Here is a 72,089-nt window from a genome sequence, read left to right as displayed (position 1 = left end):
TTCTTCTCTAAATTTCCAGGATCCCCTCACGTGCTTTGAGAGTGTCACCTGACAAGCCTTGGTGTGTCTTACCATCTCCTTTTTGCTCTTCCCCTTCCAGCAAGCTTCTACTTGTTTCAGTCCCCCAGGGCTTGCTCCTGTATCCTCATTTTCTCCTTACCTACTTTTATTATTGACTATTTCTATTGGTGACTTTATCCAGCTCTGTGGCTCCAACCTTGAATATCCAAATGTCTACTGAAATTTCCATTGGGCTATCTTAAGAAGTATGAAACTTCACATGGCCCAAATATAACTACTGAGTCTTGCTATAAAATCTACCCCTCTTAAAGTCTTCCTTATTATATGAAATGGCATCATTACCTACTCAGCTTGTCAGGAAAATTTTCATCATCCTTGAGATTTCTCTCTCATGGAGATTTCATGTTTAATCCATCAGTAAGTCTCATGGCACCAATTTAAAAACATGTCCTAACACTCATCATGTCATCTTTAAGCCACCACCATTCTCTACCCTCAGATAGTATTTAAATTTGTGTTATTTCTTTATGTATGTAATATTTATCTTCATCACTACAATATAAGTTCCTTGGAAGTCCAGAAGAATGCTTGGAACACAAAATATCCTTAATAAATACTGCTTGACGAGCTGGCTAAATTAGAAAAGGAATTCTGCTAAAAAATTTCCTGAGAAGATAAAAAATGAATGAAGGCCCAAAGATGCTATTAATTCTACAAGTGGCAAATAAGGAGTTTTTGAGGCCTTGGTTATGACATTCTACTTCTTGAATTAAGTGCGAATATTAGTTTATGAAATTATTATTTAAGTTTACAAACATATCTTATAGCCTTTTGTAGGTATAATGTTTCATCAAATGAAAAGATGTGTTACAGAAATTGGAAAACTAAGGCTATACACCAAATGTAATCTGCAGCCCGCTTTTGTACAGCCTTTCAGCCCAGAAGAGTTTTTACATTTTTAAAAGGTTATTAAAAAAGAAGAGGTGACAGAGATAGCATGTAGCCTACAAAGCCTAAAGTATTTGCTATCTGGTTCTTTATAGAACATGTCTGCTGCTTTCATGAAAATACAGAGGTTGGTAGTGTTTTATTGTAGTAGAAACTTTCAAAAATCCCCATATTTTAAGGTGAGGATTAAGGTGATGAATAAGCAAGAGGCCTGAAGTTCTACAGACCTGATAAAGGCGATTCATAAAAAAAACCTATAAGTAATACAAGTGCTTCTAATTGACACAACCAAGGTCAATTAAATTTAACGCCAAAGGATATTAAGGAGGGACTAGTTGCTGAATATTAAAGATTTGAAAGAAGAAACGTTTATGATTCAGTGTTCATTTGATATAAAATGTATGGCATACATTTTAGAACAATTTTTCATTTCCTAAGGGGTTTAGAGATTTTTAACTTTTTCTTCAGCTTGTAGATAAAATTTCATATCTTAAGCTTAAATTCCTATTCCATCTCTCCAAATTGATGACTAATTAAAATATTAAGCATTAAAAATATTAAACTGATTACATGAGAGAAAATCGTTAGATGAAGTACTTATGGAAAGTGGATTAAAATGTTTGGGTTTGTATTGAATATTTACTAGCTATCTGTTCAGTTCAGTTCAGTTGCTCAGTCATGTCTGATTCTTTGCGATCCCATGAACCGCAGCAGGCCAGGCCTCCCTGTCCATCACCAACTCCCGGAGTTCACTCAGACTCATGTCCATCGAGTCGGTGATGCCAACCAGCCATCTCATCCTCTGTCGTCCCTTTCTCCTCCTGCCCCCAAGTCCTCCCAGCATCAGGGTCTTTTCGAATGAGTCAACTCTTTGCATGCGGTGGCCAAAGTACTGGAGTTTCAGCTTCAACATCATTCCCTCCAAAGAAATCCCAGGGCTGATCTCCTTTAGGATGGACTGGTTGGATCTCCTTGCAGTCCAAGGGACTTTCAAGAGTCTTCTCCAACACCACAGTTCAAAAGCATCAATTCTTTGGCACTCAGCCTTCTTCACAGTCCAGCTCTCACATCCATACATGACCACAGGAAAAACCATAGCCTTGACTAGACGGACCTTTGTTGGCAAAGTAATGTCTCTGGTTTTCAATATGCTATCTAGGTTGGTCATAACTTTCCTTCCAAGGAGTAAGTGTCTTTTAATTTCATGGCTGCAGTCACCATCTGCAGTGATTTTGGAGCCCCCCAAAATAAAGTCAACCACTGTTTCCACTGTTTGCCCATCTATTTCCCATGAAGTGATGGGACCAGATGCCATGATCTTAGTTTTCTGAATGTTGAGCTTTAAGCCAACTTTTCCACTCTCCCCTTCACTTTCATCAAGAGGCTTTTTAGTTCCTCTTCACTTTCTGCCAAAAGGGTGGTGTCATCTGCATATCTGAGGTTATTGATATTTCTCCCGGCAATCTTGATTCCAGCTTGTGTTTCTTCCAGTCCAGCGTTTCTCATGATGTACTCTGCATATAAGTTAAATAAGCAGGGTGACAATATACAGCCTTGACGTACTCCTTTTCCTATTTGGAACCAGTCTGTTGTTCCATGTCCAGTTCTAACTGTTGCTTCCTGACCTGCATACAGATTTCTCAAGAGTCAGGTCAGGTAGTCTGGTATTTCCATCTCTTTCAGGATTGCCAAAGTTTTTATTACTGCTGCTATTAAAAGTGAACGTCAAAATAGCCACTGCATTGGATGCAAATAAATTAACCTTTCAAGCAAACTTTATTCCTTTTAATGAGTTTTATCTTGCCATCTTGGATATTTACATCAAATATTAACTTTTAGATAATTCAATGAACATAGCACGCTAACTTAAGAATTTGGGTAAACTGAGAGGGGGTAGAGCTATATTTTTAAGATGTTTTTAGCTGTTATTCTAAACCTATGGCATTTTTTTCTTTCAAGTTAAACGCACAAATGTAAACAAATATATTTATATGTTGTTTGTAGTAGGTAAGTTACATTTTTCTGCATCCATTCCTCTTACATGTGGAACACAAAGCAGGCTATTTCAGTCGGGGTGGAGGGAGGTTGCCCCCGACCACCACAAATTGTATGCAGCACAGGTGGAACTGTCAATCAAAGCTCCCTGCTCTCTCCTGACAACAGATAAGTTCCTGACCTGAGCCAGACTAGGGGGAGGGACCCCTATCTCTTGAGAAGAATGGCTCACAGATGGAGAAGCAGTTGGCACTCAGGAGAGAGTCAGCCTGCTGAACAGGATGTGTGAGCTCTTCTGTTTCTTGTTCCCTCTTCGCCTGTTTCATTCACATTAATTCAGCGCCCCACACCCTGCCAATCAATTTCATTTTTTGCCCCTCCCAGCACACACATCTGGTTTTGTCTCAAGTGAACCAGGGTCTTTCTTTTGTTTGCTATGCCCCATTAGAATACCCTCAGTTAGGTTCATGTGACACAGAACTTATAAAGCCTGAGAAGTATAAAGTTATGAACTACATTTAGAAGATAAAAGCTGCTAAATCTCAGCACAAACTATTTCACTGCATTTTGATATATATATATTTATATATATTTGCCAGGTTTGTTTAATCTAAGCTGCAAATGCTTGTGTACCACGAATAGTGTTTGCAACAAGAAATGTTATAGAAATGTTATCCAAATGGTTTCATGTGTATTAATGTTAACCCAGTATGATCTATGTGGTTGGGAAAAGAGCTTTTTCAAAAAGTGCTTTTGAGTCCTCTGATATTTATTTGAACTGTGTGAATTCCTGTAGATAATATTGATTCAGGTAAACAGTGAAACAAGAGTAGACACTAAGCAAACACATCTACTTTATCATGAGCTTGTTACTAGCACCTTCTTGTAATATCCAGTACAGGCAAATAAAAAGTTTTTCCCTAATTTTCCACTGAAATTTGTCTTTATAACTTATAAAGTTGAGTTGTACAGGGGGCTAAAAGGTTTGGAAAAAGGATCATCTCTAAGAAATAATCATAGATTCTATTTAGAATGCTTATTATTAACATCATCTAGTCAGCCCTCACAGCGACCCAAAGTGCAGGCATGATCTCTGTTACCTGGTGAAAAAAACTGAGGCTCAAAAAGGAAAAATTGACTTGCCTGAGGTCACCCCTTATTTATGAAGGAACAGAGCTGAAATCTGAACCAAGGAATATCTGTCAGCAAAGCCCAAGCTTTGACCCACTACACTATTTAATTTCTATAACAGATTCTATACTCTGTTCATCAGTCCATGAAAAAATATCTACAGGGTGCAGGAAAAAATTGGATACAATTTGTCACACACAATGGCTTTTTAAAACCAACTCAGATAAGAGACTTGGGTAGGTTGTAGTTGAAAATGGTGGGAGATATATATATATATATATATATATATATATAATACATATATATATATGTATATATAATTTCGATCTCTGCTTTCTTACCCTGATCAGAACCCTAGAAATCATAAGTTCAATGCATAATACTTTTGGTTACTAAAGAGATGAGTTCAGAGCTCCCTTTAACAGTAAAATTTACAAGAAAAAAAAACTTGAAGCATTCAAATGTGTGAGAATAGTGCCATAATTTTATCCAGTGCTCTCACAAACCCTGATGTGAAAAATGGGCATTAAAAATAGAAATTTCCAGATATCAACTTGTACAATTGGACTTGGTGGAGCATATGGACAGTGGGGATAGAGGACAGTGTTCTAAAGCAAGAACATAAATTTATGCTACATAAGAAAGGCATTTCCTCTAAAAATTAGGTTGAAAGAAAATCCAAACCCAGCATCTGTTAGGTTGCCTTCTACAGGTGTGATTTTCAGAGTGAACTCAGTGTCACCTGGGAACTTGTTAGAAATGAAAATTCTCTGGCAGCATTAGACTTTACTGGATTAGAAACTCTAGGAGAGAAGCCGAGCAACCTTCGTTATAATAAGCTCTCCAGGTGATTCTGATGCACGCTCAAGTTTGTAAACCACTGAGCTCCAGGTATTGATACAAACCAGCCCTACATCCTGGATTTCAAGCAGAAGCACGTAGGTCGTTACTGTCAGATGAGACTCAGTGGAGCTTTCCGTGAAGGGAGAAGGAACTTGAAATAGCGCAGCATTTACTCTACGTTTAATCTCCCCATGATGTCATCAAGGGATCTCAAAAACTGTCTGTCTGACACATATAGCAAATATTAATCTTATGCAATAATTGGGCACGTAAGAAACTTTATATATTTTCTGTTCATCCCACATCTCACCAAGTTGTCAGAGAATCCAACTGGAGGCAATCTTAGGACCTCCTTTCCCCATGGTTTTAGGAGCATCTTTGATTGAATCATGGGTGTTAATCGTAGAAAACTTGGAGATATCAGGAAGGCATCTTAGGTTTTCAGTCCACACTGGTTACCACTGAGAAATCCACTGTAGAAGCCAGGAGGCCCATTTAGTTCTGGCTGTTCTGCTATTTTGTGGCAGACTATCACTGGGAACCTTTGTTCAAGGGTCTACCTCTTCTGGGAATATCATGCAGACACAATGTTGGAGGTCTTGATAGCACCCCTGCTGCTGCAGCTGCTGAGTCACTTCAGTCGTGTCCGACTCTGTGTGACCCCATAGACGGCAGCCCACCAGGCTCCGCCGTCCCTGGGATTCTCCAGGCAAGAACACTGGAGTGAGTTGCCATTTCCTGCTCCAATACATGAAAGTGAAAAGTGAAAGTGAAGTCGCTCAGTTGTGTCCGACTTTGTAACCCCATGGACTGCAGCCTACCAGGCTCCTCCATCCATGGGATTTTCCAGGCAAGAGTACTGGAGTGGGTGCCGTTGCCTTCTCCGGACAGTACCCCTAGGAGATCTCCAGAGGATGAAAGCAAGTTCCCATAGTTTTGGCAAACACAGCTTCCATTCCATTTCCATTCTGAAAAAAAATTTTTCTGTGTAGCTACCCTCAAAAATACTTTCAGCTGAACTTCCCTGGGGGTATGGTGGGTAAAAATCCACCTGTCATTGCAGGGGTCGCAGGTTCAATCCCTGGTCTGGGAAGATCCCACAGGCCACGGAGCAACTAAGCCTGTGAGCCACAACTACTGAGCCGGTGCTCTGGAGCTTGTGCTCTGCCCGAAGAGAAACCACTGTGATGAGAAGCCCGTGCAAAGCAATTAGAGAGTAGCCCCTACTCACTGCAACTAGAGAAAGCCTGTGTGTAGAAAGAAGACCCAACACAACCAAAAGTAGATTAGGTAAATTCTTTAAAAAACAAAAAAACCCACTCTCCACCAAGGCACCTAGCATATTGTATCATATTTTCAAAGAAAATTGGAATAGGTGTTTTCTTTAGATACAGCCCCTGCTTCCCCATACCCAAAAGCCTCATCATTTACTGGTTCCATGAAAGAAATTTCTGTATGCTACTCAGTCATACCCTAGCCTGACTAGAGCTCATCCTCTGTAATCTCTCCCTGTGATGACTGCCCAGCAATAGGATTAAACTATTTATCCTATCTAGGGTATCTGCACATTGCTGATGGGTTAGTCTTAGTAATCAAAATCATCTTTATCCTGTAGTTGTATTTATTGAGCTCTTGCACTACAGCAGACGGTGCACGGGGAGCTCTCTATACTTTCCCTTGTTGTGTCCGTTGTTCGTGTGCTCAGTCATGTCTGGCTCTGTGTGACACTTTGGACTAGTAGCCCGCCAGGCTCCTCTGTCCATGGGACTCTCCAGGCAAGAATATTAGGGTGGGTTGCCATTTCCTTCTCCAGGGTATCTTCCCAACCCAGGGATCAAACCCATGTTTCTTGCATCTCCTGCATTAGCAGGCAGATTCTTTACCACTCAATTCAGTTCAGTTCAGTCGCTCAGTTGTGTCCGACTCTTTGCAGCCCCATGACTGCAGCACGCCAGGCCTCCCTGTCCATCACCAACTCCCGGAGTTTACCCAAACTTGTGTCCATGGAGTTGGTGATGCCATCCAGCCATCTCATCCTCTGTCATCCCCTTCTCCTCCTGCCCCCAATCCCTCCCAGCATCAGAGTCTTTTCAAATGAGTCAACTCTTTGCATGAGGTGGCCAAAGTATTGGAGTTTCAGCTTTAGCATCAGTCCTTCCAAAGAACACCTAGTGCCACCAAATAGCCCTATGAGGCATTTCTGGATGAAGTACTTCAACCAGCTTGTCCCAGATCACAGAACTCTCGGGTGAGCAAAAGCGATCAGGATTCAGATCCAGCTGTCTCCCCAGTACCTGACAGAGGCTTAGCTCTTTTTCTGCATCACACTGCCTCCTGCTCTGCCCTTCTGAGGACAACCAAACAAGGAACTCACATTTGGATCAACTGTCCAAAAGTGCATCAATGTAGCCAGAGCACCTGCTAGGTGCCCCTTCAGTTCAGTTCAGTCATTCAGTCGTGTCTGAGTCTTTGCGACCCCATGGAGTGCAGCAGGGCTTTCCTGGTGGCTCAGACAGTAAGGCGCCTGCCTGCAGGGCAGGAGACCTGGGTTCAATCCCTGGGTTGGCAAGATCCCCTGGAGAAGGGCATGGCAACAGCATGCCAGGCTTCCCAGTCCATCACCAACTCCCGGAGCGTACTCAAACTCATGTCCATTGACTTGGTGCTGCCATCCGACCATCTCATCCTCTGTCATTCCCTTCTCCTCCTGCCTTCAATCTGCCCCAGCATTAGGGTCTTTTCCAAGGAGTCAGTTCTTCGCATCAGGTGGTCAAAGTATTGGAGTTTCAGTTTCAGCATCAGTCCTTCCAATGAATGAAAGAAAGAAAGTGAGAAGTGAAGTCGCTCAGTCATGTCCAACTCTTAGTGACCCCATGGATTGTAGACTACCAGGCTCCTTTGTCCATGGGATTTTTCAGGCATGGGTTGCCATTTCCTTCTCCAGGGGATCTTCCCAACCCAGGGATTGAACCCAGGTCTCCTGCATTGCAGGCAGATGCTTTACCATCTGAGCCATGAGGAAAGCCCTATGAATATTCAGGACTGATTTCCTTTAGGATGGACTGGTTGAACCTCCTTGCAGTCCAAGGGACTCTCAAGAGTCTTCTCCAACACCACAGTTCAAAAGCATCAATTCTTTGGTGCTCAGCTTTCTTTCTTATAGCCCAGCTCTCACATCAATACATAACTACTGGAAAAGCCATAGCTTTAACTGGAAAAACCTTTGCTTTGTCAGCAAAGTAATGTCTCTGCTTTTTAATAAGCTGCTAGGTTGGTCATAGTTTTTTTTCCAAGGAGCAAGCATCTTTTAATTTCATGGCTTCAGTCACCATCTGCAGTGATTTTGGAGCCCCCCAAAATAAAGTCAACCACTGTTTCCACTGTTTCCCCATCTATTTGCCATGAAGTGGTGGGACCAGATGCCATGATCTTTGTTTTCTGAATATGGAGCTTTAAGCCAACTTTTTCATTCTCCTCTTTCACTTTCATCAAGAGGCTTTTGAGTTCCTCTTCACTTTCTGCCATAAGGGTGGTGTCATCTAGATATCTGAGGTTATTGATATTTCTCCCGGCAATCTTGATTCCAGCTTGTGCTTCTTCCAGCCCAGCGTTTCTCATGATATACTCTGCATATAAGTTAAATAAGCAGGGTGACAATATACAGCCTTGACATACTCCTTTTCCTATTTGGAACCAGTCTGTTGTTCCATGTCCAGTTCTAACTGTTGCTTCCTGACCTGCATATAGGTTTCTCAAGAGGCAGGTTAGGTGGTCTTGTATTCCCATCTGTTTCAGATTTTTCCACAGTTTATTGTGATCCACGCAGTCAAAGGCTTTGGCATAGTCAATAAAGCAGAAATAGTGTTTTTCTGGAACTCTCTTGCTTTTTCAGTGATACAGCAGATACCCCTTGGAAGTCATCAAAATGGCTGATTAGTAATACATTGTATTAAAGCTCTCCTTGGTGGTCCTGCCCAGTATCGTGAATCAGAATCACATACTGGAGAAATGAGTATTCTCTCCTGGAACAAATGCTTAGAAGCTCAATGTATTTTGCATTGGATCAATACATCCTAACTCACTGGCTGGTGCAAGGGTCCAGACCAAAGGGGCTGTGAATTTTGCAATAACTGTTGGAGAGGGCTTAAAAAGGAAAAGCAGGGCTAAGCTAATAAATTCACATTAATAACAATCTTTACTTGGCATTTATAAGTATCAAGCTCTATGCTAAGTATTCCAAATAGTATCTCAAAAACTCCATGAAGTTGTTTTCTGTTTCCCAGATACATCATCTGTAAAATAACATTATATTAGCATCTCCATTACAGCATCAGTGTGAGGAATAAATTAATGAATACATGTCAAATGCTCAGGAATGGACCCAGTACATAACAGACGGTCAATAAGTGTTAGTGATTATTTTCTCTCTTTTACATATGAGAAAACTATGGCTTAGCCATGCTGAACAGAGTTGCCCCTTGTTAAGTGCGCGAGTTGGTTTGAACCCCTCTGTTTGGAGAGCCACACTGTAAATTCCCCCACACTCCAGTTTCCCTGTGATTTCCTATGTACTTTTCAAATGTCAGGAAACAAGCCTTCTAGATCCTTCCCACTCACCCCTAAATAAGTGCACTTGGTCCTCCTAGACTTGATTAGCTCTGCCTACTCCAAACTATGGTGGTGGTGGTGGTGTTGATGGTTTGTGGCTAGGTCGCATCTGACTCTTGCAACCCCATGGACTGTAGCCTGCCAGGCTCCAAAATATAGAAAGACCATTTACTGAGAGAGAGAGTACGTGAAGTTTATTATCAAGAGCATTAACAGGAATCAAGATAAACTTTCAGTGAAAACCATTGACGCTTTCATTAAGCACTGACCTAACCACTGAAAAGCCCTTTGATGGATGTCTCTCCACTCTGGCTCCCGCAGAGGCCACCCAACTGCCTGCGACAGTAATGTAATCAGGTAACCTTTGTCTGCGACAAGCCCCGGGCTGGTGAATGTTCAAACACAACAAAAGGAGATGACTTTTTGATTGACACATCTGTTGTGTGGATTGGCCTCACTGATAAAATCAGTCAAAACAAATCTGTTTATGCGCCAACACATGCTTAGAAAGACTGTGTTTGGAAATTTTCTGCCAGATGTGATCTTTCCTGCTTTTTGCTTTGAAAGTCCTCAGTGTCATCTATCTTACGATAAAGGAGGATGTTCAGAAAGAGAGTTCACTATACTTCTCAATTTTTAATTACATAACATCACACTGAGTATCTGTTAAATACCAGCTTCTGGGGCCATAGGAGCAGACATTCTGATTCAGTAAGTTTAGAATCAAGTCAAAGATTATATATGAGCTAAGTCGCTTCAGTCGTGTCCAGCTCTTTGTGACCCCATGGACTATACAGTCCATGGAATTCTCCAGGCTAGAATACTGGAGTGGGTAGCTGTTCCCTTCTCCAGGGGATCTTCCCAACTCAGGGATTGAATCCAGGTCTTTCACATTGCAGGTGGATTCTTCACCAGCTGAGTAAACTCATTAATAAAAATGAATATAGAGAATATGAATTCCACATGATTTTTTAAAGTGAATGACTTGATATATACACTCTTAGGTAGAACGTATATTCCTAGGGGCAAGCACGGATCTTTTCACTTGCTATTTCCAGTGCCTGGTATGAGGTGAGTGTTAGGTATTGCTGGATGAAGGAAGAATAAATAAACAGTAATCTGAGGGTCTTGTCTCATTTTGGTATCCTTGGTTTTGCTTTGCATTCGGTGAATAATCCTTAATAGAGATTCCATATTTGCAAAAATGGTATAAAACAAAGGTATCATTGAATAAGTTACTCTTAAATAGCCCCCGAACTACAAACTCCCAGCTTGGGGACACATTTCCATATGAACCACCGGGGAGGAAGATGGTCCATTTCGACAGCTTAGAAATGGCTTCCCAATCAGCACTATTCAGGTTTACTGAAGCAAACCCCACTTCAGGATAACCTTCCTAATTAACATCGTTCTTGCTGCTGCCGCTGCTGCTGCTAAGTCACTTCAGTCGTGTCCGACTCTGTGTGACCCTATAGACGGCAGCCTACCAGGCCCCTCTGTCCCTGGGATTCTCCAGGCAAGAATCCTGGAGTGGGTTGCCATTTCCTTCTCCAATGCATGAAAGTGAAAAGTGAAAGTGAAGTCACTCAGTTGTGTCCGACTCTTTGTGACCCCTTGGACTGCAGCCCACCAGGCTCCTCCATCCATGGGGTTTTTCAGGCAAGAGTACTGGAGTGGGGTGCCGCTGCCTTCTCCAAACATCACTCTTAGCTTCACTGAATTGAGAGGACAGGGGCTTTGAGGACTCTTTCTGTGCTTGGTTCCCTAGACAGGAGCCATATGCAGGACACATGTCTTGTTCTTAGGGTCAGCCTCTTCCCAGCCTTTATGATGACATCATGAGGAAAGAAGCATTGTGGAGGACCTGACTTCTGAGAAGCAAATCTGAGTCCAAGTCTGTGATGAAACACTCTGGTCTCCTATGCTTCCTCCTCTCAACTTATACCTAAAAGACTTCACATAATTTAGGGGTAAGAACAGAGAGAGGAAAGAAAACTTGTATGTAGGCATGGTTTTCCTTTTGTGGTTATTTAGTCACTCAGCATGTCCAACTCTTTGCGAGCCCGTGGACTGTAGCCCACCAGGCTCCTCTGTCCATGGGGTTCTCCAGGCAAGAATACTGTGAGTAGTCCTCCTCCAGGGATCTTCCTGACCCAGGGATCGAATTCACATTTCCTACATTGGCAGGTGGATTCTTTACCACTGAGCTACAGGGGAAGCCAATGGCTTTCCCTATCCCTCTCTAATTGTGGCCACCCTGGAGGCAAATAATAGTGTCTTTTTAAATATGAGTAAATTACATCTCAGCGCCTTTAAACAACTTTCCCCAAATTACACCATCAATGAGAAGCTGAGGTGAGTTTGAACCCAAACCTGATAGGAGAGCGCGTGCTCTCCATTCCAAAACACTTCCTCCCCAGCAGCAGCAGAGAATAACCACAGATGCCTGGGGGATGTTAGGGATGTACACAAAGAGGTGTCCTTTCTTAAATTCCAGTTTTAAGTTCAAGTATATTTTCCATTTTCACAGTATAGATGTGTGACAGTGAAGGTAAAAGAAGTGATTATTTACTCAACATTTCAAGTAAGAGAACACTCCAGGAGGATGGACCACAGCTCTAATACCTCCAGCAGATTGGGGTGAATGTCACCTGAGGGTGAAGCCTGCCTTTAGTGCTGGTGATTTATCCCTATTATCCCAACCTACAAGTCATCTCCAGTGGGAACAGAAACTTTAGGCCAGTAAGTATCAGGAAAAGCAATTCCACCTCAGTACATCAACATAAAATCCTCACCTGGACATACTCAGCATCGAATTCAACAGGTTCATCAGTTCATCCAGTTATCTTTGGATGTGGCTTGTCTACTACTGCACTCAAGTGTTATACATTAAGTTACTCCATTCAAAGTTCAATGCAATAAATTATTCTTAGTAGAACTAAGAAAAAATATTTGGTTTTATTAGATATGAGCTGTATATACTACAATGCTTCCACCTATTCTTCGGCTCTGGACTTTCTGAAGTCAAAGGTAGAAAGAAGAGGAAAAGATCTAGTTTATAAAATGTTTGGTAAGACATTATTCCACAACTGGGGAAGCAAATGTTTCCTTTTGCTTGTGAATTGTCAGGTCTTAATTTCTAAGTTCAAAAGAACACTACTTTTAAATGAAGGGCATAGTTCTGCATACTGTTTTCAGCAGCAAACATAGGGATGTAGACTTTTTTTTTGAATCAGTGTTTTCATTTCCTTTGGATCAATACCCCAAAGAGGAGTTTCAGGATCATATACTAGTGGTATTTTTAGTTGTCTGGGGAAATTCCACATTGCTTTCCATAGTGGCTTTATCAATTTACAGTCCTACCAACAGTATTGATAGGGTTCTCTTTTCTGTATATTCTTACCAGCACTTGTTATTTCTTGTGTTTTTTTCATGATGGCTATTCTAACAGGTATGAAGAGATCTCTCCCTGAGGTTTTGATTTGCATTTTCCTGATAATTAGTGAGGTTGACTAGATGTCCATCGGCAGTGGAATGGATAAGAAAGCTGTGGTACATGTACACAAAGGAATATTACTCAGCCATTAAAAAGAATGCATTTTAATCAGTTCAAATGAGGTGGATGAAACTGGAGCCTATTACACAGAGTAAGTCAGAAAGAAAAACACCAATACAGTATATTAACGCATATACATGGAATTTAGAAAGATGGTAATGATGACCCTATATGCGAGACAGCAAAAGATACACAATGTAAAGAACAGACTTTTGGACTCTGTGGGAAAAGGAAAGGATGGGATGATTTGAGAGAATAGCACTGAAATATGTATATTATCATATGTGAAATAGATGGCCAGTCCAGGTTCGATGCATGAGACAGGGTGCTCAGGGCTGGTGCACTGGAATGACCCTGAGGGATGGGATGGGGAGGGAAGTGGGAGGGGGGTTCAGGATGGGGACACATGTACACCCATGGCTGATTTATGTGAATGTATGGTAAAAACCACCACAATATTGTAAAGTAATTAGTCTCCAATTAAAATAAATTTAAAAAAAGAAAAAATTAGTGAAGTTGAGAACCTTTTCATGTACCTGTTGGCCATATGTGTATCTTCTTTGAAACAAAATATTCAAATCCTCTGCTCACTTTTAATGAGATTGTTTTGGTTTTTGGTATTGAGTTATATGAGTTGAAGGGCATATATTTTTACAGAATATGCTTTTAATGTACTTGACCTTTCATCCAATACTCACTGTTTGGGCTCCCTTTCCCTATACCACAGCCTAGAAATTGCCTCTAGGGGAAGAGTCTTTATGTATGTGGGACTCACCTGGTGAGGTGAACCAAGGATTGGGACTCTGCTTTGGCTTCTTTCCTATCACTGCAAACAGTGATTTTACGATTTCTACAAGTTTTATAGTTTTATAGAATGCGAGCAAAAGTCAGATGCCAATTACTTATCATGGTTGAGATCATAAATTTGCTTGGATGGTCTTAGAGCAACACACACACAAAAACTTGAGCTATTTTAAAAACTACATTTATTGCTAGACTTTTGATAGAGGAAAACCTCAGGGGTAACTATAAGCATTTCAAAGATATTTTCTTTTCCTGAGGATTTATCAATTTAATTAAAATCTTATTTGAGAACAGTCAACTGACTTCAGTCATCACAGTGAATAATTATAAAATAAAGACTAACAGACCAAAACAAGCCTAGGTGATCATCATTCTCATAAGCTTCCATCTAATTGAGTTCTTAAAAATTCAGAGTCATTGTCCTATATAAACAATGTTGACCTTAGCAGTTATTTTACCAAAAATTAACTTAGATTTAATAGACCATTTTTAGGACATATAATTTCTTTGAGTCGGTAATGTCCCATGTGCCAACTGGCAGTTAAGAAATTCCATAAAACATTTCTGATCACTACCCCCCCCCCCACCCCAATTAGGGCTTCCCAGGTGGCTCTAGTGGTAAAGAACTCACCTGCCAAGAGAGGAGACTTAAGAGACTCCCATTCAATCCCTGGGTTAGGATGATTCCCTGGAAAAGGACATCGCAACCCACTCCAGTATTCTTGCCTGGAGAACCCCATGGACAGAGAAGCCCGGTGGGCTACAGTCCATAGGGTCACAAAGAGTCAGACACAACTAAAATGACTTAGCATGCACCCTCCAATAGGATTAAATTTCTGGAAGAGAATTCTACTGCCCAATTCATACGCCTTCATCTCCACCCATAAACAAAGGAATTAGCCCCTTCACCTTGTCCATGTATAAAGGAATCAGTCCTGTATGTGTGCGTGTGTGCGTGCACACGTGTGCATGTGTTAGTCACTCTGCCGTGTCTAACTGTCTGCAATCCCATGGACTGTAGCCCACCGGGGTTCTCTGCTCATGGAATTCTCCAGGCAAGAATACTGGAGTGGGTAGCCATTGCCTTCTCTAGTGGATCTTCCGAGCCCAGGGATCAAACCCAGGTCTCCCACGTTGCAGCAGATTCTTTACCATCTGAGCCACCAGGGAAGCCCCAATATCTTGCTTATGTCCCAAAACAATCTTAGGCATCTTGAAATACAGGCACAAATGCAAGAGAATCATTTACACACGAACTAGGGACCAACAACTTTTTAGTAACGTGGCCAGTAGAATATATTTGTAAAGAAATATTTGGTGAAATACTTATTTCACCAAATGACCCTGGCATGTTCTGTTGAAACAGTTGGTGAGAAAATTGCTCAGTAATATGATAACAGGTAGCACTTCCATCATGGTGATACTTACTTAGACTTAGGTATTTCAAGAGCCAAAAGCTTCAGCTCCTCTATATTCTTTAACCTTACATCCTCCCCAGTTGTATGTGCTTGTGATATGAAAGAATCTTTTACTTTCCTGTTCCTTTCAGGAAGTTTTTCTGGGTGTCTGTATCTATGTAGATGGAGACATCAAATCCGGATAGTCAGGAGGTCATTTGGAGTGAGGCGGAAGATCTTAGCTACTGGAAGCAAACACTCACGTTACACTAGCATAATCAGTGCATAACCAATGCCTGTGATCAGAGTTTTATGGTCTCAATGATAAGCAACACAGAAAACCAATTTTCCATTTAAAACTGAATCCCAAATGGTCATGTTGAGTGTCATATCAAAGTAGATTTTAGGCTGCTTTAAATTTATATTCAAAACAACAGTTCTTTATCTTTTTTTGCGGTATTTCTCATGGGATTTCCCCTGAAGTACATATCTATCTAAAAGGCAGCCCCATCCGGGGTTGAGAGTTAAGTCGCTAGGAGAGAGGACATTTTGGACACAATCCCCACTAACAGAAGTGATTCATATTTCTTTGTTGACCAGCAATAGTTCTGGTTCTTATGGTCTGCTGCATGGAGAACAGTCATCACAGGACACTTGGGTTGCATTTGTTGAAAGTAAAAACTAATGGAGTAGGTGAGCTACTACTCCATTATGTGCTGAGTAGTGAATGACCTTGAGCCACTAACTCAAATACAGGGGCTTGGTTTCTTCATGTGCCAATGAGGTCTCTTCTTGGAGGCCCCTTCCAGCTGTAACTTTCCACACTCAGAACTTGAATGTGTATATTCAATATATACATTCTGAGCAGAATTCAGTTTTTAGGCATTACATTAAGGACTAAGTATAATGACCAAGTTTTTTTAAGCAGAAATCTCTAAAATTATTTCATACTTGGTTAAATCAGTTCTATCTCCACACTCAACACACAAATGTGCACACAAACACAATAAACATCTATATCAGTAATAAGTATCACTAGATTGATATATTAATATTGAAGGACCCCCAGCATATAAGCAGTTTAATTAAAATATGTCTAAGGAAATCAATACACAATAGTACAACTAGCATTCTTCAACTTATATGCTTATCTTTTAAGGGAAAGCTAAAAATTATCAGGGTTTTGTATGATTTATAAAGAAATAACCAATTAAAAATTAAAACTGGATATACACATGTGTTCATTTTATTAAAATCCAATGAGATATAGAATTAGGACTTAGTACTTTTCAGTTTATTTCAATAAAAAACTTTAAACGTTTTTAAAATGCTGGAACTCAGCATCTCAATTACATCGATCAATAATAAGGTTTCTGTTCAGAGGCCATTGAAAAATTAACTGTGTCACAAAATCACATTATATAAAGAACTTGTGGTGCTCATATTTGGATAGATGTTAAAGGGTATGGATAATGCCATAGAGCAGTGAAATTACTTGCAACTGGTAATTATGTTTCATATGCAAAATTATGCTGAGAAATTTAGGATCTCTCTGTTGAAACATGAACATAAAAAAATTTTAGAGATTTCAATAAAAAATCGTCACCATACACCATATTGCAAAGTCACTACCATACTTCAGCTTAGCTGAAATGATGTTTCGGTGTTAAACAAGAGAAAAAGAAAAAAAAAAAAAAAAGGTTTAACACACTTTGGGCTGGGTCCTTGGCAAAGTAAAGAGCCTCTCTGTTGGATAGCTTCTCTTTTTTAAAGGAGGCTTAGAGAGGGAGAAGAGAGCCATAAGTCAGGTTTCAGGCATGTTTCTGGCCTCAGAAGGGCCTTTTACCAAAAGTAAAAAACTCTGTTATTATTAGCAGAGAGCAGAGATAGTGGAAAATTATGCCCACATACATTTGAGTCAATCTGGGAGGGCTGTCCAACTCGGACTTTACCATAAGTATGCACTATTTAAGACTGAAGATCTAGGGTGCTTTCAGTGTGGGCCAAACATTCCCATCTCTCAGGCTCCTTTGTGCAGTGGGGTCCAGACCAGTTTGGGGATTTGAGGTCATCTCTGCAGTCATCAAGAGGGGCGCTATTGCCCCAGTCTGGGCAGGAGTTTTGGGCTCTTTATCCTCTCTGGACGTAAGCGTAGACCAGTAGCTGCTTTGGAGTGTTGTGTGAATGGCAACAGACTGCCTGAGGTTAATTATGCAATACACCATGACCCAGCATGCATCAGCAGTGATTAATCCCATCTCAAACTTGTGCTGGGAAATAAGAGGTGAGACTGATGGACTCGATGTCCTGAAAGTGAGTTAATATCCTCCAAGAGCTGAGGTCTAAAATGCTACCTCATGGCTGGTGACACGTACAGGGAGAGGCCCCTTGGTGGCTATTTCACCTCATAAACACTTTTGCAGGAAGTACAGCCTGCATGCAAGGCCTTCTTGTAACTAGAATGAGTGTGCAAATGATGTCACACTGCAACAACTTTGGTGATGCTTTCCCTGAATAGTAAGGAAGAGCTGCTGCTGCTGCTGCTGCTAAGTCACTTCAGTCGTGTCCGACTCTGTGCGACCCCACAGACTCCGCCGTCCCTGAGATTCTCCAGGCAAGAACACTGGAGTGGGTTGCCATTTCCTTCTCCAATGCGTGAAAGTGAAAAGTGAAAGTGAAGTCAATCAGTCGTGTCCGACTCTTCACGACCCCATGGATTGCAGCCCACCAGGCTCCTCCATCCATGGGATTTTCCAGGCAAGAGTACTGGAGTGGGGTGCCATTGCCTTCTCCGTAAGGAAGAGCAGGCACCTATTATTAGACACAATATACGGATAAGGGTATGAGAAATTAAGTGCCTCAACCAAACATCGCAAGCCACTAAAAAGGAAACTAACTGAAGAGACGATGAATTCACAGAGAGCAGAGGTTCACATAGGCAGCAAGATGGTGCCTCCAGTTAGAATCTGTTAAAGGACAGTGCAAAGCCAAAGAATTGAAAGTTTATTTTTACAATAATGGAAACTTCTGAATGTAATTTGAGGAAATTGACCTAGTGTTTAAAGGGATTACTCATAGCAAAGAACAAGATGGGAGAGAGAAATCACTACCTATACAGGTAGTATAAAAACGGGCAGGTAAATACTCTTTGAGCAGTTACTATATTCCAAAACCTCCACTGTGGACTTTGCATGTATTGCCTTCATGTTAGCTAAAAGGGGCTTTCTTGGTGGCTCAGCCATAAAGAATCTGTCTGCCGATGTAGGAGATTCGGGTTCAATTCCTGGGTCAGGAATATCCCCTGGAAAAGGAAGGAAATCCCCCACTCTAGTGTTCTTGCCTTGATGGACAGAGGAGCCTGGCAGTTCATGGGGTTGCAAGAGCTGGACGTGACTTAGCAACTAAACTACCACTATCAACGTAAAAGGGAAGTGATACTGACTCCATCATATGAATAAAAAAAAAATTATTGGCGAAAGGCTGTGCAAGGTCACCTTTAACTAAGTAGCAAAGCCTAGGCTTCGAACCACATCCACAGCTGTCCAGTGGTCATGCTCTAGTCTCCATGGGGTATTCTCACAAAGAGGAAGTAAAGTTGCTGAACTTGAATATAGCAACCACTTTAAATCAAGACACCATCATCATCATTTGTCTGGACTACCAAAGGAACTTTCTACCCTTATTTCTGTTTTTACCTCCAACATTATCTATTGCTGTGCTGTGCTTAGTTGCTCATTCATGTATGACTCTTTGCGACCCCACAGACTGTAGCCTGCCAGGCTCCTCTGTCTATGGAACTCCCCAGGCAAGAATAATGAGTGGGTAGCCATTCCCTTCTCCAGAGAATCTTCCTGACCCAGGGGTTGAACCCAATTCTCCTGCATTGCAGGCAAATTCTTTACCATCTGAGTTACCAGGGAAGCTCAAGAATACTGGAGTGGATAGCTGTTCCCTTCTCCAGGGGAACTTCCCAACCCAGGAATTGAACCAGGGTCTCCTGCATTGCAGGCAGATTCTTTACCAGCTGAGCTACCTGGGAAGCCCCTATGTAACAAATTATCCCAATTTTTAGCTGCTCAGAATGACAAACACTATCTCACACAGTTTCTGAGAGTCAGGAATCTGGGCATCTCTAAGCTGGCTTGTTCTGGATTTGAGTCATCAGGACGTTGGCAGGGATCATCTAGAATCATCTGATGGCTTGAGTGTGGCTGGAGGATTTGGTCCCAGCCTTGGTTCCCTCACATGGCTGCAGGAGGAGTTCCCAGTTTCTTGCCTTAAGGTCTTAAGTTCGTTACAACACGGCAGCCGGCTTCCATCAGAGCAAATGATTAAAGGGTGTGGTGGATGGAGGCCGCATTTTTTTTCTTGACCTAGCCTTAGAAGTGAAGCACTGTCACCCCCATTATGTCCTACTCTTTAGGAGAGAGTCGCCAAGCCCATCCACACCCAAGGGAGGGAGAATTAAGCTCCATTTCCAGAAGCAATGGGTATCAAAGAATTTGCAGGCATACTTTAAAACCAGCTTATGCCCATTTTCAATAGATTTCTGTACGTTGCCATCATGATCTTTTCCTAACAAATTTCTTCCTTATTATTATTAACCTTTATTATTAACCTTTCAATGGTATCTCATTGATTTAAAGATAAAAACCCAACATCTTTGGTTCTATTTGGTGTGGCCAGTGCCCCGCCCTCCAAACTCCTCTAATGTCATCTCCTGTTTTTTCTTCGCTCTCCATTTTCTGGTCACACTCTCTCACTTTGAGTTCCTCCAATGTGCCAAATTCCTTCTGATTCAGGGCCTTTGCACGTGTTCTCCCTGTAACCCAGAACGATCACCATGTTGCACTCACTTCTTCCTCATTCACTTCTTAGTCCATAGGATCCTTCCTGAGGCGAGCTTCTTTGACTCTTTAGCCTTTATCGGCTACCCAGCTACAGCTCTTGTGATAGCCTGGACTTTTCATCCATGGGGCTGACCACAGTTCATGACTACTCATTCGTCTCACTATTTTGCTATGGCTGTAAGAGACTGTAGCTTTGTTCACTATGGAATCCTAGCACTTGGTTCAGGGTTTAGCCAGTGTTGTGTATGTGTGTGTGTGCTCAGTTGCTCAGAAGTGTCTGACTCTCTGCCACCCCATGGACTGTAGCCCACCAGGCCTCCCTGTCCTTCACTATTTGCTCAAACTCGTGTCCATTGAGGCAGGGATGCCATCTAATTGTTTTATCCTCTATCACTCCCTTCTACCCTCAATCTTTCCCGGCATCAGGGTCTTTGTGCCCAAAGTATTAATATGTCTTTATCTCTAAACTTAAATAAAGACCAAAAGAAAAGCACACCATAAATGTGCATTCAATGGGATATACCAACCATGGGAACTCCAGCAAGGGAAGTACAATTACAGGAAGATAAGGAAGGGATCTATGTAATCAGAATTCTGCTGGCTAAGAGATATAGCCCTATTCTTCATCACACTAAGATTAGGAACAGATTTGGTTCTGAAATTTTAGCATATATATGCACACTTCAAGGTGATTCTGCAGGTAAGAGATTCATTATCCTTAGAAGTTTTATTCTGATGTTTTCCCTCATCATCTGCTTGCAACTCCATCCCCCACAAACTGATCTTAAAAGATACACATATGGCAGTGGTCTCTGAGCTGTAAGCTGTGGACAAGAACAGAGCCTAAAAAGCATCACTTCCCCAGTCTCATCCTCTCTGTTAACCTGACAAGGGTGAGATTACTGGATTAGAACTATTCCAAGCTTGGGAGTGTCTTTTGCAAGAGACTTCGCTTCCTCTAGGTGAGAAAAGGCATCCGCTGCTACTCATTGTGTTGTCAAACCCTTTGCACTCCTGGGGACTAGGGTGCTTGCCTTTCAGAGACCCATTCACAGAGCCTTGCAAGTGAGAAGCAAAAACAGCTTGTGGGAAATGAGTTCAGTCCCAGCAGTGCAGCTCTGAGCCTACAGGGAGGACAAACAAAGCTGCTGTGAAGAATGCAAGCAAGTTCAGAGTCTCTCTCATTATGGTTTATCTTGCCCCAGCCTCTCAAAAGCTCTTCTATTGTGTCCAGGCCTAAAAACCTCCAGTGATCTGACTGAGCCTCTCTAATTGGGTGCTTGCAGTTCATCTTATTTTTTATTAAAAAAAAAAAATAAGCTCATCAGCACTGTAGCCTCAGGGGTCCACATGGAACATGTTTATAAAGAGGTTTGTGTGTTTATTAGCATTACACAAAGCCTATTACACAGAAGCCTCAGAAACACACCAGGCTCAGCAAGCTTCCAAACATGAACACTTGGTGTGACAAGCCCTAAGGCATTACTAGTGACAGGCACCCAGGGCCCTGAGAAGACTCACCTTTCCCTCAGCCCAGGTGACTTGGGTCAAGGGACTTGGAAGGGGACATCTCTCCAAAAAGTCACAGCCCTTCCTTTTGGGTAGAGGCTCTAGGAAACACATTTCCTTCAAAGCAAAACTTGCGAAGCACCCACTATGTATCTGGCATGCTGAGTGATGTGAACACGCTGGCATGTGGACGCTCCCTGAGCACCAAAATAATCTATGACGGAGTTTCTGGTCTCACTAAGTCATGCTCACGCTCAGTCACTCAGTTGAGTCTGATTCTTTGCAACCCCATGGACCTGTAGCCCACCAGGCTACAGGTCCATGGGATTTCCAGGCAGCAATACTGGAGTGCGTTGCCATTTCCTTCTCCAGGGGATCTTCCCAACCTAGGGATCAAACCCGCATCTCCTGAACTGGCAGGTGTATTTACCGCTGAGCCACCTAGGAAGCCCTTACAAGGTCACTAACATACAAAAGGATGAGTGACTTGTTCCAGGTCCTACAAATAAAAGGAGCCAACATTAAAAAATATGCAAACCCAGATCTATTAAATCACGGAGTCTCTCTTCCTCCTTCCAGAATGTATAGCCTCTTAAATATAAATCACTACTTGCGCAACAGCCCCTCTGAGGGTCTCATCCCAAACTAGGGTCAAGTAGTACAAGGAGACCAAGTGGCCTGCAGACCAGAGATTTGGGTCACGATCTGCTGGATCACCTGCCGGACCACCTTGCTGGATTGTTTCTTCATTGGGATCAGGTTGGCTGTCCTGCTGAAGGAAGACTTTCAGCACAAGTCATGCATCAAGTGGGCTTCCCGGGGGTTCAGATGGTAAAGGATCTGCCTGCAGTGCAGGAGACCTGGGTTCTCTTCCAGGGCCTGGAAGAATCCCTGGAGAAGAAAATGGCAACCCACTGCAGTATCCTTGCCTGGAGAAGTCCACAGACAGAGAAGCCTGGTCAGATATGACTGAGTCTCTCTCTCTCTCTCTCTCTCTCTCTCTCTCTCTCTCTCTCTCTCTCACACACACACACACACACACACATGCACACATCAAGTAACCAATATGTCAAGAACTAAGAAGATATAATGTTCCACAAGGATAAGCACAGTAGGAAGAAAGCCAAATTAATTTCAACTGTTGCCAGGGGTGTGCAGGGCAGGGGCAGGGGTGGGAGTGGGTGGAGACATCTCAGCAATTGATATCAAATGCCAACTATTATGAGACAGAGCACAAGAGCAAGTGACTTCTGGTTAAACCTGATCAGACTGATTCATAGAAACCATCAAGTAATTGTCTACTAATAGCAGCCACCTGAAAGGCAGTGGAATGCTTGTAAAGAAGTCTCAGTTGCATCCAGCCCAAGCACTTTCCAACACCAGAAAGGAAAGAACAGATTTTGTGACTATGCTAAATCCATGTAATTCCTATTTTTAATTATGGCACACAAGGGTGGTTGATTTACATGTGCTTCTTGGTCTTTTCCTCCTCTTCCTCCTCCCACTAAGGTACGTAATAAATGTTGAAGCAAGGCAAGGGTGAAATGCAAACAACCAAAGATTGTATGACAGTGTCAGGGTGTCCCGCTTCCTAAGGCCAACTGAACCCATTTCACTAAGATAGGATAGAAACATTTTTACCAGTAAGGTGTAAGCGTGTTAGTTGCACAGTTATGTCTGACTCTTGGCTACCCCGTGGACTTAAGATCACCAGGCTCCTCTGTCCACGGAATTCTCCAGGCAAGAACACTGGAATGAGTAGCCATTTCCTTCTCCAGGGGATCTTCCATACCCAGGGATGAAACTGAGTCTCCTGCATTGCAGGCAGACTCTTTACCATTTGAGCCACCAGAAAACAAGGCATAAATGGGAGCCTGATTAACCCCATGTTCACCAAAAATATGCTAAGGTATAAACCCATTCCTCAAATATTTCTTGCTAAATTGAGGTTCGGTTTTTTTGCATTGCTTCTGCATAAATGAAATAAACATTTTTGAGTAGGCCACTACCATCGGTCATCTGTTTATAATCAAAATAATTGGTACAGAGTCAAAATAGACTTTTTCTTCATATTCCATATGCTAGTTGTATGTTAGCAAAAGCGTTAGTCATTCAGTCGTGTCCAACTCTTTGGGATCCCATGGACTGTAGCCCGCCAGGCTCCTGTGTCCATGGGATTCTCCAGGCAAGAATACTGGAGTGGGTTGCGATTCCCTTCTGAGGGTATCTTCCCCACCCAGGGATCGAACCCAGGACTCCCACATTGCAGGCAGATTCTTTACCATCTGAACCACCAGGGAAGCCCATATGTTGGGAGACCACCTGCAAATTAAGATGCTGGCCGCTGTCACTGCAGAGCAAAGCAGCAAGGTATCATCAGCATAGGTGTTATTTTAAGGAGTCTAGATCCATTTGTTTGTTCCAAATGTGGGTTTGTGTTGGGAAAGACCCAAGGAATTTTTTATTTTAAACCAAGAGGGCAAAGTATAGCCCAAGGACCAAATAGAGCCCCCCTCACCTATTTTTATAAATAAAGTTTTATTGGGACAACAATGATACTCATTTGTTTTTGTAATATTATTATCTGTCTGCTTTCAAGCTATGAGAGCAGACTTGAGTAGTATTGAGAGAGATATGCAATGCTGAATGTATTTACTACCTACTGCTTCATGAAAAAGTTTGTCTACTCCTAATCTAAACTATGCCCAATTCTGCTTCAAATTTTACATCATACACCCAAACAAATCAACAAAGCTTACTGTTGTTGTTCAGTCAGTTAGTTGTGTCAGACTCTGCAACTCCATGGACTGCAGCACGCCAGGCTTCCCTGTCCTTCAGCATCTCCTGGAGCTTGCACAAACTCATGTCCATCGAGTTGGTGATGCCATCCAGCCATCTCATCCTCTGTGGTCCTCTTCTCCTCCTGCCTTCAATCTTTCCCAGCATCAGGGTCTTTCCTAATGAGTCAGTTCTTCCCATCAGGTGGCCAAAGTATTGGAGCTTCAGCTTCAGCATCAGTCCTTCCAATGAATACTCAGGGTTGATTTCCTTTAGGATGGACTGGTTGGATCTCCCTCCAGTCAAAGGGATTCTCAAGAGTCTTCTCCAACACCACAGTTCAAAAGCATCAATTCTCTGGTGCTCAGCCTTCTTTATGGTCCAACTCTCATATCCGTGCATGACCACTGGGAAAACCACAGTTCTGATTATACGATCCTCTTATGCGCAAACTGATATGTTCACATTTTAGGTAGAATCTTCCCTGGTAACATCTAACCAAGTAGAAATTACGAAGCTGGTTGCTTGCATAGCAGTTCCAGGGTCATGGCCAACACCATAATCTTTCATGCAGCAAATATGGACGGCCCCTCTCCTATGGTTTTCTTCTCAGTGTTTTGGGCAATATATGACATACGAGGCCCAGTTCACATTATGACACGGCTGACATTCTGCCTGGACAAGACAGACTCATAAGAGACTAGTGCCTACAAGATTTAAATTTGGGGATTAGCTGTGCCAACAACCTATTCAGACTTACAAGTGTCTTAGGCTTAAAAAATATAACTATTATTTTGACTTGGCAGGCATTCTTTGCTTACAGTTACATGAAGACATTCCTACTTAAATGTTTTTCATACAGCAGGTTATTAATGTATAAAATATATAAACAATTATTTGTATGTAACATCAAGAGAATATTCAAACATGTTTAGTCTCTCTATAAATTTTCCAGAGTTGAGCAGAAAAGACGACAAACAAACAAAAAGAAAACAGGTACTCTGAGATCCCAGAGTGACCACTGGGCATACTCTGCTCTAATGCACTGTACATGTCAGAATTTAGAGCCCCAGAATATTTGCTTTTTAGCAAAAAAATTATTTAGTATTAGGGTATAGCTGATTAGGGCTTCCCTGGTGGCTCAGGGGTAAAAATTCCACCTGCAATGTAGGAGATGTGTGTTCGATCCCAGGGTTGGGAAGATCCCTTGGAGAAGAAAATGGCAACCCACTCCAGTATTGTTGCCTGGAAATCCTATGGACAGAGGAGACTGGAGAGCTACAATCCACAGGGTCACAAAGCATCAAACATGACTTAGCGACTAAGCACCCGTGCAGAGCTGATTAACAAAGCTGTGATAGTGTTAGGTGAAGAGCAATGGGGCCTCAGCCATATATATACATGTGGCCATTCTACCCCAAACTCCCGTCTATTCAGGCTGTCATAGCAAGGATCAGAGTTCCATGTGCCATCTAGCAGGTCCTTGTTGGTTATCTATTTTAAATACAGCAGTGTGTACATGTCCATTTCAAACTCTCAAGCTATCCCTTCCCCTCAATCCTTACTCCCCACCCCTCAGCAACCATAAGTCCGTTCTCTACGTCTCTGAGTTTCTTTCTGCTCTGTAAGTTCATTTTTCTGATTTCTTCTTAGATTCTACGTATAAAGGATGTCATACAATATTTCTCTGTCTGACCTACTTCACTCAGTTATCACAATCTCTAGGTCCATCCTTGTTGCCATTTGTAAATGGCATTATGTCTGGAATGATTGTGTTTTGAATGACACCTGCATTACTAAGAAACTGCTTACAACTAAGCAGGGTATGACCAATGAATGCTTCACACAATATTTTGACTTCTCTATAATATTCTGATTGCACATTCATAAGAAGATAAGGGCTCTTGTTCTTTCAGAAAAAAAGAAACATGTTTAAAACTTGGCATGTTTCTGGCAGTAAGTATTCTACAAGGGTTCATGACATTTCCATGAAGCTGTCTATATAGCATCACCTATAAACCTCTTTGACACTATCTACACCAAAACATCCCAAAGGCAGTCAGAGATGAAGGCTCTGGAGTCTAATTAACCTGACAGTGTCAGGTTTTCAAATTCTCTCCAGCCTGAATATCCTAGGAAATTGCAAGTATTCATTACTTCAACAAATATTTATAACATTTAAGGCAATGTTATGGATACAGAAATGGCTAGGAACAGGTCCTTGTCTCCAAGCACCTCAAAGTCTATTTGTTTCATAAGGGCTAGTTTGAGCTGTGGGTTGAAAAATTCAGAACTTTTCTGTAGGAAATCAAATTGAACTGATCAGAAAACCATTTCTTAGGTGAAAAGGATTTTTCTAGATGTAAAGAGATTTTGTGCTGTTTTGAAAAGGCTGCAGTTTGTTTTTTAACCAATCTTCCTGAGAGGCAAGTTTAAAATTTTTCATGATAAATTTCTTATTGATTTCAAACAGTTCAGCCTAGTACAAGAATTTAATACTAGTTTTTTTAAATGATAGGAAGATATTATTAGCTTTTGATAAGTGTGAAAGATCAAAGCTTTTAATAGTAATGCTGTGTTATTTAAAGACAAAGAGGGAAAAGCAAAAATTCATAGCCCCTAAATGCAAGTGGATCCCGGAATAGAAAAAGGTTATTAGTGAAATAACTAGGGAAATCTGAATGAAGTCTGTAGTTTAATAGTATTGCACCAATGTTAATTTCTTAGTTTTGATAAATGTACCATGATTATGTAAAATGTTGGCATTAGGGGAAACTAGATGATAGAGAATACGTGTTAGTCGCTTAGTCATGCCTGACTCTTTGCGACCCCATAGACTGCAGCCCACCAGGATCCTCTGTCCATGGGATTCTCCAAACAAGGCTACTGGAGTGGTTTGCCCTTTCCTTCTCCAAGAGTATATGGGAACTGTTCTATTTTTGCAACTCTAGGTAAATCTGAAATTATTTTAAAACAAAACTACTGAAGAATAGTGTCAAGTTGTTTCAAGTTATTTAGATTTTCTCATGTCTTAGAATAGACGTGACAGAACTTTAACAGGAGCACCTGAAATTAGCCAGATAGATAAGGCATGATCTGGACTCTTTTTTAAAGTAAGAGTATGGAAGTATAGTTTCCAGGGCTCTGTGAAATGTAGAATATACTACTCTTCTATGAGATTTAGAGACAAAAGCATAAACTAGAGGGATCCTTTGGTTTATTCCAGTGTTTCTCAATTTATCCATCAACACATTCCTTATGGCCAGAGAGTTCATGTGCACCTCAGAAGGTATGGAGATTTGCCAGAAATGATACACCTCCAGACAGAAACTGTATTTGCCCAACTCAGGTTTAACTTTAAAAATTCATGCAACACGTTATAGTGTATATTATTTACTTATTTAACTGTTCTCTTGAAGTTCTTATAAAATTGATGCTCCAAAAAACCAAAACCAAAAGTTGATTCTCTTATACATATATTTAAAAAAGCTGATTCTATCATGTTGATCCAATGATATCATTTATTCTTTGCTTTACATGAAATTTGGTGAGGGCTGAGAGTGGGAAGAGGGGTGGACTATAGTTTCAAAAGTCTAGAGTTCCTGGCCTAATTGAGTTCACACAATTTGCTCAAAACCTCCATCACCTGAAAGAAGACCAGCTATGGTTTATGCGTGCGGCTGTGCATGTGGGTCTTGGCCATGGAACGCCACACCCACTTTCCTATTCACAAGATCCTTCAGTCAGGGAAGCTTCCATCCCAGATGGTACCTCAGGAACTTTCCCTTTTTAGGAACCCTTCCCTTTTTATCATCTCCATTATTTTCCCCACAGGGAAAAGGGGAGGGCCTTTTTCAATACATCAGATTCAGTCAACTGAGCAGTCCAGGGGACTGGCTTGCATTTATAAAATGTTTTTCTTTCATCTTGTTTCACTGATAAAACCATTGTTATGGGATCTGAAACACTGAATGAAAATAGGTGCCCTCCAGAGTCCCACTTCTGTCGGGTCTATATAGAACAAGGGGAAGCGAATTCAACTGGATGACTTCAGGCAGTAATGATTTGAGTGCAGGACATCCCTGCTCGTTCAGTGGTTAAGGATCCCCCTGTCAAAGCAGGGGACACAGGTTCAATCCCTAGTCCAGGAAGATCCCACATGCCATGGGGGCAGCTAAGCTGGAGCGCCACAACTGCTGAAGCCTGTGCACCTAAAGCCTGTGCTCAGCAACAAGAGGAGCCACCCCAGCGAAAAGCCAGCACACCACACCTAGAGAGGAGTCCCTCCACCGCAACTAGAGAAAGCCCGTGTGCAGCCATGAAGACTTAGTGCAACCAAAAATAAAAATTGAAAAATAATAAGATTAGAGTGAAACTCTGATTTGAGAAAATCAGTCCCTAAATTCCATTGATATAATTAAAGGCAAACCAGCTTGAATTATTTAGCTAATCCCCCAATTTATGGATTGGATTGGCTTAATCACTTGATCTGAGATTTATTTCTCAGAGACCATTTCCATAATCACTCAGGAAGTTCAAGGTTTGCCAGTTTTTCTCTTCAATTTTGGTTGATGCCTGAAATTAGTATAAGAACTATTCTGCCTAGTACTCTATCAGTTAATTAGAACCACAATACCATGTACATGGATATAAACTGCAATTAACCCAAAGAACTAAGCATCTTAAATAGTAAATTGTACATCTATGTTCTAAAAAGTACAACAGGAAATCTATTTTCTGGTATATGGTTAACTTTGTAACCACAGTTCCAAAAAGTATGTTTTATTTTTCTTTTCTCTTTAGGGAGAACTGAAACAAACAAAAAAACAAACAAGTCAGCCCATGTGGAAAAATCAAATCAGTCAACTCCACCTGTTCCCACGTAATTATACAAGTGATACCAAATCTGATCCTCAGATCAAACTTATGAGAAACTTTATACAGACACATTCAGGAGGGCCTGTTAATATGAGTCATGGAAGAGGGGTTGGCGATGTGGCGCTGCACCATTTTAGAAGTGTCATTTATTTCCTGTTTGGGCACAAAGTAAGAGTGTTTCCTCTATTTTTCCACTGATGCCCTTCTGAATTCATTTTTAACCATCTTTTAGAAATTGGAAAATGTATTTGCCAAGTTTACAATTTAATCATTTTCATGGGTTGTAAGTTTAAATCAGAACTGTCTTCTCTACATGATATTATTCTAATCCTAGCGCATAGTTGAAAGGAAATTGTTAGACTTACCTATCCCCAGTATTCATGGAATATTAATGCATTGGATTTGTCCTCTGTGGTTTTTCTTAAGTTTGTAGGAAAAGCAATGTGAATTTTAATTGGATCACATCATGTAGGAGATATGAAAAATTTTTAACATTTCATGCTATTCGGTAGAGTTTATTCTTGTTTTGCTGGTGATAATATCTAAAATTGCTTTTAGAAGCACAAATACAAAATAAAAATCTCTCACTTAATTTTTAAAAGCCACCCTACAAAAGACTACAGTTTATCTTCTGGAATCTGAAGATGAGAAAAAAATGTCCCCCCAAATTGAAGGTAAACCATAACACATAAAACTTGATTTTGTAGTCCAGATATACCTTCTCCCCCTTGCCACACACATATCCCTAATTGTATTAGCTGAGGATCTCCAAAACACAAGTAATAATATATATATATATCATACTCTAAGTCGTTTTAGTCGTGTCTGACTCTTTGTGACCGTCTGGACTGCAGCCCCTCAGGCTCTTCTGTCCATGGGATTCTCCAGGCAAGAATACTGGAATGGGTTGCCGTGCCCTCCTCCAGGGGATCTTCTGGACCCAGAGATTGAACCTGCATCTCTTATGTCTCTTGCATTGGCAGGCAGGTTCTTTACCACTAGTAGCCAGCTGGGAAGCCTTTATATACATTACACATATACATAGAGGGTAGGGCGGTGCTCATGGGATTATGGAGTCTAAGAAGTCCCAAGATCTGCAGTTGGCAGTCTGGAGACCTAGGAGATCCAATGGACCCAGCAGCACTGAAGGCTGAAGGAGATGTCCCAGCTGAAAGACAGTCAAGCAGAGAGAATGAATTTTTTCTTATTCTGCTTTTTGTTCTATTCCAGCCTTCAACAGATTGGATGAGGCCCACTGACATTGGGGAGGGCAATCTGCTTTCATTCAGTGAATACGTTTAGGCCAATATCTGTGCACCCTATGGCCCAGTCAAGTTGACATTTAAAATTAACCATTCTACTGATCCAATCATGGCAGGATATTGTTGTCAGAGAGTTGTCAGAGAGCTTGCAAGCTACCTTGACAGCTAGTCTCAGAAGAGCTCTAATGAGAGACAACTCATGCAAAAAACTACAGCATCTATCAGTTCTATTGTTTAGCATACTTACCTCCTCCTGTCCTCTGATTCCTTGGAAAACACTTCCTGCACTCTATCTGCTTCTGATGGGTTATCAGTTATGCTTTAGTAATGGTCAGTCCCAGTACTCCATTCCCCTGGGTACACTGAGGATAAACATAAGCCTATTTTGCAAACAGGACCAAGGAGAGTCTTGCCTGGGATTGGCATACACCTATAGAGAAAAATGTTGCTTTCTTTCTACTGGCTCGAAAACCAGGATGGTGTGAAGCTACGGTTCCAAGTGGCCATCTTCTCTGGTCACGTGGAAGAAACTGTAACAAAAAGTAAAGAGACTCTCATGCAGAGATAAGAAGAGACAAACAGAAACACAACCTGGAGGCGAAGACAAACTATTCTGTCTGTCGTCCCCTCTTCTTCAAAGAGAAGATTTGAAACTCTGGGTACACTTGGGCCTGAAGGCAACATTCCTGGACTTTTTTGTTAAGTGAGCTAATAATTTTTTTGTTTAAGTTCATTTGAATTGTGATCAAGAGAACCCTGATGAATACAAACTCTGCTTCTAAGCTTCTATAAAAAATTCTTTATATTGATGCTGATACCCACATCCTGAGGATCGTCTGTCATTTGGTAGATTGCCCTTGTTGACCCAGCATACAGCTCTGGGTAGTGAGAACTGAGAGCCACAGGAGAGGATTATGAGACTTGATCTTCCAGCGGAACTGGTCTTGGAGAACAGCGGAATGGCAGTGCCACAGCCCAGTTACCCCTCCCAATAATAAGTCAATGAGCAACAAGGCCATAGGAAGTTTGCCTATAACTAACACAATTTGAACTGCAGACATTTAAAGGCTGTATGCCAATGGATACGCACCATTCATACTTCAGGAGGAATGATACTGAATCATTCCATACAAGGTAGCAGTTTTAGGACACAAATACTAACTAGATTTCCAGTAAGACTCCTCCCTACAAGAGGTCTAAAAGAGCATCACAGAGCCCCTGCAAAGTGTGATGAAAGATAAAATGCAAAAGGTGATTACAGGCAAACAAACTTGAAGACACTGTTGAGATCCTTTATGAACTCAGACCTCCACTAACATCTGAGAAATAAATCAACATCTGATTTCACAGCTATACACTATCTGAGGGCTGAGACTACATGTTTTGTAAGCAAAGCTGTTACAATAGTTCTTTTGCTAATTAAAAGTATTTTGCTAAAAAGAGGTTTCAAAAGGCACAGGATGTTATCTGGGTCCCACAGATGGGTCATCGCCTCTTGCCTTCTGTCCCCTACCCCACATATCCTGCATCACAGCATAGCCTTTCATTAGAGCACACATTTCTCACTGCCCCAGTTATAACATCAGCCACACAGTACAGTGTCCTGAAAATGGTGGGCTGGTTGGATTGTGTTGTCAGCAATTTAATATGGTAAGAAAAGACATAGAAATGGCTGTATAATCTGGAGGAAGGAGTTATTCTCTTTTGTTATAGTATAAAAACTGAAAAAATATTCTCAAGATAGATATTAAAAATAAAGGAAAATGAGGAACCTCACTTCTTGGCATGACCACCTTCCCATTACAAATTTTGCTCTCTTATACTTTTTAAGCTTATTCCATATCTTTGCCCAAAAGGTCCCTGTGTAGCCAGACTAAGGAAGTCAAAGCTTTTCCATCTTCTAGAGAATCCCAGTCAGTATAAAATATTGACATTAAAAAAAAAGACATCGTTGAAAGTCAGATTTGGGTCAACATTTTTCTTTCCATGACTCACGTGTTTTCTCGGATGCTCCGGATCCACAGAATAACCCCAAATACTACACCTCTCAGTCATGTCGTTTGAATGGTACTAGCACAATGAGCAATCATCAACCCACGCTTGATTCATTCATTACAGCTGAACCCCCGTTTACAGACAGACGTCATGCTGAACAATGGCTTCGTGTATTCCATCAGCTCTTCCACAGCACAGAGCTCTGGCAATTCACTCCCTCCAATGAGGTCCTCAGTGCAACCCAGATAGTCTACCAGACTAGGACTCTGGAGCAATGCTTCCTCACGGATTCACTGCAAGTGATTTTAGAAGAGGTTCCTTCTGAAAATGGAAAAATACAGCTCCAAAAGCGTTCAATTCCGTTTCTATAAACCTCGGGATTTTCATGTGGAAATAATCCATACAGATTTAATGTCCTCAGCATTTATTCATGTCTGTGGATTTCCTTCCAACTCCCACACACATTTCCCACATCCTGCTTCTCTGGAAGAGCAGAATATTCCAGGTCTGCTCAGAGTGGAACATAATGGAATAATTGTTTCACGGTTGCCATCAGTTCAGTTCAGTTCAATAGTTCAGTCATGTCCGACTCTTTGCGATCCCATGAACTCCAGGCCTCCCTGTCCATCATCAACTCCCGGAGTTTACCCAAACTCATGTCCATCAAGTCGGTGATGCCATCCAACCATCTAATCCTCTGTTTTCCCCTTCTCCTCCTGCCCTCAATCTTTCCCAGCATCAGAGTCTTTTCAAATGAGTCAGTTCTTCACATCAGGTGGCCAAAGTATTGGCGTTTCAGCTTCAACATCAGTCCTTCCAATGAACATGCAGGACTGATCTCCTTTAGGATGGACTGTTTGGCTCTCCTTGCAGTCCAAGGGACTCTCAAGAGTCTTCTCCAACATTGCAGTTCAACAGCATTAATTCTTTGGTGTTCAGCTTTCTTTATAGTCCAACTCTCACATCCATACACAACTACTGGAAAAACCATAGCCTTGACTAGACGGACCTTTTTTGGCAAAGTAATATCTCTGCTTTTTAATATGCTATCTAGGTTGGTCATAACTTTCCTTCCAGGAAGGAAGCGTCTTTTAATTTCATGGCTGCAGTCACCATCTGCAGCCATCTGCACCATTTTGGAGCCTAGGAAAAATAAAGTCAGCCATTGTTTCCCCATCTATTTCCCATGAAGTGATGGGATTGGGTGCCATGATCTTCATTTTCTGAATGTTGAGCTTTAAGCCAACTTTTTCACTCTCCTCTTTCACTTTCATCAAGAGGCTCTTTAGTTCTTCTTCACTTTCTGCCAAAAGGGTGGGGTCATCTGCATATCTTAGGTTATTGATATTTCTACTGGCAATCTTGATTCCAGCTTGTGCTTCCTCCAGCCCAGCATTTCTCATGATGTACTCTGCATAGAAGTTAAATAAGCAGGGTGATAATATATAGCTTTGACGTACTCCTTTTCCTATTTGGAACCAGTCTGTTGTTCCATGTCCAGTTCTAACTGTTGCTTCCTGATCTGCATATAGGTTTCTCAAGAGGAAGGTTAGGTGGTCTGGTATTCCCATCTCTTGAAGAATTTTCCACAGTTTTTTTGTGATCCACACAGTCAAAGGTTTTGGCATAGTCAAGAAAGAAGAAATAGTGTTTTTCTGGAACTCTCTTGCTTTTTCGACAATTCAGCAGATGTTGACAATTTGATCCCTGGTTCCTCTGCCTTTTCTAAAACTACCTTGAACATCTGGAAGTTCATGGTTCACGTATTGCTGAAGCCTGGCTTGGAGAATTTTAAGCATTACTTTACTAGTGTGTGAGATGAGTGCAATTGTGTGGTAGTTTGAGCATTCTTTGGCATTGCTTTTCTTTGGGATTGGAATGAAAACTGACCTTTTCCAGTCCTGTGGACACTGCTGAGTTTTCCAAATTTGCTGGCATATTGAGAGCAGCACTTTCACAGCATCGTCTTTCAGGATTTGAAATAGCTCAACTGGAATTCCATCACCTCCACTAGCTTTGTTTGTGGTGATGCTTCCTAAGGGCCACTTGACTTCACATTGGATGTCTGGCACTAGGTGAGTGATTACACCATTGTGATTATCCGGATCATGAAGATCTTTTTTGTACTGTTCTTATGTGTATTCTTGCCACGTCTTCTTAATATCTTCTGCTTCTGTTAGGTCCATACCATTTCTGTCCTTTATTGAGCCCATTTTTGCATGAAATGTTCCCTTCATATCTCTAATTTTCTTGAAGAGATCTCTAGTCTTTTCCATTCTATTGTTTTCTCTACTTCTTTGCATTCATCACTGAGGAAGGCTTTCTTATATCTCCTTGCTATCCTTTGGAACTCTGCATTCAAATGGGTATATCTTTCCTTTTTTCCTTTGCTTTTTGGTTTTCTTCTTTTCACAGCTCCTCAGACAGCCATTTTGCTTTTTTGCATTTCTTTTTCTTGGGGATGGTCTTGCTCCCTGTACCCTTACAATGTCATGAACCTCTGTCTATAGTTCTTCAGGCACTCTGTCTATCAGATCTAGTCCCTTAAGTCTATTTCTCACTTCCACTGTATAGTCATAAAGGATTTGATTTATCTCATACCTGAATGGTCTAGTGGTTTTCTTCACTTTCTTCAATTTCAGTCTGAACTTGGCAATAAGGAGTTCTTGATCTGAGCCACAGTCAGCTCCCGGTCTTCTTTTTGCTGACTGTATAGAGCTTCTCCATCCTTGGCTGCAAAGAATATAATCAATCTGATTTCGGTGTCAACCATCTGGTGGTGATGTCCGGTTCCTATAGACTCTGCTTTCCAGTGGGCCCTCCAGCCCACTCTGCCCTTCCACCAAGCGGTGCCTCGCACTCTCCTGTAGTCCAGCTGGACTCAGGTTCCTCCTCCCTTCCTCTCATATGGCTGGGTGCCTAGACCCTGACCCCGGCCGCTTCCGGTTCCTCTTTCCCTTTTCTTATTTGAACACTCTCCCATTGCTGCTTATGCTGATGTCCTTTTAAATTTGTATTTACTGTGTTTTGGCTGTGCTGGGCATCGTTGCCGCATGGGCTCTTCTCCAGCTGCAGTGAGTGGGGACTGCTCCCTAGTTGCAGTGTGTGGGCTATGTTGCTGTAGCTTCTCTTGTCGTGGGACACGGACTCTAGGGCACACAGGCTTCAGCAGTTGTGGCTCCCAGGCCCTAGAGTACGGGGCTCAGCAGTTGTGGCACACAAGCTTAGTTGCTCCTCGGCATGTGGAATCTTCCAGAACCAGGAATCGAACCCATGACTCCTATATTGGCAGGCAGATTGTTTACCACTGAGCCACCAGGGAAGCCCCTGTTTTGATCACCTGCTAGTTCATCACACATGGTTGAATTCTAATCCTCTCCAGAGTTAAACTAAGGAATGTGTTCTTTTACCACAGAAGATTGCCTTGACATCAAATGCCTTAAATAGCTACTTCAGAAACCCAAAGGGATAAAAGTAAGAATGTAAGCCAAGAAAACCCACCAAAACCACTCCCCACCAAAACAACCCAGAAACACTGTTACAAATAGCAATGCAAGGGTCAAAATGTTGTCTCTCTCCTACTGAAACATATTTTTCTATTTTCTCATATATTTGAGTCTGATTTTTTTCCCCTCAAGAGGTGGACGAGCTTTCCACACTTGGAATTTACTTCTAAAGTATTAAAGTCAACATTACCAAACATTTAAAGCTTGCTTTATAGTTTATAAACATTACTGGATTTAGTATATACATATGATTCAAAAGTACTTAAGTAGACCCCAGATAAATATGCATTTATTCAACAAAATATGTCCTTATACCAGAGGAAGGGATAGCAACAGAAGGCCAAAAATTTTTGAATATTCTATGGAAAATGGATGCTATGGTGCAAGAAGGGACATGCATAGAACAGAAACCTGGAATGGTATAAGTATAGAGTGGCATGGTCTAGATGGTAATGGTGGTAGAGGACAAGGGGAGAGGGATTTGAGAGTGGGTGTAAAATCAACAGCCTATGTTGATGGACAGGATCTTGGGTTTGGGCAGGATATAATTTCCAAAGTGTGAGGTGTCAAGGAACTGGAAGTTTCTGGATGTGCTAACTGGATGGTGAAAGTACTGTTCCTGAAATTAGGAAAGGGTGGAAGAGGGCATTTAGGGGAAATAGGTTAGCAGTTTGGTTTCAGACAGGTTGAGTTTGAGATACGCCTGAATTCATCCCAAAGGAGATATCAGACAGGCAGTTGGATGGATGAACATGTCTGAAAGTCAGATGAGTGGTCTGTGCTGGAAATACAAACGTGGAAGTTGCCACTGTGTGATTGTTAACACCATGAAAATAGATGTGGCCGTCTGGCGTGAAGCTGTAGAATGATAAGAGTCCCTGGGAAAGTGCTTCTGGAGGAGAAACTATCAAAAGGGATGAAGAAGCTAGGGCCATACAGCTAAAAGGCACCGGGGGGATTGCAGTCAAACAGATAATAAAACAGATGCTCTAAATATAAAAGCAATGAAAATATGGCTAATGAAACTACAAAGTCACATAAAAGCTCTTTGTACTTACGGACATGGACTTAAAAGCTGTTTCTGTGCCTAGGTGATTGAAGGTACAGGAAACTGGAAGGGCGGTATGGACAGCAGAGTGGTTGACACCATCCCAGTACTTTACAGGCCTCACTGTATTTAACCCTCACAGTAACTCTAACGAATGAGGATGCTAACATTCAGGGAGGTAGACAAGAGGACTCGCCCAAGTTCACACAGTGCTGGGAGGCAGCAAGAGCTAGAACTCAACACCCCAGGTTAAAGAGAACTGACTGAATTTTGTTGTTGATAATCTTTTTCTTAAAAACGAATGACGAAAACACTCTTTCTAAAAGTGACCTCAGGATAAATTTGCAAGTCACCTCCAAAATAATCAAAATAAAGAAATAACACATGATAGTCTTCAATTAAAGACATATTTTATTGATGTATGAGCTATTTTTGAAGGGTTGTTACAACAACACCTATACCCTGCCATGATTTTATAGAAAATCATGCTATATATGAGCATAACTTAGTATTTACTGTTCATTAGAGACAGATGTAACATATTTATATTTTCTCTTCAGTTAATAACTGCCTCATTTAACTTGCCTGCTTTTTAAGAAACCAATTCCTTTTTTAAGTCTTTATTGGATTTGTTACAGTATTGCTTCTGTCTTTACGTTTTGGTGTTTTGGCCCCAAGGCACGAGGGATCTTAGTTCACAGACCAGGGATTAAATTTGCACCCCCTGAATTGGAAGGCAAGCTCTCAACCACTGGACCATCAGGGAAGTCCCTTAATACACCCATGCTTAATTTCCCAACCTAATTACCTCCTTAGTGTTGTTGTAAGCCAATGATTCGTTGTTTCAAAATACTGAAGCTTTTCAGCTAAGTCCTGTTCCCCAGCACTTTCATGCCTAGTTGTGTTTTTATTCTCCTCTCTTCACTTTCTGCCTCTCAGGTTTTCCTGGAGGAGTGCTCTTCTCTTAGGCTCTCACTGCATCCTCTTTCAAATGAATCTATTATCAGAGGATGGAAAGCAATCTGATACCTGTCCAGAGTCATTGACACTTTGAGCACTGGTTCCCTCAGCTGTGAAATGTAAGCCTTGTTTCCTGCAGCAGGCAGGTGAATAAAGGACAGAGAGATCCTATTTGCACCTTGAAATCAGTCTAAGAGGCCATCGTGTGTCACCGTGGGTGTTGGAGTGTTGCCTTGTCACTTTCATAAGCACAGGCATGTTGATTTAAGACAATAATTTAACTTTCCATAAGGACCTTCCCTCCAAAAGATGGGCACCACAGTCATTACTAGTTACCAAAATATTCAACTGAAAACCGACTTCAAAACCATCTGTAAACTCTATATATTATTAATCTTTCATTAAACCAAATCATTCCTTAAAATGTAATTTGTGTTCAGTAAGTTGTTTTTCCTAGTTGTTTAAAGAACATTATTAAATATTTTATAAGTGATTGCTGTCACTATGTCAGAAATATAACATCAGGGGATTTTACATTCATCCTTAGGAAAATCATTACACAGTAAGTTTTAGAGCCAAGCAAACTGGTTTACAGTCACTATTCATTCATCTTTGAAAGGACTATTGTGACTTTAGAAAAATCAAGCAATTTTAACTATGTACAACTGAAAAGATATGTTTAGACTGGATTTCAATTGGATTGTTCAATCTAATTGTCAATCACTCTAATAGAGATCAAGGCTGGACTTTATAAGGGATCACATTATCTTGATCTAAAGACAGTGAACAGTCTCTCGCTAAGGATGGCACACAGACCACAGAGCAGTAGGTGGATAAAGACTAAGTTGTCAGACCTCTTGTGATCAAATTCTACTGACAGAAGTTCCCTGGCCTACCCATAGGCTTGGTTAGTTATTCTCACACTGAGGTCCCAGCCCCGGCAGCATCAGAATCTCTTAAGAATTTGGCGGGAAAGTTCTGAGGCCCCACTGGAGACCTCCTAAATCAGAAATTCTGTGAGCAGGGCCCAGAGCCTTCATTCTCACATTTTGGACATGGCATCATCTGGACACCCATTGCAGGGACCGACCCTAATGCAGTAGTTCCAAGGCGACACTGGAGCTGCTGGGTCTGGGGACCACACTTTTTGAGCTGATGTCCTAGACAAAAGAAATACCATACGAATTAAATGGGTTACTAAATGCAAGGTGACTCTCCTTGTCCCAAGAGTTTGTCAGGGGAACTTATCTGATTTCCTTTGGATGTGTGCACACTTAGGGAAGAAAAGGGGAGTCAATCCTGGAACACACACTTATATGACCCCTACTTTGTGGCAAGCACGAGAAAGACAAGGACCACATCCTGGAGTTCACACACCAGCAGGGGACAATGACTATATATGTATACACACACACACACATACAAACAATACAACAATACATTTTTTTAACTTTTTATTTTATACTGGAGTATATCTGATTAACAATATTGCAACAGTTTCAGGTGTACAGTGAAGGGACTCAGTCATACATATACTTGGATCCATTCTCCCCCAAACTCCCCTCCCATCCAGGCTGCCATTAACATTGAGCAGGGTTCCCTGTGCTATATAGCAGGTCCTTGTTGGTTATCCAGTGAAAATACAGCCATGTGTACATGGCCATCCCAAACTCCCTAACTATCCCTTCTCCCCATTCTTTCACCCATGGCAACCATAAGTTTGTAAAACAATACATTTTAGTTATGGCTATTTTACAAGCTTTAAGGTGTCAAAATGAATAGTGTCTAAGAGGGGAACCTGACTATCTGGAGTAACAGATTTATAAACATGACTGTGGTGGGGAGGAAGGAGAGAGTGGGAAGTATGGAGAGAGCAAAATGGAAACATACATTATGATATGTAAAACAGATAGCAAATGGGAATTTGCTGTATGACTCAGGAAACTCAAACAGGGGCTCAGTAGCAACATAGAGGGGTGAGATGGGGAGGAAGGTGGGAGAGTAAACTATGACTGATTCATGTTGATGTTTGGTAGAAACCATCACATAATGTTTATCGTACAGTTCCTTAGGATAGAATTCCCACATGGACCTCACGAGATAAAAATCAAAGCGTTAGCAGAACTCTACTCTTTCCTGGAGGCTCTAAGAGAATCTGCGCCCTCACCCTTCTCAGCTCCCAGAGCTGCGCTCATCCTTGACTCATGGCTCCCTCCCTCTGCAGTCAACACCAACAACACTGTATCTCTATGCATGCGCCTTTCTTTAGGGTCCCATTGTCCTCTGACTCTCCTCCTTCTCTTCCTTCATCCATTGTTAAGGATCCTTCCGATTATACCAGGCCCACATGGATAATCCAGGCTAATAAAGGTCAGTTGATTAGCAACTGTATTCTATCTGCACTTATACCCCTAAGTGCACACAAGTGCACACACACACACACACGTGCGCGCACACACACACAGGTTCTGGAGGTTAAGAATGTTGTCCTTCAGTTGCTAAGTCATGTCGGACTCTTGCAGCTCCATGGACTGTAGCCTGCCAGGCTCCTCTGTCCCTGGGATTCTCCAGGCAAGAACACTGGAGTGTGTTGCCATTCCCTTCTCCAGGGGCTCTTCCTGACCCAGGGATCGAACCTGTGTCTCCTGCATCATCAGGTAGATTGTTTAACGGGGAAGCCTGGAAGTTAGGATACTGTCATTTTTAAAGAATGACATTTTGCTTACTACAGATGGCATAAACTTAGCAGAGGTAAAAGAACAGAAAGAACACTCTAAACACACGTTGTTCCATAAACAACATATGCAGGTGGAGACCCAGGGCGTGACAGGAGCATGACATTTAAAAAGGTGAGCAAACTACAGTGGGATCTGAGTAAGAAAGTGAAGGAGAATATAGTGAAAGAGGAGGATGGCATTCATGAGACAGGGTCTCCAGAAGACACACATTTGTAACCAAATGAATTAAAATGGTAATTTTGACAGACGAGATGAATGAAAACAAAAATAAGCCACCAACATATGCTGGGATCATATTAAAACGGACATCCTCCAAAACTTTTACATAGGTAATGGGCAGACATACCCAACTCTCAAAGTGCCCATTTCACTTCCTAATAATGATTTATCTATTGCTGGGAATACTTAAAGTTAGACTGAGGTTTCCAAGATTTCTGCCAGAAATATCAATAGAAGAAAGGTCACTATGCTTGAAAGCTACATGATACATGAAGAGCTTTTAATAGGAGAAAAGAAAGTTTACGTGTTATTTTTCTTACCCAGGAAAACTACTTTTTTATCTATTTGATATGATAATAATTTTTAAAGGATAATTTATCATTATGAGCAAACATTACACAGAAATTGCAATGCAGAAATATTTCCTCTCTGGCATCTAAAATGTTCTGAAAGACACCCAGGAAGATGACTGGTACATAAGATAACTTGCCTAGTTTGCCCTTGGGAAGACTCTAGAAGGGACTACTATTTTGGGTTTAAATGCATTTCTCGGAGCTAGAGCAGAGGTTCTTAGGCAGCCTGAAATTCTGACATTACCTGAAAAGTTAATGGCCATGTAAGTCCATTTTCCAGGTCCATTGTTTTGAAAGAAGGAGACTGTGGATTTAATCAAAGAATTCTCACTTTAAAAAGCATAAGCTTCTTCAGGCAGTAAAACTGTATGAGAGTGAGTTAATTCCTAGGCAGATTGATAAGAAGTCTGGGGTCCCCGAGGAGGAGAAAGGGGTCTGGGGTCCCTGAAGTGGAGATAGTGGTCTGGGGTTCTCAAGGAGAAGGAAAGGACAAAATCCTTTTTTTTTTCCCCCTCTACATTCCTTAGTCTTAGTCACATAAAATGTTTTTTTCTTTAAACCCAGAACCGATGATTACACAACAAACAACTCAGTTTAAACTCTGTACTAGGTATTATATAAAAACAATGCATCCTGCTAGAGGACAGTTTCTCCTTCCTGAAAACCTTCTGACTAATCCTGACATTTTAAAATGTATATTACGGGAGTGGGTCTGGTAAAATTTTCACAAACTTGAGACTTTCTTTTGATTTCTTGTAATAAATAATCACAAACTATATGACTCCTTGGCTAACACTAGCGAGGGGGGCACTCTCCATTCCCCTTCTGATATCTGTGTCAGAAGCTTTCTCTGTCCCCTTTTATACCTTAATAAAACTCTGCTACACAAAAGCTCTTAAGTGATCAAGCCTGGTCCTTGGTCCCGAGGCTAAATCTTCTTTGGAGATCAACAAACCAACATTGTACACCATAAGCATCAATGGTCTAGTAGCGGATCCATGTCATTATACATGTGTCCAAGCCTACAGACTGCACAGCGCCGATAGTGAACTCTAACGTGTGTCATAGGCTTTGGGTGATGATGATGCGTTGCTGGAAGTTCCAAGAGGTACAAGCATGAGAGCAGGAACACCATCACAACTGAGAATCACCATACACGTTTTGGTAAATATCTTTCATTCTTACATCTCTCTATCTCTATTCACACTCACGTGTACACACACACACACAGGGGTGGTTGTTGTTCAGTTGCTCTGTCATGTCTGACTCTTTCCGACCCCACGGACTGCAGCACACCAGGCTTCCCTGTCCTTTACCATTTCCTGGAGCTTGCTCAAACTCACGTCCATTGAGTTGGTGATGCCATCCACCCATCTCATCCTCTGTTGCCCCCTCTTCTCCTCCTGCCTTCAATCTTTTCCAGCATCGGGGTCTTTTCCAATGAGTTGGCTCTTCGCATCACATGGCCAGAGTATTGGAGCTTCAGCTTCAGCATCAGTCCTTCCAATGAATATTCAGGGTTGATTTCCTTTAGGATTGACTGGTTTGATCTCTTTGCAGTCCAAGGGACTCTCAAGAGTCTTCTCCAGCACTGATTCAAAAGCATAAATTCTTTGGTGCTCAGCCTTCTTTATGGTCCAACTTTCACATCCATACAGGTTAAATGTATATATTTACATAAGAATAACTTTTCATAGAAAGAATACTCAAAATATGTTATAAATAAAATTTTATCATACTGGCATGATTTATATATGGTTGGTCTCATTAATGTTATTTTCTGTTGACTTTTTTTTTTTTTTTAAATGATAAAGTGAACATTATAGTGGCTACATCATTTTACAGTCATTTTCTCCTTTGGAAAAAAATGTCAGGATGTTATTTCTGCTTCAATGTATAAAATCAAAGGGACTTTTTTGGTTGTCCAGCGGTTAAGACTCCTCTCTCCCAATGCAGGGGGACCAGGTTTGATCCTTAGTCAGGGAACTATATCCCCTATGTCATAACTAAGAGCCCAAATAATGCAACTAAGACCTGGTGCAGTCAAATTTAAAAAAAAATAGAAGTATAAAATCATTAATCAGCATCATATATCAATATCAATAGCATATTTCTGCTGGACATTTAACCACTGGACACTTGCATTAAATTTTTTTTTGCTAATCTCATAGGTTATATACCAGACCCTGTTGTTAATACATGATATTAATCTCAGTAGTTAGTTGGAACATCACTATTAACTTAAAAATACCTTCTTTTGATAAGTGCCTCTGCTGCTGCTGCTGCTAAGTCACATCAGTCGTGTCCAACTCTGTGCAACCCCATAGACGGCAGCCCACCAGGGTGCCCCCCACCCCACGTCCCTGGGATTCTCCAGGCAAGAACACTGGAGTGGGTTGCCATTTCCTTCTCCAGTGCATGAAAGTGAAAAGTGAAAGTGAAGTCGCTCAGTCATGTCTGACTCAGCGACCCCATGGACTGCGGCCTACCAGGCTCCTCTGTCCCTGGGATTTCTAATCTTTATTGAAATATTTCTTTTATTAATTTAATTTCAAGGCTCATTTCAAATTATAGCAAGTTATATATTCTGACAACATATATTTTCTATTTATAACTTTAACCTTACATTTTAGCTAGTATAGACTAAATCATTATAGCAACTAGATCTCTAAATTTATAATGGCTCTTCAATGAAGTGATTTTGGGACCTAGAGGCTTGGATCCTGTGACTTTACTGTCAGAAAAAGACCCAAGCATCTGTGACATCCGCCTTACCATCATCTACCTCCAGCGGAGGTGGAAAGAGAGCATGGGGGAAGTCCACTGGCCTTTCATGGTTCTTGGCCCAGAAATCAGCATGCATTGCTTTCACTTATATTTCACTGACCACACTTAGTGGCAAATGTGATGGGGAAATTTAGTCCTTGATTGGGCTGTTACATTCCATGTACAACTGTATACTATAGAAAGGATGAATAAAATTTAGGAAAACAGATAAAATTTCTTTAAATTTTTATTTATTTACATTTCTAAATTTTTGGCCACACTGGGTCTTTGTTGCTTTGAGTGGACTTTCTCTAGTTGCAGCAAGTAGGGGTTGCTCTCTAGTTGCAGGGAGCAAGCTTCTTATTGAGCCTCCTATGGGATTCTCTTATTGTGGAACATGCGCTCTAGGCACACATGCTTCAGTAGTTGCAGCGCACAGACTCAGCAGTTCCAGTGTGCACACTCTAGGGCTCAAGGGCTCAGTAGCTGTGGAACACAGGCATGTGGAATCTTCCCAGACCAGGAATCAAACTCATATGCCCTGCACTGGCAGGCAGACTCTTATCCACTGCACCACCAGGGAAGTTCCATAGATAGAATTTCTGATATAACTCATTTGAACTATTTTGGAAGAAGTTTCAAAGTTTTATGAAGTGAAATCGATTGTTCTTTTTCTTTGCAAATTATTTTCAGATTCACTGCATGGGAGCATGGAGACTGAGCAGAAAGTGGTAACCTAGAACTTGCAACAGTCTTCTCTCTCATTGCGCTGTGGAGAAAGTAATTGGAGTTCAGAGCCTTTCAGGGCAATCAGGACTTGAAAGCTCAAGATCCCAGGAAAAAAGGAAACCTACAGAAAAGAAAGTCCACCCTTCTTTAGATATCCTGCCCTCAGTGCATTTACTGACCCCTTAACCAGCGAAAGCATGGTGAGAGGCTCTGAGAAACCATGCAGAAAACAGCTTCTTAAAGGCTAATCCTTTAAGCAAAGGACACAGTGATTCGATGGTTCCAGGAAGATGGAATTTTGAGCTCACCAGGGAGCGATGGCCCAGGTCCAAAAGGAATGAGAGCCTGAAGGGGCTATCTCTAGTAGTAACCGCAGATCAAAAACAGAGGAGCTTAACCAGCTATAACTGCCTACCAGAATAAAATTAAATTTCTTGAAATTAATATCTGGTAATTCCATGGAAAGCTCTCCATATCTATTTATGACTAGAGTGATAAACTGGTTACAGGGAACCAGGAATGATTCAATACTTTCCTTTCTCCTTCCTTCATTTTTTTGGTTTTATTTGGAACACTGAAAGAATGCTGGCTAACTGCCTTGGAGATGTAAGCTTATTTGTTTTAGCTTATTTATTTTATTTTCCAGAGAACATGATTTGCTTGTCCTGCCGTGAGTTAAGCAGCCTGTGTGTACTGCACACACTCCCCACCCCCACCCCCCAAAAAAGTGTTCTTTCTTCCTTTTTACCTTTTGTGGGCCACAGAGACCCTACAATTCTGGGACAGTTGGTGGTTCACATTTGATTTGGTTCTGGCTATAAGTTGGAATCTTTACAAATAAAGAATTTATTACTGCCATTTAAAAACAAATTGTAAAACAATTGTTTAGGTATTTGCAACTGGTTTAGGTATTTGACATGAAAATGTAGTCCCATTCCTTCATTTTAATGCTGCTATATAACTGGGGGCAAAAATGCATTCTCCTCAGCTCTACCTGTTCCATACTTGCTTTTTGTCATTAACACTAAATGTGCTAACTTTTTTGTTTTTAAATCACAGTTTTAGTTTAAAAAACTTATTTTTGTTACATTCTACAAATACCTTCTATTTACATTTTTTAGAAAAAAATCTGAAGAGGGAAAAAGCCATGGAAGCTGAAACCTTTTCTACTTCTAACAAATAGGCAGGGAATAAGTCTGCTTGTAGAAGGTGTTTTTGGGAAAAAAAAAATTAATTTCTAATTACACCTTGGTAAATCAACTTTATTTCTTCAGCAAAATGGTTTTTTAAGAAATATAATAATGTGAGATTCTGGAAATGGAAGGCATGACAAAAAGTGCACAGGCCCTTTCTACATTGTATTGCCACCCTATTGTATTTCAGTTTGTGTACAGCGTATTATAATTACATTGTAAGAATGCTGTACAAAAAGTAAGAGTCAATTTAAAATTTAAGGTCATTAGTGGTATCAGAACAAATTGTCTGGTCTGAAACAGAGTTCTCCATCTTCTCCAACACATGCAGAAATTAAATGCATGTCAAATACAACTGAAAACAGCTGGACATTTTGATAAACATAAAAACTGTGTCCTATAAAAGTGAACTAAACCCTGTGGGGCCAGTGGGGGACAAAATAACTACTTTTGAACTTTACTTGTGTCTTAAGGATTTTCATGAAAGAGGTTTTTTTAAATTTTGTATTTATTTGAAACAGTTCATAGTTAGTTCCTAACAGAACTGTTTGACTCACCATAAAGTAGAGAAAATAAATATATTTTTAAGGTGTGGATTTCTGTTCTATTTAGATTTTAAAAGTTTAAGGACAGTTTGCTAATTTCACCCCCATTCTTTTTGTAACAGAACCAATTCAGAAATCTGTTGTGGATCAGTTTGAGAATCATTTTATTTTACTAGTACAGATTTCAATTTTATGGGTATTTTACTTTTCAAATGTATAATAGATATGCTCTGTCTTTATACTAACTCATTCCATTTTAATTTTTACTGAGATTCTCATCTGTTTATCTAAATCTTTGATGCTTCAGGCCCATGCATATTTCCAAAGCAGAATTCATTTTGTGCTTTGAAAGCATTGAACAAACCAGAAAATGCATCACACCATATACTGAGATGAAAAAGGCTGAATTTGTGTGATTTTTTTCCCAGTAAAAATATTTAAAATTTTATGAAGTGACATTACATATATTCTACAATCCAATTAAGAATTAATAGATATGCTAACAAGACCTGTGACTAAAAACAAAGAGAAAAAAGGGAATATAAACAGACCCACAGGTGATTCAGATACTGAACCCATGCATTGAGTGAGTGAAGTTGCTCAGTCGTGTCCGACTCTTTGCGACCCCGTGGACCGTAGCCCACCAGGCTCCTCCATCCATGAGATTCTCCAGGCAAGAATACTGGAGTGGGTTGTCATTTCCTTCTCCAGGGGATCTTCCCGACCCAGGGATCGAACCCAGGTCTCCCACATTGCAGGCAGATGCTTTAACCTCTGAGCCACCAGGGAAGCCCATGCATTAGTAACCCATAATAAATATTTTCAAGAAAACAGGTGAAAAATCAGATGTTAATGATTTCACAATGACTTCTTCCAAATATGTGAGGAATTAGGCTAGCTTTAACAATAAAACCTGACAAGTCATAACTAGAAAGAAAAATTCCAGGCAAATTTTTCTCATAAAGATATATAAATTTTTAACAAATACTGTCAAAGTAAATAGTATATGAAAAAATAATACTATAATCATGATCAAATTGGTTTCATTCTGGGAATGCAGAGTTGGTTTAACATTTAAAAATTAATTTAATTCACCACATTAAAAGAAGAACTCAAAAAGCTGATCATCTCAAAAAACTCAGAAAAAGAATATAGTAAAATCCTACAGCCATTAATGATTAAAAAAAAATTGGGGTAATAGGAATATAAAATTCTTGAATCTGACAAAGCATTTATAAAAGGTATCTAAGAAAATATTTATACGCAAAGTTATAATATTGAAAGTCATTACCATGACTTTGGACATAAGTTCAACACTGTACTGGAGATCCTAACCAACAGAAAAAAGAAAAAACAGGGAAAGAGAAAGGATTAGGGATTGTAAATAAACAAATAAAATATCTACTTTTTATAGATGATGTAATTGTCTGAAGCAGTGGGTAATCTATCAGAATACTTTTATTGCATTTCTATACTCTAGCAACAATTAGAAATGAAATTCTTAAGAAAGATGGCATTCGTAATAACATCAAAAATATCAATACATAGGTAAGGATGTATCTAGCAAAAATTTTTCAAAATGTCTACACAGAAAGCTATAGAATATCCTTGTTTGAAATTAAGGAAACTCTCAATATTATTAAAAAAGCACATCGCGTTTAAGAACTGGAAAACTCAGTGTTGACAATATCATTGTTCCCCCACTGCAATGCACGCTCAGTCAAAATACCAATAGGATTTTTTAAAATGAACCTTGACAAGTTGTTTCTAAAACTTAGATGGAAATGCAAAGGGGTCTTAGTTAAAACATCCTCGATGAAGAAGAACATTGCAGGAGGACTTATTTTTACTGACTACTGAGTCTTATTATAAAGCTGTTTAAGAGAGTGTGTTCTCACTCCCAGTGCAGAGGGCCTGGGTTCTATCCTGATCAGGGAATTAGGTCCCAAATACCATAACTAAAGATCCTTCAGTCCCCAGCTAAAACCCAGCTCAGCCAAATAAACAAATAAATACATATTTCTAAAAAAAGAGAGTGTTGCTGAAGCAAGGATAAAAGAATAGATCAAAAGGAATAAATAGATAGCTGTATAAAAAGGCTACAGGTATAGGGGTGTTTTCCAATGAGTCAGCTCTTTGCATGAGGTGGCCAAAGTACTGCAGTTTCAGCTTTAGCATCATTCCTTCCAAAGAATACCCAGGGCTGATCTCATTTGGAAAAGACTCTGATGCTGGGAAGGATTGGGGGCAGGAGGAGAAGGGGACGACAGAGGATGAGATGGCTGGATGGCATCACCAACGCGATGGACGTGAGTTTGGGTGAACTCTGGGAGATGGTGAAGTACAGGGAGGCCTGGCGTGCTGCAATTCATGGGGTCGCAAACACTGGGACACGACTGAGCGACTGAACTGAACTGAACTGATAGGGGTGTTTGGTTTATGAGAAGGAACTGGGGGAGATGGGAAAAGAACAGTGTTTGTAACAATAATGATAATGGAAAAATTAGGTATCCATATAGGGAAAAAAATGAACTTGATTACTATCTCATACCATACACAAAACTAATTACAGTTAAAGTAGAGATATGTGAATGACAAAACACTAATAATTTACAATGCGAGAAAGATTCAGATGGCTATTACATTGTTCCTCAAAACTGTGACTACTAAAGACCATACACAGCCACCACTTTCTGGGCATCTTCAGATGACTTCAGGGAAACTCAAACACTCCACCTCTCTTGCTAATAAATCCTGCCGATTTCATCAACTGCCATTACACAGTGGTAAGCCAGGAATTCCATGGCAGTCCAGTGGTTAGGACTCTGAGCTTTCACTGCAGGGGACCCAGGTTCCATCCCTGGTCTGGGAACTAAGAATCCACAAACCACCAAGTTCAGACAAAAGAAAAAAAAAAAAAAAAAGCCAGGGGGGAAGCAGTTGTAAGACAAAATTAGAGTTCTGGACATTTTAGTCTGATGTGTTTGAAAAGAGTGGACGTGAAAGCAAGGAAATGAAGAAGCCCTAGCTAGAGGTGTTTGAAACTTTAAATAATGTTAGTTTTGAAATGGAAAGAAAGGTGCACATCAGAAAGACATTTCATGAGGACTTGGCCATTGGGTTGATAGTGTTGGCAAAGTGGGGAAAAGTCATAGTGACTCAGAGGTTCTGAGGCTTAATGATATCATTAACAAGGGCAGAAAATCAGAAAGGCAAGCTGCTTTGGGGTAGATAGTGATTGAGTTTGAGTTGATGGTGGGATACCCAAAGAGAAATGCTCAAAGGGATGGTAGAAATAAGTTACTGGACGTGAAAAAAGGGGCCAGGTCTAGAGTGGTAGAGTAGAATGTCAGTAATGTCTGCGGATAAATGACACAGGGCTGACTACTCTCGGTCTATCCCAGTTCTCTCCCATCCATTCACAGAGTGATGATTGTGGTGTCATCTGCGTAAGACTAGCTGGTTTTGGAGAGGAAGGGAAAGCTAGTGCCAGTAAAAACGGAAACAGACAATTCTTCAGAAGGCTGCCTGTGAGTAACTCTTAAGTCCCACAGATACTGAGCAAAATTTTGAATTGACCTTGTCTTAAGGCCTTCCAGATAAAGAGATGTATCAATAGACTCTGGCAAACTACTCCATTATTCCACTAGCATTAGAGTCTGTTACGTGCTTTCTTTCAACAGTTAAGCTAACCCTCACCCAGAAGAATATTAATGGATGAAGCTTTACCTTTGATTCCCAGGTGGTACAGGGGTAAAGAACCCGCCTGCCAGTGCAGGAAATGCAAGAGACCCGGGTTTGATCCCTGGGTCAGAAAGAGCCCCTGTAGGAGGAAATAGCAACCTACTCCAGTATTCTTCTCTGGGAAATCCCATGGACACTGGAGCCTTGTGGGTTTCAGTCCATGGGATCTCAAAGATATGGACATAACTGAACAGGCATCCTTTGCCTTTATGAAGGCGTACCTGAAGATGGATCCAGTTATTTCTTCAGTTGAACTGGTCATCTGGTGTGGAAGAAAAGCTTCCTTGTAACTCCTCTTTCCCTATCCTCTCTGGTACAGGCATAAGGCACTAGATAAATATTCATGGCCACGCATAATGGATGTCATTGGTCACTAGCTAATGGATGGCACCTGTAGCAAAAAAAAAAAAAAGTCATTATTTAATGGAATAAAGTTCTAAATGGTCCAGATATCAGAGGACTGCATAATCATGAATATTTATGTAACATTATCATTTAGAAACACTTTAACATCTCTCAAACCTTTCTAATTGAGCCAGAAAAATTCACACTAGCCTAGAACTAGACATCCAGGCTAAAGGCCCAGAAGTGCCATATTCACACTTTAATAAAGTTTGAAGTGTTGGGGCTGTGACGGCAAATTCTCTCTCCTTTATTTCTACAAAATCAATTGTTTTAATTTTCTCTGTAGGAATTGTTATTTCCACATAATTCCTTGCTAATAGTTATTGCTCAGATTATGTTTTTGACCTTGAGCCCCTATTTATAGAGAATTTTAAAGGAGGCGGTGGAGGGAGGCCTTTGGCAAGAGAAAAAATCAAATTCTTAGCATCTCCCATAAAGATCTGCTTCAAACAAGATCAGGTCTTTATCCTTGCCTCCCAAGAGAAGACGGTCTTCTAATTGCAGTAAAGAAAATTCAACAACATAAGATAAACAGGAGTGAAAGCATATGGCCAAACATGTCTGGGTTCAGAACACAAATCATCACCTAACTAACGAACCATTACTTTCATGGTTAGTTCATGATAGTGATAAAGGCCTCAGTGATGTGAGTGAGCACCTAGCCCGAAGCTATTCTATGAAACCTGTTTATTACTCAGAACAGAGGTCAACAGCTTTTACGCAAGTGCTCAAACCACACACATGCTTTAATGTATTAAGAAATAACCTTTCCCCTACCCTGGCTTGCACTTGGAGAATCTGCTCTGCCCTAAATACTGGAATCCCTAACACTCAGCATCAACTGCTTGGACCAACCAGGGAGAGACCCCTTATCCATGGCTGACCAATCAGATTTCCTCTTCCAGAAAACTGGGATTGAGAATACTGTGGTACAGGGATCAAACTGGACCATCAAAGAGACATGATGCAGAGGCTTTTGTTCTATAACAGTTAAAGGAATCCAATGTTCAAAGAGAAGAGTAAACTAGGTAAGAGATACAGAGAGGAGGCACTACATAGCCCCAGAGAGACAAAATCAGCTGCATCTGGTCTTTCCACAAAGAAATTAGGTTGTACTTTGTGCAGTTGGATTCCAAAATGTCCACCTTGAAATTCTGTCTTCCTACCTGTCCCCAAATGCAAAAAGCAAAAAGCCCTGCAAAAATATAACATCATGCCAACTTTACTCACTGTTAACTTTAGTGTCCATTAAAAAATACTACCTTGTAAAGCAATTTGTAAGTTAGATATTCTGGTTTCTAACTTTGAGACATAATGTAGAGTCTTTTGAAACATACATTGATATTTTCTAAGCAATAGAAATTAAATCTATCATCTTTAACCTAAAACACTGTTTTATAAACGTTAAGAATGTCTCTAAAATTGGACTATCATAAGGGCAGCCTATGCAAAGTGCCATCTGAAATTTAGCTCTGCTGTGGGTCCAGATATTCAGGGAAAAAAATCAAAGCTACTGATTCACTGACATTAAGGAAGGAGTCATTTCCCAGAATGAGGTCTTAGTAATACATTAGAATTGCTGGACAATTGAAATATCTCAGAGTGAAACATGAGAAAATGTTATCTCTGCAATCACACTCGATCTATCTTTCATGTTCTCTGCTATCATCCCCACCATGATAAAAAATTTTTTCTACTGCCTATACCCACCAAGTCACATGAAATTCACTCACCTACGGTTCATTAACCACTTACTAAGACATCGTCTTACTAAGATGATGCTGTGAAAGTACTCCACTCAATATGCCAGCAAATTTGGAAAACTTAGCAGTGGCCACAGGACTGGAAAAGGTCAGTGTTCATTCCAATCCCAAAGAAAGGCAATGCCAAAGAATGCTAAAACTACCGCACGATTGCACTCATCTCACATGCTAGTAAAGTAATACTCAAAATTCTCCAAGCCAGGCTTCAGCAATACGTGAACTGTGAACTTCCTGATGTTCAAGCTGGTTTTAGAAAAGGTAGAGGAACCAGAGATCAAATTGCCAACATCCGCTGGATCATGGAAAAAGCAAGAGAGTTCCAGAAAAACACTATTTCTGCTTTATTGACTACGCCAAAGCCTTTGACTGTGTGCATCACAATAAACTGTGGAAAATTCTGAAAGAGATAGGAATACCAGACCACCTGACCTGCCTCTTGAGAAATCTGTATGCAGGTCAGGAAGCAGCAGTTAGAACTGGACATGGAACAACAGATTGGTTCCAAATAGGAAAAGGAGTACGTCAAGGCTGTATATTGTCACCCTGCTTATTTAACTTATATGCAGAGTACATCATGAGAAACGCTGGACTAGAAGAAGCATAAGCTGGAATCAAGATTGCTGGGAGAAATATCAATAACCTCAGATATGCAGATGACACCACCCTTATGGCAGAAAGTGAAGAGGAACTCAAAAGCCTCTTGATGAAAGTGAAAGTGGAGAGTGAAGAAGTTGGCTTAAAGCTCAACATTCAGAAAACTAGGATCATGGCATCTGGTCCCATCACTTCATGGGAAATAGATGGGGAAACAGGGGAAACAGCAGTTGACTTTATTTTGGGGGGCTCCAAAATCACTGCAGATGGTGACTGCAGCCATGAAATTAAAAGATGCTTACTCTTTGGAAGAAAAATTATGACCAACCTAGATAGTATACTCAAAAGCAGAGACATTACTTTGCCAACTAAGGTCCGTCTAGTCAAGGCTATGGTTTTTCCAGTGGTCATGTATGGATGTGAGAGTTGGACTGTGAAGAAGGCTGAGCACCGAAGAATTGATGCTTTTGAACTGTGGTGTTGGAGAAGACTCTTGAGAGTCCCTTGGACTACAAGGAGATCCAACCAGTCCACTCTGAAGGAGATCAGCCCTGGGATTTCTTTGGAAGGAATGAGGCTAAAGGTGAAACTCCAGTACTTTGGCCACCTCATGCGAAGAGTTGACTCATTTGAAAAGACTCTGATGCTGGGAGGGATTCGGGGCAGGAGGAGAGGGGGTCGACAAAGGATGAGATGGCTGGATGGCATCAGTGACTCAATGGACGTGAGTCTGAGTGAACTCCGGGAGTTGGCGATGGACAGGGAGGCCTGGCGTGCTGTGATTCATGGGGTCGCAAAGAGTGGGACAAGACTGAGCGACTGAAATGAACTGAAGACAGAAGCCAACCTGGTGGGTGGTTTCGGAAAATGGTGGAACTTACAACCCCTTCCATTCCTTTGTTCCTTTTGCTTGTGGCATCACATATTCTATTTTCCTGTTTCCCTGAAATTTTCACTTCTCAGTTATGTCACCTTGATCAGTATTTTTAATGGAAACACAAAAGACACTGAATAGCCAAAGCAATCTTGAGAAAGAAAAATGGAACTGGACGAATCAACCTTCCTGATTTCAGACTATACCACAAAGCTATAGTCATCAAGACGGTATGGTACTGGAACAAAAACAGAAATACAGATGGAACAAGGTAGGAAGCCCACATATAAACCTATGCATCTTTGGGAACCCTATCTTTGACAAAAGACACAAGAATATACAATGGAGAAGACAGCTTCTTCAATAAGTGATGGGAAAATTGGTGATGGGAAAACTGGACAGCTACACGTAAAAGAATGAAATTAGAACACCTCCTTACATCTACAAAAATAGTCCCTAAATGGATATGCCTGTTCTCTATATTCCCTCACTCTCTACCTTTTCATCTACCAATTATGTCTCCATTACCTTGGAAGACTCATCTCTGCAGACAAGGGCAGGTGCAATATACATGTTTATCACTCCTTGCCATCTCATTCACATGTAACATACGTGGCACCCCATGAGCACAGAATGCCAATGGACCCACAACGTGTGAAAGTTCAGCAAAACTCACTTTAAAGTGAGTACAAGTGTGTTAGGTCCATGACTGAATAAGTGTGGGCCCTGACCACCCTAAAGAGCACATGAACCAGATCTTTTGCAGAAAGGAGAAAGTAACCATTGGGATTTTTCAGTCATCAGCTCAATAAAAACCAGCTTTGCCTGTCTGACATTATATTCTTAGTACCTTTCATTATTTTATTTTTTCTCCCTTTTACATTTTATTATTATATCTCCCTATCAAGTAGGGGCAGGGGGCCTTCCCTGGTAGCTCAGTTGGTAAAGAATCTGCCTGCAATGCAAGAAAACCCTGGTTCAATTCCTGAGTCAAAAAGTTATCCTGGCGAATGGATAGGTTACCCACTCCAGTATTCTTGGGCTTCCCTGGTGGCGCAGATGGTAAAAAATTTGCCTGCAATGAGGGAGACGGGTTGGATTCCTGTGTTGGGAAGATCCCCTGGAGGAGGGCATGGCAACCCACTCCAGTATTCTTGCCTGGAGAATCCCATGGACAGAGGAGTCTGACAGGCTTTGGTCCATGGGGTTGCAAAGAGCTGGACACAACTGAGAGACTAAACATAGCACAGTACCCTGTAGGGGAGCAGTTTTTAAGAGGATAAGTACTTTTGTAATTTAAACAGTCTGCTTTGGTAAACTTAACGCTCAGTTTAAAAAATTACATTAGTATGAGAAAGCTTTCTAAGTAAGATGATTTTTCTGACGTTTTGATTATAGAACACATGTACTTCTTACAAAAGAAGGAACTGTCACAGATTGTAAGATAAAATGCCATCATTTCTCTTATTGAAAATTCAGTTTTATTTGGAATAACTATTTCTGATAAAATCTTCATTTAATTCTTGTGTTTTTAGAGGATGGTTATATAATTTTATGAAGACTGTTTTCCTCTCAAAACATTATTGGATTAAGCTTACTTCCCAGGTTAATAAATTTATTAAAAATTGGCTTTTTTTGACAGGTAGACAGTTTAAACCCATATATTTAAAATGGATAACCAACAAGGACCTACTGTATATCACTGGGAATTCTGCTCAACATGTGGCAGGCTGAATGCGAGGGGAGCTTGGGGGAGAACAGACACAAGTATATGTATGGCTGAGTCACTTTGCTGTGGGCCTCAACTATCACAACACTGTTAATTAGCTGTATTTCAATATAAAATCAAGTTTCAAAAAATGGTTTTGTGTGTGTATTTAAAAAACAACCTTAGGGCAGAGACTCACTCTGCCACTACTATAGTCAATGTTCCTATTGAGAAACTATAAGGGAACACATGGAACAACAGACTGGTTCCAAATAGGAAAAGGAGTACGTCAAGGCTGTATATTGTCACCCTGCTTATTTAACTTATACGCAGAGTACATCATGAGAAACGCTGGGCTGGAAGAAGCACGAGCTGGAATCAAGATTGCCAGCAGAAATATCAATAACCCCAGATATGCAGATGATACCACCCTTATGGCAGAAAGTGAAGAAGAACTAAAGAGCCTCTTGATGAAAGTGAAAGAGGAGAGTGAAAAAGTCGGCTTAAAGCTCAACATTCAGAAACTAAGATCATGGCATCCAGTCCCATCACTTCATGGCAAATAGATGGGACACAGTGGAAACAGTGGCTGACTTTAATTTTTGGGTTCCAAAATCACTGCAGATGGTGACTGCAGCCATGAAATTAAAAGACGCTTGAGTCTTCCCTGGTGGCTCAGATGGTAAAGCATCTGCCTGCAATGCGGGAGACCTGGGTTCGATCCCTGGGTTGAGAAGATCTCCTGGAGAAGAAAACAGCAACCCACTCCAGTACTCTTGCCTGGAAAATCCCTCAGACAGAGGAGCCTGGTAGGCCACAGTCCATGGGGTCGGAAAGAGCCAGACACGACTGAGTGACTTCACTTTCACTACTCCTTGGAAGGAAAGTTATGACCCACCTAGACAGCATATTTACAAGCAGAGACATTACTTTGTCAGCAAAGGTCTGTCTAGTCAAGGCTATGGTTTTTCCTGTGGTCATGTATGGACGTGAGAGTTGGACTGTGAAGAAAGCTGAGCGCCAAAGAATTGATGCTTTTGAACTGTGGTGTTGGAGAAGACTCTTGAGAGTCCCTTGGACTGCAAGGAGATCCAACCAGTCCATCCTAAAGGAGATCAGTCCTGGGTGTTCACTGGAAGGACTGATGTTGAAGCTGAAACTCCAATACTTTGGCCACCTGATGGGAAGAGCTGACTCATTTACAAAGACCCTGATGCTGGGAAAGATTGAGGGCAGGCGGAGAAGGGGACAACAGAGGATGAGATGGTTGGATGGCATCACCGACTCAATGGACATGGGTTTGGGTGGACTCCGGGAGCTGGTGATGGACAGGGAGGCCTGGCGGCCTGCGGTTCATGAGGTCACAAAGAGTCCGGCATGACTGAGCAACTGAACTGAACTGACTGAAGTGATCAGAGATTTCCTTCTCAGAACTCCCTAGTACAGAGATTATCTCACTGTCATACAGCAGCAACGATAAAACTGCAAGGATCCAATGGCCTTTGTTCATCTACTGTGTATCAGATTCTTTTTTTTAAATTTCTCATTCAATCCTCACCATAATCCTGTGAGGTTCCAGTACTACTCCACCTCCACCAACAAGCTTATAAACTCTTTAAATTGGCGCCTTACCATGTGTAAATAGTATTTTGGTATCCTTTGTGTAAGTTTAAAAGATCTAAGTAGGGGGAAGTTTAGGGGTCCTTCAGTCCCTTAACTAATGGCTGTGATTCTTTCCAGAAATGCAACCAGCTCAGTAAAGGAAATGAAGCCTCCACTGCCCCTGAGGAGACCCAGTTACTTTGATCGACTAATTCAGTGGAGCAGGATCCTAGTAGTAGGGGCTTGGTTTTACTCTACACCACTGGGTGACCCGGGCACCAACTGGCTACCCCTCTTCCGTCCCTTCAGTGGGTCTCAGATTACTTATGTGTGAGACCAGAAACTTGGATAAAGTTTTCTTTGACTTTACCTGAACTAACTCGTGGTGACAGGCAGTGAGGCGGAATCAGGAAAGAGAAGTTAACCATCCTCTCATGGTCTGGGAAGGACAGATGTACTGATTTAAATTCGGAGTCCGCAGCTGAGAGGAAGAGCCAGTCCAGGAGCGGAGATCCAGCGTCCCAGGTCCAGAGTCTGGGTCCCAGGTCCTGAGAGGCAGCTGAAGCAGCAAGCGCCCCTTTGCCGGAAGCCCCGCCCACTTCTTCACCCGGGTTCACCCCAAGTCTCGGCCTCACGCTCGGCCTCGGCGGCGAACTATATTTCCCAGAATGCCATTCAAGCCGCTTCGCAGGGCGCCAGTAAGCGCCTTGGGTGACGCCATCAGCCGGCGCGGTGTTTAGACTTTACTGATGTCGTGGCGCATTGGAGGAAGAAGTTGCTGTTTCGCCGGGCCCTGGTCCTGAGGACGCGATCCAGGTGGTCCCTGGCCTCTTCCTACCCACCCCTCTGCCCGCCTTTCCCCCCGCTCCTCTGGCAGGATGAGGCGTGCAGGCCTGGGTAAGAAGAGGCTGAGATTCGAAGTTCTGGGACCCTGGAACTGGCGGTGCTGGGCGCAGGGGCGCGGGGGTGGAAATCGGACTGGCCTCTTGTCTCTGGAATCTGAAGCAGAGAGCAGGGTGTATGGAGGAGTCTTTGGAAATGGTGTCAAGTGGAAACACCACCGTTTGTTCCAGATCCTAGTGGGTTCCTTAAGTTTGGTTCTGTCTCAAGTTATGGATGGTAGGTTTAGATGGAATAGTGGAGAATTAGGGGTGAGGTATGTACAGGTACCAACGCAGTGAGGAGTTTTTTTGTAGTGTTACTGTCTGAGCGCGGTTGTGGAAATTGCCGAGTTTCCATAGTTGCTGAAGTCTGTCTTCGCTTCTCTCTGCTGGACCTAATGTTAGTTTCTTCAGAAGTGAAGTTTGAAGAGTGTTGCATGCAAAGCACACTGATAATAATCGTATTCGCCTGGTAACAGTGAGTTTCACAGGTAAACACAGGTGTCATTTTTGTTAAAGGCCGTGATGTGGATCTTCGGAGTCAAAGGCCATTTTACCCAGAACATTTCTTATCTGACCCTTGTTCCCCTGGTAAGACGGTAGAATGCAGTAATACCTGGTGACTTAGCATTTGTTCTTGACTTTTGGCCTAGGAAGTAGTTCACCAAGCAGCAGAACAAATTAGGCACAAGAATTTACAGTGGGCTGTTACAGCACAAAGCCATTAAAACAGCATTTTCTGGTTCTGGAACTATTAAGAGATGACACCTGCCATATTAATATACAGTATATCTAAATATATGACATACTTGAAAAAGGATAATGTTTGTTACCTTTTTCAATTCTTATAATTCGATGGAAAAAGAGTGTTTCCAAAGTGTCAGGTATTTAAAGTTAGTGAAAGTTGCCAGTAACTCTAGGCATGTACATTGATTAGTAAATTGTAGTATGAGAAAAACCTCTTGAAAAATGTAGTTTTTGTGAATACTTGGCTCATAAAAGGACAATTGGCTGGGTAAATTGTAGAGAAAAAAAATAACTCAGTTTGAACAAGTTTAGTTTTATATGCCTAAATGAGTTTCCTTTTTATCATTAATGACAGCAAACATTTATTGTGTAGTTGAGTAAGCTCTAGGTATACAGTCCTTTGTGGCTTCCCTGTGGCTTAGTGGTAGAGAATCCACCTGCCAATCCTGGAGGTGCACACGAGATGCAGGTTCAATCCCTGGGTCAGGAAGATGCCCTGAAGAAAGAACCCCCTCCAGTACTCTTGCCTGGAGAATCCCATGGACAGAGGAGCCTGGCAGGCTACAGTCCATGGGGTTACAAGTCCATGGAGTGCTCAGTCAGGACTGAGCACTCACAGGCAGTCCTGTGTAGCTCTGTTCATGCTCCCCAAGCTTCTAATCTAGTTGAGGAGTAGAAATATGTACAAAAATAAATTATGGTACAAGGTGGTAGCTATACAACTAAATACCAAATAAGTTCTGTAGGCCGTGAATGTCCCAGGGATTTCACAGAGAGCACTTGGTAATTTGTGTGGACATAGAAGCCTCAGCTGCAGCTTAATAGCAAAGTGTAGGAGAGTTTGTTTCCAGTTGGAAGTGTGACCCTCTCCTCGTTCCAAACAGTTGTAGGACAGAATCTAGAATTATGAATGATGTGTTTAAGGGATTATGGTTAAACCAGTTTGGTTGAAGTAGGAGACATAGAACCAGAACCAACCACGTTGTGGAGACCTTTGAGTACCAGGTCAAAGAATTTGGATCTCATCAGTAGGTCTTTGGGCCTTTTTGAAAGTTTTGTGCAGCAATATGCTGTGAAATTGCAGAGAGAGGAACTTGAGAGATGGTGGTTCTGAGCCCTGACTGTACACTAGAATCACCTAGAGAGCTTTTAAGGCTTGAATACCTGGACCCCAGCCCAGACCAACTAAGTCAGAATCTCTAGGATAGAGTGTTTTTGTTTTTTTCTTTTTAAAGTTTGTTTCTAAACTCCTCTGTAGTTGAGAGGAGGAAAAGTGATTCCTTAGGTGTCTGTTGTTGTAAATTACATTGGTGTGATGTGACATGATGTGACAAGAGCTTTTTTTCTTTTTTAAGTATCAGTGTGTATTGGGGTCCTGAATCCGATAAACATTCATGTAGAGAAGCCCCCGCACTTCCTCGGCATGCTTGGTGCCTCAGCTGGGCCTAACTCTTTGTGACCCCAAGACCTATAGCCCGCCAGGCTCCTCTGTCCAGGGAGTTTTCCAGGCAAGGATACTGGACTGGGTTGCCATTCCCCTCTCCAGGCCCACAGTTCACATGACTGTCTAAGTGACTTGGTTCATTTATGATAGACACTGTGCAGAAGTAGCATTTGTTTATGGACACAGTCTGAGGATTATCTTTGACACCCATTAGCTTTCCTACAAATTTTCATGCCAGTAAGTCACACAAAAGAAGTGGCTAAACTTGGAATAACAACTCCTAACTTTTGATCTTTTTTTTTTTAAATACTGGGGATGGATGATGGTGTGAGGGAAGATTAACTCTTTAATAGGAGAAGGTGCTTTGAAAGCTTTCTGGACAATAAATGGGAATTTCACTTTTAATAAATGGAACAGTACAGAACTCTAAAAATAAAAATAAGATATACAAAAATAATAATGAAGGGAATAGAAACAAATAGCCACTAATTTAGAACTGAATTCCTTGGGGAAGTTGTCAAGTGGTTAATTCAACCAGTCAGTAATGACTTACTGGGTGAACATTATTTATATAGCATATTAATTGTATAAAATATGAAGATATTTTTATTTCCTTTAAGGATTTTGGTCTTTATTAAAGTAGAATTTGTATAGCATATCATTGATGAATAGGGTGAGAATGCATTTTTTAAATGATTCTTTTAATTGTGGAGTAGAGGCGAATAATATGTCTAGTCACTTGTCCTTACATTGTACAATGGCACACTTACAGAACTTTGTAGATGATGGATCAGCAATTGAGGGAAATTTGAGGAAGGCAACTCTTTCTCCTCAGTAATATACTTGTTTAACATCTTGTTGTGGTTTTTGTGGTGGTGGAGATTGTGTGTCTCCTGCTTGAAGTACTTGTTAGATACAGGGATACAGAAAAAGGCTGAGACGCTGCTTTTGTCCTCAAAGACGCTTATGACCACGTTGACAAAGGCAGACACATTCAAAGCTGAATAACTGAATTCAGATTCTGTTAGTTAATTAGTTCATTTACAAGTATTTACTGGCTATGCCTTACTGTGTATATATGTTTTGGGGGGATCTATAGCCATGAGCAGAACAAACTTAGTTTCTGCCCTTGGAGTGCAGTCCAGAGGATGATATTAGTGTTATGTATAGTCAGAGCTGTAGGAATTCAAAAGAGGGTTTTGCTTTTTAGAGAAAGTGAGAGTTTTACTATGCCTGGAAAGAGCTTCCTGTTCACTTTCCAACACTTGCTTCAGTCACCAGTGTTGCCTGCTACTTTCTGCCCTTCCATCTTACTGTCAGCACCACTTCATTCACTCTGAGCAGACAGAGGCCTCTAGTCTCTGTATTATAGTGCCAGGCTTCCATTGCCAGTCTAGTCCCCAGAATCCATATATATCACCTACTCTTTTGACAAGGAATCTCAACATCTTGGGGCTCTGTTCTTCAGCAGCCCCAACACTGCACTCCAACTCTTGTTTCAGTCAACCCTCCAGGTTCTCATGGGCTGATATAGGTTGATCAGTGTTTCTGCAGAAAAATCACACATCCAGGTGAAAAATCACACTACAGTATAATTGCCTCAGCCACAATTGCTTTATCCCTGTAGTAATCCTATACAATCCTGGTTATTTTCCTCCATTATTCTCTACAGTTTTTTTCCCCAAAAGATCACCATTCTTCAGAGACAGGCTTTTCTTTTATTTCACTGAGAAAATTGTCAACAGTTTTTTTTTTTTTTCTTTTAAATGCAATTAGGTAATACCCTCACCAATGCTTTCCTTTCTCAGTCCTCCAACGTGTTAGTATATGCATTCACTGTTCAAGGCTCACTCCACCTGTTGGAGTGCCTGATGAATATCAAGTTATATTGGGAGTGCCTGGGACTGTTGTCCTGTATCCCAATGCTCTTCCCTAGAAGAAGAGCTCTGAAAAGTATTGATAGCACCTAGAAAGAACAAGGGATCTGATGCATGATAGTTTCTCAAGTATTGTTGAAGAATGAATGAGTCTCCCTCTTAAATCTCAGTTAATATTCTCCATAAGTTATTCTCGCTCTCTTCTGTTTAAAAGAGATGTCCATAAAGGACCTTCCCTCTGCCATACTCCATCCTGTTGTATTATCCCATCTCTGCCTTTCCCTTCACAGCCAAGCTTCTTCCATAGGTAGTTGATGTTCCTATTTTTAGGTGTGTGTGTGTGTGTGCGTGTGTGTGTTTAATGGTATAGTTCTAGAGAGCAGGAAATACGTCCAGAATACCCTTATATATCATTGTCTATTTCAGATTCTTGTGGGCAATCAGTAAGCAGTCAACAAATGCATATTGAGCTGAATTCAGTATCCTTTGCTTAAGAGAGGTTATTAGAGTTGTTCTGAACCCTATTTGGTTATTAATTTTTAAAGTTCATTCGGAGTGTGAGTATTACAGACATACCTGGTCTGTCTTGTCAGCTCCCTCCAGGGGTCTTTTTCGGTTCTTTCTAGTCAGGGTTTCAGAAAGGACTTGTTTTTGCTACAACTCTGCTCGGGACTGATCCTTGCAGGTGAAGGAGTACCCCCTGGCAACTATGGGAACTATGGCTATCCTAATAGTGGGTATAGTGCCTGTGAAGAGGAGAACGAGAGACTCACGGAAAGTCTGAGAAACAAAGTAACTGCTATAAAATCTGTAAGTATATAACATATACTTTTTAGTTTGTACATTTATATACATATATTTTTTTTTCATGGGAGGAAGGGATAGGGCGTTTGGGACAGACATGTACACACTGCTATATTTAAAATGGATAACCAACACGTACCTACTGCATAGCACAGGGAACTCTGCTCAATGTTATGTGGCAGCCTGGATGAGAGGGTTGTTTGGAGGAGAATGGATACATGTGTATCCTTTGAGTCCCTTTGCAGTTCAGCTGCAACTATGACAAAATTGTTAATTGGCTGTACTCCAGTACAAAATTAAAAGTTTAAAAATATATACTTTAATAAGCCTAGGGGATTAGTCCCACAAAACTATATAGTTCAGTGATCCGAGCTTTCCCCCTAGATTTAACAATTCAGGGATAATAAAGCAACTAAATAGCCCAAATCACCTAAGTTCAGTTCAGTTCAATCACTCAGTCTTGTCTGACTCTTTGTGATGCCATGGACTGCAGCATGGAGGCTTCCCTGTCCATCACCAACTTGTGGAGTTCACCTAAACTCATGTCCATTGAGTCGGTGATGCCATCCAACCATCTCATCCTCTGTTGTCCGCTTCTCCTCCCGCCATTAATCTTTCCCAGCATCAGGGTCTTTGCAAATGAGTCAGCTCTTCACATCAGGTGGTGAAAGTATTGAATTTTCAGCTTCAACATCAGTCCTCCAATGAACACCTAGGACTGATCTCCTTTAGGATGGACTGGTTGGATCTCCTTATATTCCAAGGGACTCTCAAGAGTCTTCTCCAACACCACAGTTCAAAAGCATCAATTCTTCGGCCCTCAGCTTTCTTTACAGTCCAATTCTCATATCCATACATGACTACTGGAAAAACCATAGCCTTGACTAAGTCAGACCTTTGTTGACAAAATGAAGTCTGTACTTTTTAATATGCTGTCTAGGTTGGTCATAACTTTCCTTCCAGGGAGTAAGTGTCTTTTAATTTCATGGCTGCAGTCACCATCTGCAGTGATTTTGGAGCCCCAAAATTAAAATCAGCCACTGTTCCCCATCTATTTGCCATGAGGTGATGGGACAGGATGCCATGATCTTCGTTTTCTGAATGTTGAGTTTTAAGCCAACTTTTTCACTCTCCTCTTTTACTTTGATCAAGAGGCTTTTTAGTTCTTCCTCACTTTCTGCCGTAAGGGTGGTGTCATCTGAATATCTGAGGTTACTGATATTTCTCCCAGCAATCTTGATTCCATCTTGTGTTTCTTCCAACTCAGTGTTTCTCATGATGTACTCTGCATATAAGTTAAATAAGCAGGGTGACAATATACAGCCTTGAGGTACTCCTTTTCCTATTTGGAACCAGTCTGTTGTTCCATGTCCAGTTCTAACTGTTGCTTCTTGATCTGGATACAGATTTCACAGGAGACAGGCTAGGTGGTCTGGTATTCCCATCTCTTTCAAAATTTTCCACAGTTTATTGTGATCCACACAATCAAAGGCTTTGGCATAGTCAATAAAGCAGAAATAGATGTTTTTCTGGAACTCTCTTGCTTTTTCCATGATCCAGCAGATGTTGGCATTTTGATCCCTGGTTCCTCTGCCTTTTCTAAATCCTGCTTGAGCATCTGGAAGTTCACAGTTCACATATTGCTGAAGCCTGGCTTGGAGAATTTTGAGGATTACTTTGCTAGCGAGTGAAATGAGTGCAATTGTGTGGTAGTTTGAGCATTCTTTGGCATTGCCTTTCTTTGGGATTGGAATGAACACTGACCTTTTCCAGTCCTGTGGCCACTGCTGAGTTGTCCAAATTTGCTGGCATATTGAGTGCAGCACCTTTACAGCATCATCTTTTAGGATTTGAAATAGCTTAACTTGAGTTCCATCACCTCCACTAGCTTTGTTTGTAGTGATGCTTCCTAAGTCCCACTTGACTTCACATTCCAGGATGTCTGGCTCTAGGTGAGTGATCACAGCATCATGATTATCTGGGTCATGAAGATCTTTTCTGAACAGTTCATCTGTGTATTCTTGCCATCTCTTCTTAATATCTTCTGCTTCTGTTAGGTTCAAACCATTTCTGTCCTTTATAGAGCCCATCTTTACATGAAAAGTTCCCTTGGTATCTCTAACTTTTTTAAAGAGATCTCTAGTCTTTTCCAGTCTAATGTTTTCCTCTATTTCTTTGCATTGATCATTGAGGAAGGCTTTCTTATCTCTCCTTGCTATTCTTTGGAACTCTGCATTCAGATGGGTATATTTTTCCTTTTCTCCTTTGCTTTTCGCTTTTGTTCTTTTCACAGCTATTTGTAAGAACTCCTCAGATAGCCATTTTGCTTTTTTGCATTTCTTTTTCTTGGAGATGGTCTTAATTCCTATCTCCTGAACAGTGTCATGAACCTCCGTCCATAGTTCTTCAGGCACTCTATCAGATCTAGTCCCTTAAATCTATTTCTCACTTCCACTGTATAATCATAAGGGATTTGATTTAGGTCATACCTGAATGGTCTAGTGGTTTTCCCTACTTTCTTCAATTTAAGTCTGAATTTGAAAATAAGGAGTTCATGATCTGAGCCACAGTCAGCTCCTGGTCTTGTTTTTGCTGACTGTAGAGCTTCTCCATCTTTGGGGGCAAAGAATATAATCAGTGTGATTTCACTGTCGACCATCTGGTGATGTTCATGTGTAGAGCCTTCTCTTCTGTTGTTGGAAGAGGGTGTTTGCTATGACCAGTGCGTTCTCTTGGCAAAACTCCATTAGCCTTTGCCCTGCTTCATTCTGTACTCCAAGGCCAAATTTGCCTGTTACTCCCGGTATTTCTTGACTTCCTACTTTTACATTCCAGTCCCCTATAATGAAAAGGACATCTTTTTTGGTTGTTCTAAAATGCCTTGTAGGTCTTCATAGAACTGTTCTGCTTCAGCTACTTCAGCTTCTTCAGCGTTACTGGTCGGGGCATAGACTTGGATTACTGTGATATTGAATGGTTTGCCTTCGAAACAAACAGATCATTCTGTCGTTTTTGTGATTGCATCCAAGTACTGTACTTTCTTTAATACAACTGTCATTTATTCCAGGGAAAGAAATTTCCATGAGAAAAGCTTTGGTTAATAAGGAGCCTAAATTATCAATATTTGTATTAAAACTCAAGTAAGTCTTAATTTCCTCCAAATGTTGTATTTTTTAAATTATTAACATTATATGATATTGCTTAGTTCAATAATCAATTCCTATTGATTTATTAAGACCTTGAAAATAATACTCATTTCAGAATGTAACAGTCTCCAGGCTGAATACAATTCTACTTTCCAAAAACTAATGAACTATCAGTTAAGTTTTAGTAATGTGACTCAAAATTTAAACATAACCTGAGTACAGGTTAGAAAATGTCAAAACTTATGGTATACATATTTTTTGGGGGGGAGGGGGGCTCATAGTTTATGTATTTATTTGTTTTACTTTACAATGTTGTATTGGTTTAGATATATGCATTTCAAGCTTCAGCTTTTTTTGGTGGTTAAATCTTAAATACTGCTTGTAGTGGTTTGCAATGCCACAGTGCAGTTACAGTGTGGTAATCTCAGAGCCTTCCACCTTCCACCCCCAAGCAGCTCATCTTCTGACTTTCCGTCTTCTAGTCTCCAAAGCTACGAATCTCAGTCTTCTGTGTGTCTGCCTTTGAACCTCCTGTCAGTCACCAAGTCCTGTGTTCCTTCTCTCTGCTGTTCCTATTTTGACCTTCCTGGTTCTAGTACTATGCCCCGGTTTTCTTCAGTGGACTATTGGGAAAGCCTTTTAACCTATCTGTTTCCCATTTTTCGTATGTTTCAGTCTGAGCTACACCCAGTAGTCATCACAGTCACCTTTTTGGTTTTTAGAGTATTTTTAAAAGTGCATTCTACACTCCCAGAAGTCTTCAGTGGCCTCCCATGATGTGAGAAATGAAGTTCGCACTCTGTAGCTTGATGAGACAGGTTCTGCAGAGATTGCCCCAGCCTTTTAGACCTCACCTCCTGTGCTTCAGAACATGTGCGTGCGGCGGCCAGCCAGATTTGCATGTCCCTCGTGCCCTGTGCGCGCGGTCGCCCTCCCACTCCTGCGTCTTTGCTCATGCAGTCCCCGTGCCTGGGGCATCCTCTCCCTCCCGACCCTGGCTGAAGTCTTGCCCATCTGAAAGGCTCCATCTCTTCTTTTCACCTTCTCTCCTCCAGGCTTCACCTGATGACCACATAAACCTAACGTTTTCCTTGTGAACATAAGATCATTTGTACCACTTCTGTAGCACTTATTGTGTAACGATCTGCATTGGAATTGTTTGCATGTAAAAGAAATTTATCAGAATACAGCGTTTTCTGTTGTAGTTTTACATTCTACATAGCACCTAACGTATTTCCTTATAGTGTATTGAGTTAATATGTATTAAATAAAGGAATTACCAAAAGATAGTTTTGATTATGCATTAAAATAAACATGTGTGGTACACTTACAGAGCATTCATTGGAAGCTTATGTTGCCAAAACTTAATTGATAGCTCATTAGTCTTTGGAAAACAGAATTGTATTTCAGCCTAGAGACTGTTTTCAAGGTCTTATTAAATCAAAAGGAGTCAATCTATGAACTAAGCAATATTGCATAATGTTAATAACTTAGAAAATACAACATTTTGGAGGAAATTAAGAATTAAATGATTTTTTAAAATTCCAATATTGATCATTTAGGCTCCTTGTTAGAAGAAAGCCTTTTTCTCATGCATATTTCTTTCCCTGGCATGAAGGACAGTTGTAAAAGTAGTTAGGAGATTTGGGCTGGCTAGTTTCATAGTTGCTCTATTATTTCTGAATTGTTAAATTTGGGGGAAAAGCTTATATTCTGATGTATAGAATCATAGAATGGTTTTGTGTTAATATTACCCCAGATACTTACAAAATAAGCTGAGGACAATATTTGCAGTGGTTTACCATGATTTTTTAGTAGTTTCCAATGTTTAGTAGTAGTGTATTTATTCAGCTATTTTAGAAGTGAAGTCTTTGATGAATTTGTCATATGAAGTATTAGATAGTTTTTGATTTGAATAGCAGCTGTAGTCACATATGCTAACTTCATTCAGACTCAGCCTCTTCTCTGCATAGCTTCATAATGTGGGTAACACTAACTTGTAAATTTTTTCCAATTTGTTATCAAATTTTAAAGAAACAACACCTTTAGAATCTAAAGAAATAATTAATTTAGGCATATAGTCAAAGTAATGTCACATTCATTAGGAAAATATCACATATCTGAACTTGATAATATGGGAACTTAGATAACATTTTTAAAATGTAAGTGAAGAAATATACAAACAAATGCTATTGTGTGAATGATATAAAGAGAGAACAAAGAATTCAAGGATAAGAGGACAGGAAAGAAACACGTACCTAAATTAAAAGATGGAGTTGAATATTAAGTTTAAATCAAAATGAAGAACAGGGAGACAATGTCTATAGGTGAGAAGGAATAGAGATTCTAAATTAGTTTTCTTTTTAATTATGAAACTAAGGTAACTTTATAGGAGACTTGGAAAACACAGAATGAAATAATATTTCCACTATATATTACAATTAATTTTTTAAGTAGATTAAGATTTTTAGTTGAATTTTCAATATCAAACTCTCAAAAATGAATGGACAGAAAAGTAGAATGATATAGTAGACTTGAAAACACTGTGAGCCTATTCAATATAATTAAGATTTATACAGTTTCACACAACATCAGGATATAAATTCTATCAAGTTCCCATAGACTGTACACTAGGAGACACTGAAGCATATCCAGAGACATAAGACCAAGTGCAAAAATTTGATGGCCTCAAGGTATTGAAATCATACAGTGTCTGTTCTCTTACCACTGTGGAATTATGTTAGAGATCAGTATCAAAAGATACTTGAAAATAACACACATATTTTCAAGTGCAATGTGACATTTCCCAAGAGAGATCTTTGACTTGGCCAATTGAAAGCCTCAACAAAATTAAAAGATTGAAAAAACAGGGTGATTGCAGAGAAGAAAGCATTTAAATGTGAAGTTAATATCAAACTGAGAACTTAATATCAAAGATACTTTAAAAACCCCATATATACTATGTTGTTAAAAAAAAAAAGGAAATTAACATATGATACAGTATTAACTAAAGTACAGCTTTTATCCAAATTTCACAAAATTTTATGCTAGTGTTCATTATTTGTTTTCATCCCTTATTCAAGATTCCATATTGAATTTAGTTGCATTGATCAGCTTCAGCTGCATGCAACAAATTCTGATAAATTCTCTTTTATTCTGCTACAAATATTTTCTAATTTTCTTTGTTATGGCTTCTTAGATATACCCATCATTTAAAAGTGGACATTTAATTTCTAAATTAGTTTTTATTAATTTCAGTGGGAAAAATAACCAAAGAATAAAGTATGTTTTATATTTTTAAGAATGCAGTTTTATTTGAAAAAACATATATGCTTAGAATGGCATTGTTGTTTTTACTTTATAACACTTAAAAACATTTAGGCAAGTAATGATGTTTATGCTTTTTTCTTTGTAGCTTTCCATTGAAATAGGGCATGAAGTTAAACATCAAAATAAATTATTAGCTGAAATGGTAAGTGGTTATGATTTTAACTTTAAGAAACTTGATTGGATATTCTCAGATTTGGCTTGGACTAACTCTGAGAGTTGTTTTTGCCCTATTTTTACATTTTTCGTCTTGCCTAACCCATATGAGTAGGAGGAGGAGGTAGGAGTGAGTGTATATTTTATCTTGTATTTAGAACACTGTTAAAGACTCAGGACAAATGAGTCAGTTTCAAGCTGTCTTTAAGATCTCAGCAGATATAGACTGCCAAGTAAATGCTTTATAACCAGTCAACCAAATGTCTTTCACCTAATGTAAACCTGTCTTCTGCTTGATCTCCTAAGATCACTGTGAACAAGTCAATAAGACTGAATATAGTAACATCCCCAGGCTTTTTCTCTCTAAACAAGCTCAGTGAGGTATACCTTTTCTTGCTAGAGACTCTTTTCATTCCTCACTGTTTATTTTGGACGTCAAACTCCTCTAGACCTCCCCTAGTTTCTTCAAATGCTTTTAAAATTGTGCTATTTAAGAATGAATTTTGCACTTAAAGTTTTCTAGTGAAGGTTGTACATTAGAATCACTTGAGGAACTTTGAAAATATCCATGCCTGGTTCTCACTTGAAATGTGCTGATTCAGAATTTTAGGGAGCGGGGTGTCGCTCGGTATATGTATTTTGAAAAAATTTTACGTCCCAGGTGATTTTGTTGCATAGCCCTAGGGAAGAGCTACAAATGTAAAGTGCTTAAGCTGCCTGGAACCTGAAGTGTACAAGGCTGTCATTATGTCAGGACCTTACATCTCCGGTCATTGAGATTTCTAAAAAAGTGCAGTCTTCCCAAAGCATACGCAGCTCTCTCACCGGCAGGGCTTCTCTAGCTGTGTTTTAGTGTGGCCGTTTTCCCCGTCCATATTTGAAGTCTTTACCACAGTTTACTACTGCTGCATGAGAGACTCTTAACTTTTAATAGATTCCGCTGACCTTCAAAGTCAGCTTCCTAAACAAAAGGATCTTCAAAGTAAAGGTACATTTAACTGCTAACTATATTCAGTGGATCAACTGCTGTGCTGGGAAGCAACTAACCATTTAACCTTGGAGAGTGATACCTCCAACAAAATGAGGGGGAAACCTGTGTGATGGTCAATGGACCTCTTACTTTTATTGTTAATGTTTTTTAATCCACATAATTGGAATAAGACCTAAATACTTCAGGATTTTGAATTACTCTGGAGCTGAAAGAATGTTTATTGGGTAATGAAAGAGCTTATTTATTGAGAAAATTATTTTGCATGGAGTAATCAGGTTGATTATCCAAGTTATACGCAGGCTCCAGAAAATGTCATTAAAAGTGTATTCTAATGACTATATATTAAATTAGTCAAATATGCATATGTAGAATGTTAGAATCCAACTATTATGTTTCCCTTTTTTCCTCACAGGATTCCCAGTTTGATTCTACAACTGGATTTCTAGGTAAAACTATGGGAAAACTGAAGATTTTATCCAGAGGAAGCCAAACGAAGTTGCTGTGCTATATGATGCTATTCTCATTCTTTGTCTTTTTTGTCATTTACTGGATTATTAAACTGAGGTGATGCAAGTCAGTGTGAGTTTGGAATTTGTTCCAACTTAACAGCTTGGAGTACCACATCAGTAAAAAAAAAAAATCAGCATCAAAACATTCCTAAATTTCAGCTACTGTGGCTCTTCCCATCAGAGAGTACTGAATCCTGTTTTATAAATCACACCAGATAATACAGTGCTCTTTGGATACTGTTTCTTAATGATTCACTTTTTGCCCCAATTTTCAGGGGCATTGAGATGTTCTGAGGGTCGCTCTGGCCCTAACAATTTTTTCCTGTTTTTGCTGTGAGAGTACAGAGCAGTTATAAAATTCTGTTGTGACCATAAATGTAGGTTTCCGTTCCACATAAATAACTTTGTGGGAGAGTAGCAATGCCTAAAGAGCCTGGTGCTGTGCTCTTGAGGTGGTGAGCAAGTCTCTGATGGATGGGAAATGTGTCTTCCTGAATTGTCATCGCCCCAATGTTGTACTCTTCTTTCCTCCTCTATTTTGTTTAAATTGTAGGCTGATTTTTTTTTTTAACCTACAGTTTTCCTAATAATTTTTGATGATATGACTCTTCTTCCCCTCCTCTACCCAAGGACCTCAGTCTTTACTAAAACTTGTTATTTTGGCATATTTCTAGTAGGATCCAAAACAAATGTGTACCAGTATAGTTGTCATTTTATATTAATTTTATATATATATAACATTGACTTGGCTTATAATAGTTTTATGATTTTAGCCACTTAGATAGGCCATTTGGTTATCATTTATGACAGAATAATGTGAAGCTAAAGTAATTGCTAAGCTCTGAATGGAAATAAAATGTTCAGGAAAAGTAATTGCCTCTGCTT

At 40.6% G+C, this 72,089-nt stretch overlaps 1 protein-coding gene and 1 long non-coding RNA gene across 3 annotated transcripts; one reads left to right on the top strand and one right to left on the bottom strand.

Moving 5' to 3' along the window:
• Positions 1–39,530: 39,530 nt before the first annotated feature.
• Positions 39,531–58,106, bottom strand: LOC138439132 (uncharacterized). Of its 2 annotated transcripts, none has more exons than XR_011256583.1 (3): positions 57,693–57,927; positions 50,598–50,767; positions 39,531–40,768 (listed from the first exon to the last, which is right to left on the bottom strand). It is a non-coding gene; the product is annotated as an uncharacterized lncRNA (long non-coding RNA). The 2 variants fall into 2 exon arrangements; XR_011256582.1 differs by lacking the exon at positions 39,531–40,768 and adding an exon at positions 44,397–44,934 and having other exon boundaries at positions 57,693–58,106.
• Positions 58,005–71,268, top strand: BET1 (Bet1 golgi vesicular membrane trafficking protein). Its single transcript, XM_069587425.1, has 4 exons — positions 58,005–58,219; positions 62,957–63,081; positions 69,637–69,693; positions 71,108–71,268. The coding sequence occupies exons 1-4, from the start codon at positions 58,201–58,203 to the stop codon at positions 71,261–71,263; spliced, it is 357 nt and encodes a 118-aa protein (XP_069443526.1). The 5' UTR covers positions 58,005–58,200; the 3' UTR covers positions 71,264–71,268.
• Positions 71,269–72,089: the final 821 nt, after the last annotated feature.

The sequence above is a fragment of the Ovis canadensis genome, chromosome 4 (genome assembly GCF_042477335.2).
Source record: "Ovis canadensis isolate MfBH-ARS-UI-01 breed Bighorn chromosome 4, ARS-UI_OviCan_v2, whole genome shotgun sequence".
Classification (NCBI taxonomy): Eukaryota; Metazoa; Chordata; class Mammalia; order Artiodactyla; family Bovidae; genus Ovis; species Ovis canadensis.
The sequence above is the reverse complement of the archived record's forward strand: the minus strand, read 5'-3'. Positions and strand labels throughout refer to the sequence as shown.

What these genes read in the sequence shown, in the direction of transcription:
- BET1 (XM_069587425.1), top strand. An exon ending in AAGTAACTGCTATAAAATCT is followed by an intron (nt 63,082 to 69,636) that starts GTAAGTATATAA and finishes TTTTCTTTGTAG; the next exon opens with CTTTCCATTGAAATAGGGCA. An exon ending in ATAAATTATTAGCTGAAATG is followed by an intron (nt 69,694 to 71,107) that starts GTAAGTGGTTAT and finishes TTTTCCTCACAG; the next exon opens with GATTCCCAGTTTGATTCTAC.